The sequence below is a fragment of the Vipera berus genome, assembly GCF_964194415.1.
Source record: "Vipera berus genome assembly, chromosome: 6".
In the NCBI taxonomy this organism is placed as follows: domain Eukaryota; kingdom Metazoa; phylum Chordata; class Lepidosauria; order Squamata; family Viperidae; genus Vipera; species Vipera berus.
In genome coordinates this window covers 47,288,588-47,354,149 of record NC_138208.1, presented here as the reverse complement: position 1 = coordinate 47,354,149, position 65,562 = coordinate 47,288,588, and the positions used below count along the sequence as shown (strand labels likewise).

General features: G+C 37.7%; 2 protein-coding genes across 5 annotated transcripts; both read left to right on the top strand.

The window, feature by feature from the left end:
• Window positions 1-5,098: 5,098 nt before the first annotated feature.
• NAP1L1 (nucleosome assembly protein 1 like 1) lies at window positions 5,099-47,828 on the top strand. Of its 4 annotated transcripts, none has more exons than XM_081331043.1 (15): window positions 5,099-5,174; window positions 17,837-17,875; window positions 20,584-20,672; window positions 24,089-24,191; window positions 26,787-26,928; window positions 27,104-27,184; window positions 27,802-27,927; window positions 28,374-28,445; window positions 29,594-29,733; window positions 32,289-32,434; window positions 33,157-33,176; window positions 34,271-34,393; window positions 43,860-43,892; window positions 44,025-44,075; window positions 44,193-47,828. In XM_081331043.1, exons 2-15 carry the CDS (start codon window positions 17,859-17,861, stop codon window positions 44,226-44,228), a joined length of 1,179 nt encoding a protein of 392 aa, XP_081187169.1. In that variant the 5' UTR covers window positions 5,099-5,174; window positions 17,837-17,858; the 3' UTR covers window positions 44,229-47,828. The 4 variants fall into 4 exon arrangements, with proteins under 4 accessions (XP_081187169.1, XP_081187167.1, XP_081187170.1 ...); XM_081331041.1 differs by having other exon boundaries at window positions 27,799-27,927; window positions 44,193-47,827; XM_081331042.1 differs by lacking the exon at window positions 5,099-5,174 and adding an exon at window positions 5,588-5,602 and having other exon boundaries at window positions 27,799-27,927; window positions 44,193-47,827.
• Window positions 47,829-57,143: 9,315 nt separating this feature from the next.
• Window positions 57,144-57,611, top strand: PHLDA1 (pleckstrin homology like domain family A member 1; the record flags this gene model as incomplete). Its single annotated transcript, XM_081330624.1, has 1 exon — window positions 57,144-57,611. One exon carries the CDS (start codon window positions 57,144-57,146, stop codon window positions 57,609-57,611), a length of 468 nt encoding a protein of 155 aa, XP_081186750.1.
• Between the last annotated feature and the right edge of the window lie 7,951 nt (window positions 57,612-65,562).

Here is a 65,562-nt window from a genome sequence, read left to right as displayed (position 1 = left end):
ATTTAAAAATGACAATATAAACAACAATTCATAAAAACAACCTACATCTACATCATGTAATGAAGGGAGGAAATGGTAGCACAGTATAATTCCTCAATTGCAATTAATAAAACCCCACCAATTCCCATTCATGGGAAGATAGCCAGGTCTTTCTGGAAGGTCAGCAAAGTCAGGGTCAATCTAATTTCATGTGTTATGGTGTTTCAAAGTATAGGTGCCATGAGACAAAGGGCAACTCCCTGCGTCCTGCTAGATTGCATTCTTTAATGAATAGGACCCAGAGCATATCCCTGCTGCGGGTCTAATGGGGTGGGAAGACACCATGAAAGAGTTATGATCCCTCCAGTATCCTGCTCCATGTCATTAAGGGCTTCATAAATAACAGCCAGTATGTTGAATTCACTTGGAGACCTAATAGGAGACCATGTAACTCACAAAGCTAAAACATAGCATGGATGAAGTAAGATGCATACATAATAGCCTGCACCACTGCTTCCTGGATCATTAGTAGCTTTGGGATATTTTTTAAGGCAGATCCATGGAGAACACAGTGCAATAATATATTTGGGCAATAACTAAAACATGAGGGATCATGCACAGAGCTTCCCAGTCCAGGAAAGGGTGCAATTTGCATCCAACATGATTGCGCAAAGCCTGCCCAGCTATGGCAACCACTTGCTTCTCTAACAGAAGCTATGACATGAGGAGAACTCTCAGCTTCTGTTGGGGTAATACAACCCCATCCAAAAGTAAGTATGGAAAATCACAAACTACAGCTGCTTAGTCTTCTCTGGACAAAACTGAAGTCAGATCTTCCCTATCCACACTTTCACATCTCCCAGGCATAAGGATAAAACTTCCCCAATATTACTTGGTTAACCTGGAATAGAAATGCACAGGTAAACATCAGCATGCCCCACGCCACTGAATGACTTCACCCAGCAACTTTATGTAGATGTCAAATTGGAAAAGGAGAGAATTGAGTCCTGAAGCATCCTATAAAGCAGGAGGCTTTTAGAATGGAAAACCATATCTAAATCCACTCTAGCTGTGTTTGGCATGGAAATCTCCCACAGGGCTTTATATACACACTCCAAATCTAGCAATGTCTAAATATCTAGCAAGAGTCATTTCAACTGAGATGAGCAGCTATGGAAATTGATTGACTGAATGAATGAATGAAAAATCATCATCATGATGTCATCTCTTTTTTATCATTGTTCCCTCTTCACAGGGCTAATCCATAGAGGCAGAAAGATTCAGAAGCACAAAAATATAAAAAAGTGCCACAATGGTTTACTTTTGTTTTAAATTGAAAGGTAGTTTTGATATCTACAGTAAAGGCAGATGTACTTCCATGTTTCCTATCTTCCTCTTTCCCTTCTCCGATTGGTCTAAGCATGCTTTTCAAGTAATTTAAGTATGTATGCTTGGATCTTTACTTTTTAAAAAAGGAATTGTGCAATTTTAAAAGGCATTTCAAAACTATTTTAGCTTTCTATCTTTTCATTATCTGATTTTAGAAGAAAAAATACCTTTCATGTGCTCAAGAATCAGCAATATATTTGAAATAAAAAGTCTTTATCAAGAAAACAAACAGGAAAAAACTGCAGATATTGTCTGAATCACTGATTTCCAGGGACAATGTTATACATAATAATCTTCGTCTGCTGATATCAGGAATCCTTCTGTTAAAGGTTGCATTAAAAATAGTAGTTTTCATTCTTTAAAATTTCAAAAACATTGTTACAATAAGTGCTTATCTTAAAACATCACAACATCCATAAATATTCTATTCAGAAGGAGTGAACCAAAAATTGGTGGGAAGCAAAATGGCTAAGGTGCAAAATTATGAACACGTTCAATGCAGAATCATAAAGATGAAAGGTCACTTAGATCAGGGGTCCCTAACCTCTGAGCTGTGGCCCACTAGTGGGCTGTGAGCTGTTTGCAACCGGATCGCAGAAATGGTGGGTAAATGTGCATGCGCTCACGCACCCCCCCCACTTGCATGAGTAGCAGATGAGCACATGCACATGCACCATTTGCATGAGTGGTGGGTGCGTATGCATGCCACTCTCATAAATTGAGCTGTGTGGGTGCACTTGCCAGCCACTCACACAGAACCATCCCCCCCCCACCAGTCCACAAAGCTAGAAAGGTTGGGGAACTCTGACTTAGATCATCAAATCCAACTGCCTACTCAGTGCAGGAATCAAAATTTCATTATTCCAAACAGTATCTGCGTAGTAACACATCCAGGTACTGCGACAAAGAAGATACAATTCCTAAATTGGGAAAGATGTCACAGTTTGATTGAATAGACCCAAAGAAAGACATGCTATGTAGATCTTTATAGGTGATAACCAGCATCTTGAATTCCACCCAGAAGCACAATGGCAATCTATGCAGAACAGAAAGAAAGGGTATCATGTAGGCATAATGAGGCACATCTAGTACTGTTTAGTTTACACTGCTGCATACAGACCAGTTGCAGCTTCCAAGTGGTCTTCAAGGACAGTCCTATGTTGAATACATTGCAATACTCAAGCTGTGAGGTGACAAGAGCATTAGTGACTGTCTAGAGGACTGCATGATCCAGGAAGGGGTGCAACTGGTGCACCAGATAGAGTTATGCAAAGACTGTCTTTGCTATATTATTACTTGCTTTTCCAGAAGAACTGTGAATCCAAATAGATTGAGCACCGCTCCTCAGTAGAAAACTGCAACCTCAAACAGGAGAAAAGATGGAAGATGCAGCCTAAAATTGCATTTGTTTTCCTTACACTTACATCATACCATGCATGTGTATCTGTGTGTGCATGCACACATACTTTTGAGTCAGTGTTGACTTCTGGTGGCCACCTGGACAAATCCCTGCGGTTTTCTTAACAAGATATCAGATGTAGTTTTCTATTGGTTCCTACCTAGGGCTGAGAGAGTGACTGGCCCAAGGCTTTGTGCCCAAGGCAAGACTCATAGTCTCCTGATTGCTACCCTGGTGCCCTAACCACTACATCAAATTAACTGTCATTAGGTCATTCCTGGGCTCCAAGATCACTGCAGATGGGGACTGTAGCCAAGAAATTAAAAGACGCTTGCTCCTGGGGAGGAAAGCCATGGCAAATCTAGACAGCACACTAAAAAGCAGAGACATCACCCTGTCAACAAAAGTGCGTATAGTCAAGGCTATGGTCTTCCCAGTTGCAATGTATGGCAGTGAAAGTTGGACCATAAGAAAGGCTGAGCGCCAAAGAATTGAGGCCTTTGAACTATGGTGCTGGAGAAGACTCCTGCGAGTCCCTTGGACTGCAAGGCGATCAAACCGGTCAGTCCTAGAGGAGATCAATCCTGACTGCTCTTTAGAAGGCCAGATCCTGAAATTGAAACTCAAATACTTTGGCCACCTAATGAGAAGGAAGGACTCACTGGAGAAGAGCCTAATGCTGGGAAAGATTGAGGGCAATAGAAGAAGGGGACGACAGAGAATGAGGTGGCTGGATGGAGTCACTGAAGCAGTAGGCGTGAGCTTAAATGGACTCCAGAGGATGGTAGAGGACAGGAAGGCCTGGAGGAACGTTGTCCATAGGGTCGCGATGGGTCGGACACGACTTCGCAGCTAACAACAACAAGGTCATATATTCATATTTTATTTATAATTCTAAGAACTTTTTCACAAGTACAATTAACAAGCAAAGCCTTTTTGTTCTATATCTACAAATTTCGTTTTTGTTTCCTAGGTGAAAAACTTAGCACTTGTATCCATTAAATTTCCTTCTGTTGCTCTCAGCCTATTTTCTCAACATATCAAGGTTTCAATGTAATTGTCCTCTAACATATTAGTTATCTCACTAAATTTTGTATCATTTACAAATTTCCTCCACATTTTCCAGGACTGAGAATTTTTAATTTCTAATTTATTGTAATTGGGTTTTTTAATCAGTTATAGGGGTTTTAGATTTTTAATCAAGGATAATTTAATCTATTTTAATTGTTATTAACTTTTTGTATTGTATTGTAATGTTGTTTTAATTGCCTTGTGAACCGCCCTGGGTCCTACGGGAGAAGGACGGTATATAAGTTCAATAAATAATAATAATAATAATAATTTTCATCTATATCCTTAAAAGAATTTGAAAAGTTGAGGGTCATTACTAATCCTTGTGAATATGATGCTGTAGTTGATATTGCTGTCCAATCTGATCAGCATCCAGTAATGAGAATGATTTTTTTTCTTTTTACCAAATACCTATCCACTTAATTCTCATGCTATCCAGCTTGCTAATCAGCATGTCACGGGGTACTCTGCCAAATGTTTTTAATAAGCTCAAGTATTTTATGCCTTCATACCTACATCAATGTAAGATTTATTATAGAATTTATGCGGTTCCAGCCCTTTCCAGATGTTTTGGATTACATCATTGCTCACTGCCCACTAGCCCGACTGGTGGCATGGGATGACTTGAACTCATGGTTAGATGGATGTTGTAGTCCAGTGCATTCAGGGGGTTCCACATAATGTAAGACCGATGTGGATATGTATTGAGACAATAAAACACAGTAACTAAATATGACTGAGTTAAATATAATAAAAAATTGACAGCAGCAACCACAATTTATACACTGAATTAATAATAATAATAATAATAATGTCATTTTAGGGTATTCATGGATTGATAATAATAGCATTCAACATTCAGTTATGGAGAAATAGAAGAGGGTTAATTTGGAAATGTCTGCTTCAGAAAAGGGATCATTTTGTGTGTTTCATTCAAATGCACACTCAGCACGCGCATCCTTCCTTGCCTTTCGCTACACGCGTTGTTTATCACAGAGAATCCGGGAGCACGTGGCCTCACAGCGGAGCGCCAATGCAGCCGCCTGGCTTGAATGGTTGGCGGGTTGATTGGCGGGAGAGAGAGAGAGAGAGAGAGAGAGAGGGAGGATTCCTTATTTGTCACTAGGCAGCAGTTTAGCCAGTCCTTGGCAGGCGCGCGCCCGAGGTTGCCTGGAGACCGAGGCGCGCGGGAAAGAGAGGCGGAGGAGAGGGGGGGGTTACGTAGTGACGTTAATTCTATATGAGCGCGAGCGGCGGGAGCTTGGGTCTTTTTACCGCCGGCTGAGAGACGCTTCTTCCTCAATCCTGAGTCACTGCAAGACCCGGCCTCGCGCAGGTAACCGAGTCGCGTGGCTTCGAGGGTGGGATTTTGAAGATCACAGCCGGCCCGCCCGCCCGGCTAGATATCGATCTCGGCCCACCAGTTGCAGGGATCCTCGCGTTCAGTCGGCACCGAGGAGGGGGAGAAAGCGGGTTTGAGGCGGTGCCCTTGGCCGTTGGGTCTTCATGTGGGAATTGTGCCTCACTTCACAGCGGTGTGGCTCGGGTGGGAGACGGCTCGAGCGTGCAAGGGTGCCGAGGCCGTTTTTCTCCTTCCGCCCTCAATCACTTTCGCCTGAGGGCAAGGCCCGTGGCTGGGCGGCTCGTTCTGGCTTGGCTCGGCTCGGCCGGGCCTAGTCTGGCCGGCTGAAGCACAAGCAAACACGTGGGGAACAGGCAGGTCTGGGCCGCCTCCTCCCTCCTACCCCCCCGAGTCGGTGACCTGTAAGTGGCGCTGCGTGGATTAAAACCTCTTACTGGAGCTGAAAACGTAAATAGGATTTGCCGCGATGGGGGGGGGGGGGTAGGGAAAAAGGGGATCGAAATAGGCAGTTGATTTTGATAGTGGCCCCCCGGGAGAGGCTGGGTGTGAGCCTTTGGGGAGCGTGCACGTGGGGAGTCTTCATCACTCGTGTTCCCTGAGGGCACGATCGGTTTAGAGTTAACTTTACGCTGTTTTATAATTCCCCCCCCTCCCTCGCGATTTAAAAGCAGTTCCCATATGTAGTAATAAAACGTCCTCGCTTTTCACTTTCCCTCCTTTATGCACAAAGGCAAGCGTTGGTATTTCTAGATCCTAATTTTCTGACTCAGTGATTTAATAGCTATTTCTAAATGCACTTTATAAACTTTTTGAGATAGTGTCAGGACCACGGTTTTAGACAGTATCAGATTAACTGGTTAGGGTGGCTGCACTTTAGAGGACACGCTTCATGATACTGGCCATATGGCTTTTAGGGCAGGGCAGTCTAAAAGCGAGATTAAAGTGTCTTGAAATACTGTTCCTTGCTTCATTGTTTTTCAGTAGATAGCTGGTTGTATTTGATTAGAAGTAGGACATGCAATAGTGTACTACCACTATTTTCTTTTTGATGTGGTAACAAAAGGAGATGTGTAAGATGACAGATACCATTTCAGTACAAGATTAAAAGGTAATCTTTGTAATGGTGGGTTTTGAATATGAATTAGCAGAAGGCCTGAGGTCATAAAATATAAGAAAGGTAGCCAAAGAATGCATATTCAGGACTTAATGTGTGCTTTTTAATGTACTAATTAATATCTAGAAAGGATGCAAATGACACGACATGACCTTAAGTTCTTGATTTTTTGAATTCTTTGATGTGGCAAGCAAATTTGACTTTAAAAGTTGGCTTCAAATTTCTCATGACCTTCCAATTCAGACATTTTTGTTGGCCAATGTGCTGTGTAGAAACATTTTCACAAATTGATATTTTAAATGTCAAAATAGTTTTCTTGGCTATTACACATCTAGGTGTTGTCTATTAACATGTTAAATTTTCAGACATAAAACCCTAATTGTTACAAAATCTGTAGCAGTATTTCTTTTAAATGATTGGCAGTTCTTGGCAAGTTACTTTCTTCTGTTTATCCTTCTGTAAAATGGAAGTAATTAATACACCTGAAGATGCATGTCCAAAATTATAAAAATGCATTGGGACTAGCAAAGTAATGAATACTAAGAGTTTTGACTCAGGAGGATATTCTACTGTGTGTAAATATAAGCATTATTTAATCAACTTTATTAAACTGAAAGTTTCCAGATAAACTGAATTGCATTTTGCATCTTTCCAGGAAAGCACATTCAGCTGCTATAGTAAATCAGAAAAGTGGTCCTCCCCTTTACTGAGGTTGGTTTAATTGTGTTTAGTAATAGTAATACAAGGTAGTTCTCATTGAACAAACACTTGTTTAGCAACTATTCAAAGTCATAGTGTTGTATGAGGGTCACTTACAACTGATGAGTTACATTGTAGTTGCGGATGTTGGAGCATCCCTGCAATCACATGATCACAATTGAGGCATTTGGCAACTGGCTCACAATTATGACATTGCAGTATCCCATGGTCACATGATTGCCATTTGTTGCCTTTACTGCCAGCTTCTGACAAGCAAAGTCATTAGGGAAGCTGGCAGGAGATTGCAAATGGCAATCGTGTAACCATGGGACACTTAGGTAGGATTCACCTAACAATGATAACTGAGACTGTTGCAACTATGAGAAATACCTGTATAAATTTGATATTACTTATGGATTGCAATTCAAATAAGTAAACAAACTGACCATTTCAACACCTGATGTTCAGAACATAATAATGTGGTATGTACATAGGCTATACCAGGGGTAGGCAACCTTGGTTCTTTTATGATTTGTGGACTTCAACACCCAGAATTCCTGAACCAGCCATGTTGACTCAGGAATTCTGGGAGTTGAAGTCCACAAGTCATAAAAGAGCCAAAGTTGCCTACCCTTGGGCTATGCCCATATAACATTGGCCTACAGACTGCATGTGACCTGCCAAACACTCTTATATAGCCCACTGACATTATTTAAAATACTACATAAATTTGCTGCTGACAAATGTCATAGCCACCAGGAAGGTTCTGCTGCTGCCCTGAAAGACAAACTGCCAAATGGCACCATCTCTGTTGTCGCTGATTCAGTAGCTACTGAATAGTTCATCCAACTACTCCTGTGATTATTTTTAACTTATCAGCGTGGCCCTTTCCCCTCCACAAATTGTGCAGGCCTAGCATAAGCTTTTAAAATAACACTGCAAAGCAGTTTATGTTCAATAACATTTATATGCAAATATTAATCATGGCCAAAGTAAAAACAGAAAGTAGCTTTTAATGCGTTTGTATGCTGCTGACTTTCCATGTTTTCAGTATCGGGTATTTATCATACAGAATATTGCCTGTATGGTAGCGCTTAGTATAAAGATCATTTAATAGTATTTGCATAATTGATCTGTATTTCCCTGATGATCAGCAAAACCTAACCGGAATACCCATGTGGTAATTAATGTAGACATTATTCTCTTGGGGTCAGGAACTACTGTTTAAAAACATCCAGTTATGTTTCAAACACCTGTAGGAAATTAGAACCTAATTTCTGTCCTTCTCTTCTGGAGTATTAAATAGAGCAATTAAGATGTCTGGAATATCTATTGTTCGTAGACGTCCCTTCCCAATGTTGTGACACAGATCTTGAAGTAGGCTTTGTACATTAAGTAGATACTTTGAATATGTGGATTCTGTGCCAGTGGTGAATATAAGAATTTTGTTGAATAAGACTAGTCCATCTTAAATTCAGTATTCTGTTCCATAATTAGACAGATTATGGCAAACTGAGAAAGGAATGAGTGCAATATCTTTCTGTTTTTTCCCTCTAATAACTGATATCATGGAATAGATAACCATACTTTTCCCAAACTCTTAAGCACCTTGTTTTAAAGTGCACGAGCCATTATTGCCCACAGTATTATCCCAAGCATTGTAGTACTATAGATATATGTCAATGTAGCAATATTGACATTTTTATTTTTGATTGCTTTCTTAAGAATACCTAGTAGGGATTTCCTCCTTAGTAGTGCAACCTAGGTTAATGTATCAATTTTCTGTTCTGGAGTCCTTTTCGCAATCACTTTTAGTTTAAATTTCATTGTATACAGTACTGTAGGGGGATAGGATCTTTTCCTCAATTTTATGACTTTCCAAAATTTTCATGAGATTGGCAGAATTGAGTCCTTACAGGAAAGTTAAATTGCATGGAAATATTTATCTTACAAATAAATTTGCTGAAACCGGAATCTTGTCTCACTGAAGTTTTGGTTCCCATAATATTGTATATCATACTCAAACTGTGTTGGAAAATAAAATTTTCAACCCTAATTATAGTCAAGAGTTGCTCTAGTCTGTTTGTATTTATACAGTGCTCCTCTATTTAAACTCTAAAGATTCATTTCAGCACTGTTTCACAACCTAGGTAACTTTTGAGATGCTTGGGTTTCAACTCCTAAATTGTGCAGATTGGGCAGATATTTTTTATTTACAGAGTACAGGTAATCTTTGAGTTATGACTATAATGGAGCCTGCCTGACATAATCATAACTCATAATGGTCATAAAATGTGTTGGTCATATGACTGACCCTAATTTATAGCCTTTTGTTGTGGCAGTCATTAAGCAAATCACTATAGTTTTTAAGCAAACACTGTGTTCATTAAGCTTAAGTATGTGGTTTTGCTGAAAACCGGAAGTAAATGCCAGTTTGTGGCAAAACCATAAAAACCATCATTATGTATTAGCAGGACTTTCAAATAGCTATAAATGTGGTCTGGTTGCCAAGTGGCCAAAGTGCAATTATGTGAACGTGGGAGGCACCATGGAAACTTTGAATCTGGGTTGTAACTAACTTCCAGGTAGGCCTGTTGGAACCTTGGTTGCTAAGCAATTGGTCATAAATGGCTGCTAAGCAATTGGTCATAAATTGAGGACTACCTATACTAGAACCTTTTAACAATGAGGAAAATATTTAGAAATTGGGTTACTAGAAATTGTTGAGAATAATATGAATTTTGTGGAAGATTTTCCTAGAGAAAGGAGTGTTGGTAGTACTTGACTTATGACCACAGCTGACCCCAAAATTTATGTTGTTAAGTGAGACTTTTCCTAAGTAATGTTTGTCCCATTTTACGACATTTCTTGCCGCAGTTGTTAAGTGAATCACTGCAGTAATTAAGTTATTAACCTGGTTGTTAAATGAATCTGGCTTCCTTGTTGACTTTGCTTGTCAGAAGACTGCATAACTCTGGAACACAACAATCATAGTAAATATGAACCAGGTGCCAAACATCTGAATTTTGAACATGTGACCATGAGGATGCTGCAAAGGTCATAACTCTGAAAAACAGTCATAAGTCACTTTTTCAGTGCCATTGTAATTTTGATCAGTCATTAAATGAACTGTTGTAAATCAAGGACTACCTGTATTTGGGGCCTTTTTCTGGAAATTGTGTTGTCTTGAATATTTAAGGAAGAATATTGTGAAATGTTGGGGTGCAGGAATTAGCTTGATGTTACTGTTAATGATCTATTAATAAAAATATTCTTTCCCAAAAATATAATAGCTACATTTACATTGATATGTCTGCTAAGGGTGGAATTATAGGATGTGATTTATGCAGGCTTAGGATGACTTTGTATCTGTAAATCTTACTCTTCAAGATTTTTTGTAGCATAAAACCTTAAGGACATCTATAATTTTGATTGCCATGATGCGTTATTATATAAATTATTATTTGATGGTGATGTATTTCAGCATTATACTTTGCATTAATATTCTCTTCAAATAACTTTAGACTAGCGAAGTGGAGTGGGCAGAAGAAATATGTAATCACTTATGTATTCTGCTAGCTTTATTCATCATGATTATAATGTCTTTCTAGAGTATACAGTAGTTAGAATTTTTTTCTGATCTCTGCAGAAGAAAAAGTACAGATACAGTGACTTGTTTTAAGCTATAGGGATTGTGCATGAATAATACTTAAGTAGAAGTTAATGGCAATGACGTATTATGAATTTTATTGTTCAACTAGATCACATTTATTTTTAAACTGATTAAAATTAGTTTTTTTAATATGAAAGACCAACCATTTAATGTTAAGAATCGCAGATTTGACATGAAGACATGTATACCATAGTTTTTTTTAAGTGGAATTGCTTTCAGAGGAGTTTTGCTGTATCCAATCAGTCTTTTTTCTCAAGAATGGTAGGGGAAAACATACAAGATTACAGTAATAGTTACTCATAGACACTACAGATTAGACAATACCCATGATGTATTCACGATTCTTCTGACAATTTTTTAAGACCTTAATACAAAGTTTAAGATTGATCTTTATGCTACTTTAAATATCCAGCTAAAGCCTGATGCCTTAGCCAAAAAGTACTTGACTGTAAGTTCTGATGTCATCATGTGATGTTGCTTATTCTAGCAAAACTTTGTGGTTTTACTATTTTAAATTAAGGTATCTTGAATCTCATTGCTATTCTTTTCAGTGGAGAATTCAATGAAAGATTAAATGGCTTTCTCTGCAATGCAGAAAGATAAGAGTGTGTTGTGACTCAGGGCCAGCCTGTGGGTCTGGCAGCCGGCTCAGATGTCTCGGATGACTCAGATGAGGGGGAGGAGGAGAATGTGGAAGACGAACTGGTTGATGATGGCTTGGAGGCTTCGCAGAGCCCCCAGCCGGGGCCCTCTTCTCAGCTGCGTGAGCCCGATAGTGCGGAGGATGATGACCCACAGCTGGCCCTGTTCAAGGACGCCCGACGCAGGAGGCAGTCGAGCAGGAACAAACAGAGAAAGGCTGTGGGACTCCTCGGGAGGAGGCACAGGGAGGCCACGCCCTGAACTCTAAATAAAAGGAGTGTTTGGGGAAGGGCTGGTTGCTGAAAGCAACCCTTCCGTTTGAGGATTCAAGTTCCAGTGTTTTTGTTTCTTGTTTGTGTAATAAATCTTGGCAGACGCTTTGCAGCCTCAGACGCTCTCCAGTCTCTACTGTTTGAACAGGGGTTTGCCTTATTGCAAGGCCGGTAGCAGGCTGGTTCAGAACAGAGTGGATAGGATGCATAAACTAAACTGGAGCAGCAGATTTTGTTGCCATAATCATTCATCCTCTGTCAAATCAAGGTACATCATTGATAAAGCAATTACTTGAAGTAACACCTCCCACCCACCATTATATTTATTTATTTTCTTGGATTTTTTTAATTGCATGTTTTTCTTCCAAAATGTGCACATTTGATCATTCTGGGGGTGCACCACATTTTCTGAAAATGAATCTTACAACAAGTGGGTAGACTGTTCTGGACGTCTGGTTTTAATGCCATATTACTTCTTTTAGATTAATAAATGTGTGTTTTTCAAGAAGCATATACTAGATTTGGATCTTTTTCTTGAATTCCATTAATAAAAAATCTAGCAATGTCAGTAGGAAAATAGAATTAAATGAGTATTTTTTTCAAGTTGTCAACTGTTTCTGTTACAGTAATAATAACAAAATGCAAGATTGGTTTTTAAAGATTGTTACCATTGCTGCAACTGATGTTAATTCACCTTTATATGCAAAATAGATTAAAACAATATTGGTATCTTGTATCTTTTTTTATGTTTAGTTTTTTTTCTTTGCATCTTCTGCTTGTAAAAAGAATTTCTTTTTACAGGAAGCTTCCACTTTTAATCAGATCACATTAGCATTTCTGCACTGATGCAAATTTAATATAAAATTTAAACTGCATCATTCAGAAAAAAGGACATTTTAGTCCTTTTGGTTTCAAATTTAATGAATAGAGGAACACTTTGTAGATAATGCTATCAAGCTTTGATAATATTTTTGTAAAGATTTAATAGTGAAAATTGCAATTGTTTAGACAGGGGTGTCAAACTCAGTTTCCTTGAGGGCCACATCAGCATTGTGGTTGCCCTTGGTGGTGGGTGGGTGGGTGTGGCCAGCTCAACATTGCTCACGTCGGGGGCGCGTGGGCAGGCTTCGGGCAGATCCAAGGGTCTCCGGCGGAGGGTGGGACCAGGGCAAGTGCCAGGACATGGTCCATTGGAGGAGCCTCACTGTCCCTCTCAGGCTGTGCGGGTGGGCCCCCAGCCGCTGGTGCAGGTCAAGCGCCCAGCCCTCAAGTTCAGGGACCCCCCCAGTCCAGCCTAGCCTAGCCTCATTTCCCCAAGGGGGCGCCCAGCTGCGTTTACCTCCTCAAGGCTGCTGTTGCTGTGTTCGCTCTCCTTGGCCAAGTTGCTCATGGTGTTGCGGAAGGGCAAAATGTGTGGGTCAGGGGGAAACCCACTTCCTCTCCATGCGAGGAGACCCAGCTTTGTAACCAAAGCTTCCTCAGCGATAGGATGGGAGACCACCAGGAGAGGTCAGGAGGAGGAGACAAGGGGATGGCAAAAGGGGAGCAGGGCTGTTCGGGATCAAGTGCTATGGCAGGACTTCCCTCAGATCCTTCCTTCCTCTCATTATAATCTTCCTTCCTTTCTTACTTACTTCTTCTCCCTTCCCTCTTCATTCTCCTTTCCTTCTTCTTTCTCCTCTTTCCTTCTTTTTGTTTGTCTTTTCTCCTTTCCTGTCCCTTCTTGGATGCTCAAATGCAAAAGGGGAAACATTTCTCAATGCCTCCTTGCCTTGTGACCAAATGCCAATTTTGCTAGTATTCTGTGGCCAAGAACAAATCAGGCTCAGTTTATTCCATGCTTGCATTTAGTGGGGGCGTCCACAGACAACAGTACAGCAGAACTGTCAAAATGGTGTCTGATAGTTGATCAGAGCTTCTCTGTTTTTTATGTGCAACAGCTTTAGCATTTAGAACAGAGGTGAGTTAGTTGCTTTTCTATTAATAAGGTAAAGGTTCCCCCGCACATGCGTGCTAGTTGTTTCCGACTCTAGGGGCCGGTGCTCATCTCCGTTTCAAAGCCGAAGAGCCAGCGCTTGTCCGAGGACGTCTCCATGGTCATGTGGCCGGCATGACTGGACGCCAAAGGCGCACGGAACGCTGTTACCTTCCCACTGTAGTGGCCCCTATTTTTCTACTTGCATTTTTACGTGCTTTCGAACTGCTAGGTTGGCAGAAGCTGGGACGAGTAACAGGCGCTCACTCTGTTACGCGGCACTCGGGATTCGACCCGCCAAACTGCCGACCTTCTGATCGACAAGCTCAGCGTCCTAACCCACTGAGCCACCGCGTCCCACCATTATGTATTTCTATTAATACATAATCCTTAAAAGAGCTCTCCTGCAGGGACCCTGCCATGGTCTAATTCAGACTGGTAATATAGCAAAGGAAAATATTTTCCCCTACTCTGCTTTGTCCTGTTTTCCCCACTGGAAATGGCTGTTTGCAACACACAAGGAAGGTATACCTTCCTAAGAGTTCATAATTCAAGAATACCAGTGTTAACTTGGATTGCCAATAAAGTCCTGTCTGTGACAAAAGAGAACACAAAATTGCTTTCTCTTGGGAGCCCAAGTCTCAGTGGATCCAGGATTGAAGCAGAACTGCGTGAACTGGGGCATCTCCACCCAAGTTGCCTCTCCTTCTTTCCTTTTTTTCCTCCCTCCCACCCTCCGTCCTTCCTCTGTACTTTCCTCCCACCCTCCCTTTTTTCCTCCTTCCCTTCCTCCTACCCTTCGTTTCTCCCTTTTTCCCCTCCTTCCCACCCTCCCCTTTTCCCCTCCCTTCCTTCCTCCAACCGTTCCACCATTCCTTCCTCACACCCTCCGTTCCTTTCTTCCTCTGTTCTTTCCTCCCTTTTTTCCCACCCACCCACCCTCCCTCCCTCTGTTCATTCCTTTGCCTTCTCATCTCTTTCCTTCCTCTGGTCTCAGGAAGGGGTGATGGGAGGGGGAGAGATTGCTAGTGCTGCCATGTTGCTGCCGGTCTTGCTATCCCACGTGGGTGGGTGGGAGCTGTCCCGGTGAAAGGAAAGCCTCGTGGCTGCAAGACGAGGTGCTGGTGGGAGGGGGGCGGCGCTGATCTACAACCTGGTTGTGTCCATCAAAGCCAGAATGTGCTCAGCCTTAGATCCACGGGGCAGCCCTGGAACCAGCAAGGAGCTGCCCTGGTGCCTCTTTCCTGCCCACTGGGTGTGCGCGCAGGAGATGGCCAGTGCTGGCGTCCTGGGTGAAGTCAGCCTGCGGGGAAAGACAGCCAGCAGGGACACTGGCCTCCGCTTGCGTGTGCCCCTAGGGAGCAGAATGGGGCTGTCCCGTGGATCTAAGGCTGAGCGCATTCTGGCTTTGATGGACGCAACCAGGTTGTAGATCAATGTTGCCACCCCTCCCACCAGCTCCTCCAGCCTCGCAGCCACGAGGCTTTCTTTTCACTGGGACCGCCCCGCCCGCCCACATGGGATAGCGAGACTGGTGGCAACATGGTAGCGCTGTCAATCTTTCCCCCTCCCATCACCCCCTCCTGAGCGCGGAGGAAAGATGAGAAGGAGAGAAGGAAGGAACAAAGGAAACAAGGTTACATAGGGCAGCCCTGAAATCAGCAAGGAGCTGCCTTGCCGCCTCTGCCCTGCCCCCTGGGTGTGCATAAAGGAGACAACCAGCACCGGCGTCCTTAGTGAAGTCAGCGTGCGGGGCAAGACAGCCAGCAGGGATGTCAGACTCCGCTTGCACGTGCACCAGCAAGCAACACAGGACTGCCCCGTGGATCTAAGGCTGAGCGCGTTCTGGCTTTGATGGATGCAACCAGGTTGTAGATCAGTGCCTGGTTGGCCTGGGTCAGGCTGAGGTGTGGCGGGCCGGTCCTTTGCTGTTTCCAGAGCAGATCCCTGGGCCGGACGGAACTACATAGCGGGCTGAACCTTGTGTTTGACATGTCTAGTTTAGAGACATCAGAATTGTTACCATCTTATTAAATACTATTTAGACAATGACCTTACATAATTCATTCAAGTGAAATGAAAAGCTATACAAGAGGTTTTGTATTCTGTATGCAGATATTTCTGTGTTTGAAATAAAATTTGGAGGTGTTTGAACCTAATGAAATATAGTTCTAAACTTATGATACAAATTTCTTTATCAGTGCCTTGCATATAATATTTTTTATGTAGAAGGGCTGTATTTGAGGAACCTTTGAAAAGGCAGTCACAGACTTTTCGACATATGTTACTCAAAATAGCTGGAAACTATTAAACAAATGGAAGATACATCACTCAATATAAGTGGAAGTATGAAAACTTTGATGATTTGCTAAATCAATTTGATTACCAGTCAAAATATAGAAACATAGAAAACTGATGGCAGAAAAAGATCTAGTGTCCTTTGAGTCTGCCCTTTGAGTTTGTTTGTTTTTTCTCATTCTTTTATTTTTCTTATTTTTAATTTTTGTTGGATGATGAACATGTGTTTATTCCAGTTACTAATGATTGATCTATTACTTTTTCTCTGATGTAATACTTTCTAACACTACTTTTGAATTTCCATCCTGTCAGTTTGAGGTTATGCCCCCGTATTCTTGATTTTTGCTTAATATTGAAAATATTGCCTTCTAGTAACTTATTCACAACCGTAATATATTTAAAGGTTTCAATCTTGTCACCCCTTTCCCATCTGTCCTCCAGGTTGTACATATTCAGTTCCTCCAATCTCTCCCAATATGTTTTGTCTCTCAGACATTGCACCATTTTTGTTGCAAGTCCACCATCTCTGGACTTGCTGAGTCTTATCAATATCTTTTTTTAAGACTCCAAATAGACTCCAGAGAAGCAGTTGAAGAAACCTGCTATTTGATGACTTAATGGAAAAATTGGGCTTTACTAGTAATGTCTTAATTGACGAGTAATTTTAAATATTCCACGGTTCTAATAACACTTAATTTTGTATATCTGTTCTTCTGGTAGGAACAAAAATACAATATATTCAATATATTCAATATATCTATATATCAATATATATATCAATATCTATATATCTATATCTATATCTATATCTATATCTATAGAAGAAGGAAGCTAAAGCCACCAGCCTGATGATGACGGATGGGATTCCGTCGAAACGTTGCGCCTACAACTTTAGTTCTACGCGGGGAAAAACCCGAATAACCAAAGATCCATATATATATATATATATATATATATATATATATATATATATATATATATATATATATATATATATATATATATATATATATATATATATATATATATATATATATATATATATATATATATATATATATATATATATATATATATATATATATATATATATATATATATATATATATATATATATATAAAATATTCAGTAATAACAAATGCTTTAAATTATTATCTAATACAATCTAGCATTCCTGAGTATGCAGCTTATATAAAAGAAGCAACTCTGCCCAGTTAACAATGACCAGTTATGTGAGTCTGTCACGGATATCTCTGCAAATGAGTAACAATATTGGAGAAGCAAGTGCTAGGATGAACTAGATCCTTCAAACAGGAACAATGTTTCAGAACATTGTTACAATTTGTACAAAAAGAAGTGAATAAATTTTTACATGCCATAATCACACATTCTCTTTGTTAATAAAGATAAGAGGGAGTTAATTGTGTTGCAGCAATATCAATTAAAATTATCTATTTTGAAACAGTAGCAACATTCACTTTCCAGTGAAGTTGAGTTCTTCCATTCATCTTTGTGGATAGGTTTACCTTAGTATTGCAGAGCAATTCTGAATATGCAGACAACTTTCTTTTCAGAGTGCAAACTGTGGTTTGGAAGATCAAAATTACTTCTGTAATACACCACTGTTTATTTCCACATTGCTACTGAGAAAGGTATAAAAATGTGTCCATGTAGTTGCTAGGAGATGTTCAAGTTATGAGTATCTTTTTACTGTACCAAGATACCTATTGGATTCTTCAACCATTCATAGTGTGTAGTGTTACATGTAATTTAGGAATTTTACTTAAAGACTTTTCAACCTAGTACTTTGCTTATGATCATACAAAAAAAGGAGGATAATAGTTCTAACAGATTTTAAAATGCTTACAATACCATACTCTCCCAGATCCATTGCAACGTAGTTCAACATTAGTATAATTTCTGTTTAAAGCAATTTTAAATTATTTCTTTTCTTTTCTTAGAGGTTTGCTGAGGTCTGGAAATATGGCAGACATTGACAAGTAAGAATACAACTTTTTTCCCATTTTGATTGCTGTTAATTTTTGAAAGGGCTTAGATCAGCAAAATTCACCCTTAACTTTCACCTTGCTATGTGTGACATTTGATGCCAGATTCAGACAGTTATGCACATTTGCTTTAAACATTAGATAGTAATGCTTTTATGTTTGCAAGAAAATGTATTTTAGATTCAAAGAGTTGATTCAGGTATATCATGGTGGTTTGTTTCATATTGTAAAAAAATGAACACAGATATTTTCTATATTGCCCTTTGACAAACTTTTAAGGATAAAGATGGATAGTTTTCATAAAGGAGCAATATGTTCCTCTTCCACAATATAAATAAAATGCTTTTTTTTTACTAAATATATGTATTTGATTTGGAGCACATATTGTGGTAGAATAATATATAGTGATCATAAATGCTTTTAGTATTTGCTTACTTGATGGCTGCTCCCTAAGATGAATAAATTCTGCAAAAATAATTTGATAAATTTGCTATAGAATGTAGGTTGTCCTCAGCTTAGGGTTTTAAGTGCATAACTCTGATGTTAAACATAGTAATCTCAGGCTTGTAATACGAGCAGAAACTTGACTAAATTTTTTTTTTAGGATTGTGCCATGCTTTTGATTGAATTCTGAAAAGGTTGCTTTGGAGCACACAAAGCTACAAACCTTCCATATCTCTTCCTAAAGCAGCTGTGTATTTCTTTAGGACTGTGTGATTGCTTTGAGATGCTTTTGGGGTTCATTGCCTGCTTTAAAGCACCTTTTTAGAATAAAAATCAAAGTAATGCACAGGCCTAGTTTTATAAGCAGCCCAATCGTTCTCAAGATAAGTATAACCAGCATGCTTTTTATAATGTTATTCAATGTTAATTCAGTTAAAATCAGACTTGCTTGTTAAAAACTAATATGTATTATATTACTATGCTATATATAGTATAATTATTGTTCATCACCATTTCTGTATTACTGCACAAAGATATTTGAAATATTAATGAGTATTTATTCTTGGACATATAGTCCTTGACTTAAATCCATAATTAAGCCCAAAATTTCCATTGCTAAGCAAGGCAGTTCTTAATAATTTTAATAACAATGTATGACCTTTTTGCTACTTTGTTGTTAACCAAATAACTGCAGTTGTTAAGTGAATCCTGCGGTCATTAAGTGAATCTGGCTCTCCCCTTGGACTTTGCTTGTTGAAAGCCAGCTGGGAAGGTTAGAAATGGTGATCACATGACCTAAGACAGTGCAGCTATCATAAATACATTTCAGTTGCCAAGCATTTGAATTTTGATCACGTAACCATGGGGCTACTGCAACGGTCATAAGCTGAACAGTCATAAGTCACTTTTTCAGTGCTGTTGTATCTTCAAACAGTCACTAAAGGAATTCTGTAAGTCAAAGATTACTTGTACAATTCTAAGTAGATTTTTAAACAGATTTTTCTATATTTCTTCCAATAATGGTACCATAACAATGATTTAGTTTTATGGTACCTGAGAATATCTACATGTAACAATGTTAAAATTGCTTAAAAGAATGCTTTATCCCAAGGATTTTTGTGGGCTAGTCATACTTAAATAATGATAATAATGTACAACCTATAAGATAAGATTGTTGCCCTTTAAGAATTCAACATAAATATGGAACAGTGAATAAAAGAATAGAATTCAGGTTACATGTGGATACAATAAAATATCAGTACTTGTTGTGTTGACTTATAAATACCAAGTGCAGAGTAGTGAATATGACATGTCTTATGTTCTGTTCGAATGAGAACTGAGTGTCAGATTCATGTTCTTATATAAATTTTAAAAATTCTGTTCTGAAACCAGTAGCTTTATGCTTGTCCTGACCTGCTCTTCATTCTGAACAATAATGCTAAATTGGAATGACAATGTTGTCTTACTTATTCTTAAAAATGTCAGTTATAGTGTTTTGTGTGCCAAAGGCAAGACAATGTACATTTGGAGAATATAAATGGAAAGGGGGGAAAAGTGCAGTTACAATAACTGGAAATGATGCATAAATATTTAAATGAACCTTGTACTGCAAGCAATGTATACAAGTTATGTTCCTTTATATAATCCATCAGAAAAATAAAAATCAATGTGAAGCCTTACAAAACCAAATTCCAGTAACATCTATCATTTTTGGTACTTAGATTCTTTATGTAGCTATAGTGCTGAGAAGTTTGGTCCTCATGCCTATTGCAGTATAATGTAAATTTGCATCATGTGATCTTTTTGCAGGACAGATAAGTTGATTCCTCTAGCACCAAAGAGCTTGAGTAGTGTCTTTTTTATTAATATTTATATAGTTAAATTTTAAAAAAATACAATTGTTTTGTAAATGATCACATACATATTATTTAGATGCTTTTAATTGCAGAAGCTTATCACAAAACGATATACTATACACTGTCCCTGAAATATTCTCAGTATTCTAAACCGAAAGACATTATCGTAGAGTTTCATAAGTAGAAAAGGGGATATTTTCCACTTTTGCCATTATTGTTCTTAATGTTGAAGCAGAATGCTGAATGAAGAAAACCTGATGATTTTTGCATTAAGTAAATTGATTTGAAAGACTTTTAACTTCTGCACATATTTTGATCAGCATGTTGATAGCATGTATTTGAAATGTTAACTTTTAAGAAAAATTAAATATCTGGATAACAAATTGAAAACTCTTTGGATAGTAAAGAACAGGCTGAGCTTGACCCGCAAGATATGGAAGACGTTGAAGAAGTAGAAGAAGAAGAATCTGGTGAGGATGCTAACAGTAAAGGTAAGGACAGAAATGACAAGTTGTTTCTGAGTACTATAAATGCACATTTTCAATATGAGTCCTAATAAAGTAAACACCTGTTAATGATGTGGGGGGAACAACACCTTGGCAAATGCAATATTTACCTTTTAGATCACAAATATCTACTAATATTTATGAAAAGTACTTTTTTATTTTCTATTGCAGCTTATATGTTTTACTTCTAAATAAGCTCTTGCCCATCCCCTATTTATGCTGTGGGCAGAGTTGTCTTTTATCTGACCATTTTCTTCGCTGTGTCTCTTGCCCTGTCTCCCAGGGTCATTCCCACATATCATTAGAGCTCCACTGCATAGAGTGGACTTTATTTCAGTGTCAATACACATAGGATTTCAATCTTCAAAATGAACATACACTGAATTTAAATGCAAAATTTCTCATAAATATACAGTACTTATATATACAATATACTTTTGGGGTGGCTTTATGTATATGAAGACGGCATCTGTGTCCAATTGTTAGGGGAAATGCCATTGTTTCCCTTGACAAAAGAAGCTTAAATGCAAAAATTATAGAAGGTAAGGTAGTGGCTGGCTACACGTTTCTCAGATTTCTGATTGAAATATAGAAGTTGACAGCAAAATTTTGAAAGTACAGTATGCTCTGCAGGACAAAAGTAATAAAGATTAGATTTCTATTCTGCAGCAGGTCATTAAAAATTTATGTGGGATGAAAGTTTTATTATATGGATGTTGATTCAGAGATAACGTAAAATAATGACAAGTTGAATTGTGGAATGCTTTCTACAGATATGGAGCTCCAGTTGTGTAAGCTTTATGAGTGTTTATGGAATAAATGAAGTATGTGTGAGAATAAATGTAGTGCTTAGCAAATTAATAATAGAGGGAGTAAGAAAAGAACATATGATGTTCCCTTGATTATTCATGTATTTATGCACAAATGTATAAGGAATGCTTGTGAAATTGGTGAATCTGTAAACATTTATTTGTAGGTAAAGCAATATTGGGTGAGAATTTGAGTTGCAGTAAATGTTAAGTTGTATGATGCTGGAAAAAATATAATGTACCAAAGGACATGTGGTTGTTGTTTAACAGGGAAGTGGACTAAATAATTCCAAGTTATATAAAACTGTTGAAAGCTTTTTAGGTTTTTGAAAAGCATATAGATGTATTAGTGCATGTTGGTAAAATATTTATTTAAGCATGGGAGATGAATGGAGAAGTTTCAGGATGTGCAAATGCTGCTAAAAATGTTTTGGATGTATATACAGTGAGGGGAATATATTTGATCCCCTGCTGATTTTGTACATTTGCCCACTGACAAAGACATGATAAGTCTATAATTTTAATGGTAGGTTTATTTTAACAGTGAGAGACAGAATAACAAAAAAATCCAGAAAAAGGCATTTCAAAAAAGTTATAAATTGATTTTCATTTTAATGACTGAAATAAGTATTTTTTCTCCTTATCAGTCAGCAAAATTTCTGCCTCCCAGGTGTCTTTTATACAGCTAACGAGCTGATATTAGGAGCACTCTCTTAAAGGGAATGCTCCTAATCTCGGCTTGTTACCTGTATAAAAGACACCTGTCCACAGAAGCAATCGATCAGATTCCAAACTCTCCACCATGGCCAAGACCAAAGAACTTTCCAAGGATGTCAGAGACAAGATTGTAGACCTACACAAGGCTGGAATGGTCTGCAAGACTATTGCCAAGCAGCTTGGTGAGAAGGTGACAACAGTTGGTGTGATTATTCGCAAATGGAAAAAACAATAACTGTCAATCTCCCTCGGTCTGGGGCTCCTTGCAAGATCTCACCTCATGAAGTTTCAGTTATCATAAGAATGGTGAGGAATCTGCCTAGAACTACACAGGAGGATCTTGTCAATGATCTCAAGGCAGCTGGGACCATACTCACCAAGAAAACAATTGGTAACACACTACACCGTGAAGGACTGAAATCCTGCAGTGCCTGCAAGGTCCCCTGCAAGAAAACACAAGTACAGGCTCGTCTGAAGTTTGCCAATGAACATATGAATGATTCAGAGGAGAACTGCGTGAAAGTGTTGTGGTCAGATGTGACCAAAATTGAGCTCTTTGGCATCAACTCAACTTGCCGTGTTTGGAGGAGGAGGAATGCTGCCTATGACCCCAAGAACACCATCCCCACCGTCAAACATGGAGGTGGAAAGATTATGCTTTGGGGGTGTTTTTCTGCTAAGGGGACAGGACAACCTCATCGCATCAAAGGGATGATTGACGGGGCCATGTACCGTCATATCTTGGGTGAGACCCTTCTTCCCTTAGTCAGGGCATTGAAAATGGGTCGTGGATGGGTATTCCAGCATGGCAATGACCAAAACACACGGCAATGACCCAAAAAGGCCAAGGCAACAAAGAAGCGGCTCAAGAAGAAGCACATTCAGGTCCTGGAGTGGCCTGGCCAGTCTCCAGACCTTAATCCCTAAGAAAATCTAGAGGGAGCTGAAGGTTCGAACTGCCAAATATCAGTCTCGAAACCTTAATGACTTGGAGAGGATCTACAAAGAAGAGTGGGACAAAATCCCTCCTGAGATGTGTGCAAACCTGGTGGCCAACTACAGGTAACGTTTGAGCTCTGTGATTGCCAACAAGGGTTTTCCCACCAATACTAAGTCATGTTTTGCGAAGGGGTCAAATACTTATTTCACTCATTAAAATGCAAAATCAATTTAAAACTTGTTTGAAATGCATTTTTTGTTGTTATTCTGTTAGAAAGGAGAATTAAGTCCAATAATGAATGCAGTATGAATATTGATTGAATTTAAAAATGTGTGACCAATACTAAAATACGTTGAAGTGATTGGGTCATATAGTGAGAATGTAAGTACTACATGATAAAGCAAATAGATGAAGGGCAAATGATTAGATACAGAAGAAGAGAAGACTAAGAAAGTTGTGGTTGGATGGGATTTATGAGTTCATCAGAAAGAGAGTTGAGAAAAGTTATGGGATGAAGAAGCATTTAGAAGCGGTAGAAGCTGGAATGCTTTTAGAAGGGTAGAAGGAGAAGTATAATGAATAGTGAGAGTATAAATGAATTCTAACAATGTTTTCTTATCTTTAAACATATGCCCTAATTTATTTTTGTTAATATTTCTAACTTTTTATACTTTACATAACCTGAAAATATTGTAATAATATTTATACATGTTTTATCTTTTCAACTAGCCTACAAAGTTTAAGAGGCTTTACATGAGTAATTTCTTTTGCTGTTATTGTCTAGCAATAAATATAGTGTTATATCTTATCTAATTACCTTAAATCAGTGAGCAGATAGAGGGGATAATTATTTATTTTGTGTTATTTATTAAAACAGATACAAGGGTAACAATACTTTATAAGATTTTTTAAAAAATCTGTTCTGTTTTGTTCAGCACGCCAACTAACTGTACAAATGATGCAGAATCCTCAGATTCTTGCAGCCCTCCAGGAAAGGCTTGATGGCTTGGTGGGAACGCCTACAGGATATATAGAAAGGTATATTACAGTATATTATTTTACTGTCTTATTCCTTAATCAGTTATTTTTTTGTGTGTAATGCCACATAATCATTTGGCAAAATAAAGAATGGAATGTGTCTTGTATGTGTAGTTAAATTGTGCATCCGACAAGTACAGGTAGTCTTACACAGCATTTGTTAAGGAAAGCAGTTGTTAAGTGGGTCACACAAATTAATGGCCTTTTTTGTCATGGTTGTTAAGCAAATCTGGGGTTAGGTGAATCATGTGGTCTTTAAGAGAATTTGGCTTTCCCCATTGACTTTGTTTGCCAGAAGCCCGCTGGAAAGGTTGTAAGTGGCAATCACATGAGCCCAGAACTCTGCAACCACTTAAATATATACTGGATAAATAAATAAATAAATAAACCTTTATTGTCAAAGTACAACATGTGTACATTGAGATTAGCTGAGCCTCCCCCTGTGCTCTCTCCCCCCAACACACAGTGACAACAAACCCTCCATCCCACCACATTATGTGAACCAACTACACCACACACCGGCCTCCCAAGTCAATCCTGCATAAGATTATGTCCCATTTAAAAGCCTAACAGTCCACGGATAAAAGCTATTTTTCAGCCTGTTGGTACGGCTGGCTGGATGTCAAGGAACCAAATTTTGATCCCATAACCATGGGGACACTGTGTTGGTCTAGGACTGATTGTAAGTCACATTTTTTGGTATCTTTATAACTTTGAATATTCAATAAATGAATGGTTGTAGGTTAAGGGCTACCTGCAATCTCTTTCAGAGAAGCTTTCATAATTGATGATTTAGAAAAGAACAGTCTGCAGTCCTATTTAAGCTTCCTTGGAAACAAGTATTTAGCTCAGTGAGAACTTTTTAGTTATCTATATAGGATTCCACTAATAATGTTGAGAAGAAAAGTATGTGATTTTCTTTATGAAAAATAGTGGGAAGCATATAGAGATATGACAATTACAAGTTTGTATAATCTAATTAAATACATTACAATTACATGACTGCTTCCTGTTTTCTTTGATTTTTGTGGAACATAATGCTTTCTTTGAAATTTTTATTCTACTTTGCTGCTTCTGTTACTTTACTTGAAATAGAAAAATGTTATTCATTTTGTGGAAAATACTATCCGTGTTTCTCAGAATGCAGACATTTCATAATACTTAGTATTTAAGAAATGGATGTAACTGCTGCATTGTCCAGATCAATATTTTGCTTATATTATAGCCACCGCAGTAACTTTATTAGACAGTACAAATATAAATAATGGGTAGCACATCTTTATCCATCAGGAGGCACTTTTTCTTTAGGAGTGTTGAGAACAGAGAGCTTCTGGGCTTTCCAGGTCTTCCTTATTTTATCCCTTCTTCCTTTATTCTAACGCCAAGTGATAATAAAACATTTCCCAAAACTTTTTATTCATTCTAAGTTATCTCTCTTTGCATGTTTTCATAATCTGTTGCCCTTTTGTAATGAGAATCAAGTGGGGAGAGTTGCTATTCAAGATAGCAATAGCACCTAGACTTATATACAGCTTCACGGTGCTTTACAGCCCTCTCTAAGCGGTTTACAGAGTCGGCATATTGCCCCCAACAATCTGTGTCCTCATTTTACTGACCTCGGAAGGATGGAAGGCTGAGTCAACCTTGAGCCATTGAGAATCAAACAGAAGTAGCCTGCAGTACTGCATTCTAACCGCTGCTCTACCATGGCTCTGCAAGGATATGCAAGGCTAATAATATATTCTATGTAGTTGTGGAACTGCCTATCAGAATTAAAGGTGAGAGAGCAGCAGTAGGGTATGAGGCTATTGGTCAGAGTGAGGTTGTTCTATTCATTAGGAAAATGAAGATAGGCATGTGTGAGCATGAACAACAGTATCCCCAATACATGCCCCTACCTTACTAATTACTGGTGAAAAGTTGTTCTATAGAGCCCCAAAGCCATAAATAATATATTGTAGATGGCCAAGGGAAAATATCGTATGAATTCCACAGCAATGAACACAAGTGTTATTACTATGGATTTAGGACAAAATGTTCTAAAAATGGTTCAGAAATATGAGAGAAATTTTGATCAGTGGCTCACAAACCAGTGCTTCTTGCATTAACTATTGAGTACAGGAGCATGGATCCATGAACCAAGTTTTGTTACCAGTTTACATGTTTAGGATTGCTCCATGAACATCATATAGTCTACACCAAAAGCACTTTTGTAGTATTAACATAACATCCTGTCTAATGCTAATAATCTTTTATTGTAAAGTATATTAGTTAATGTCAATTTTAGATTCATATAACTTTTTAAAATTTAAACATTGTAAGAATATTTTTTTCCTAGAGATTAAATTGTTTTGAATTTGTCACTGTTTCAAATTCCTCTAGGCAGGGTAATAATAAGCAAGACAAATCAATAATGTGTCAATAGAACAGTAAGGTTAAGCTATATTTAATAAAACTGTAAAGATTATAGATAACTGCTTAATCTCAATTTTCAAGTCCCTTAGTGCATAAAATGAAGCTAAGTTTGTAACTCTTTTCCTGAAATTGTGCTAAGGAATGGTATATCAATATGCAATATACTTCCACTCCCCACAGCTTGCCTAAAGTAGTTAAGAGACGAGTAAATGCACTCAAGAATCTTCAAGTTAAATGTGCACAGATAGAAGCAAAGTTTTATGAAGAAGTTCATGAATTGGAAAGGAAATATGCTACTCTTTATCAGCCCTTATTTGACAAGGTAATCTGTATGCTTTTACTATATAATGTTGAAAATGGGAGTGCCTGAAATTCCTATAAATTTTCTAATTTTGTAGTTTTTATTTCCCCAAAAAGAATTGTGCTTTACCACCTTATAAAAGGTATTGGGTTATATTAACATCGTAATCTGAAAGAATGATGGTTTGATCTTCCAGAGAAGTGAAATAATCAATGCTGTTTATGAACCTACTGAAGAAGAATGTGAATGGAAAACAGACACAGAAGAAGAAATTTCAGTGAGTACCTATATGTTATTAGAAGTAGACTTAAAGGACAGTCCTGCCTTATTTCATGGGATCACTAATAGGAAAGTACTCTAAAGCCCTCTTGTGTTTGCATTATGAAGCAGAAGGGATGGAGCAGTGGATTTTTGTTTCTTTTATATTGTTCGTTTCCTTGTTCAATTTCCCTCCTGTTGAAACTATCAGGAGAGAAATGAATTAAAACCAATTGAAGATTATATTTGGTGGGAAAATTAGTTTTGTATTCAGCAGGTTATGCATGGTCTTTAATGACCTCCTGTTTTTTACTGTCTTCATAAATATAAAGAAGAGGGGAATCTGAAGTCTGAGGTTTTTTAATCTTAGTTTTTGCGGTGGAAAATTTCTGATACCTCTCAAAAGAGTAGGAAAACATGTAGCCTAAAAGTAAGGACATTGTAGCTTATTGTCTGGTATGTAAATATACTTTGTAAACCACTTTGAGGTTTTTATTAATGGGAAGCAGTATGTAAATATTTTAATTAAATAAAACAATGTTTACCCAATTTTGTTGCTGACTGCATACCACTAAACCTGATAGGTATTTAGCACTCAAATATTAGAAAGATTAACTTACTAATTTTAACAAGGAGGAAATGAAAGAGAAGGCCAAGCTTGAAGAGGAGAAAAAAGATCAAGAAAAAGATGATCCTAAAGGAATTCCTGAATTTTGGCTGACGGTATTCAAGAATGTCGATTTACTCAGTGATATGGTTCAGGTAAGAGAGTAAACTTTTAATTATTTGAAATATTGATGATAAACTACACTCTAAGAATTAGAACTTATTCAGAACTAGGTAGCATGGACATCATTAAAATATTTCTTCTGGGCTGTAGTTTTACTTTGTGTAATGTTCCATCAGTTAATCCTTTCTGGGATTCTTCAGATTGCATGTCTCATGTTTGGTTGAAATAAAGCACTAAGTATATGATAAATTCTTCATTTCTGCACAAGTCCTTTTGATGTTCTAGGGAAATAAATATTTATGATAAATATATATTAGTATCACCTTTGAAACTAACAATAAAATTGTTTGATAATAAATGTAATCTGTTGCTCTTAATTTGCCTCTTTTATATTACCATATTATTTCCTACTTTGTAATTGTATTAAAAGTGTAAAAAGCATTGCCTAATGTATTGCAGTTTTAATTTACATATATAGGAACATGATGAACCTATCCTGAAGCATTTAAAAGATATTAAAGTGAAGTTTTCAGAAGCTGGAGAACCTATGGTAAGCTTGTATTGTTAAAAAAATATGTCTTCTATGTAGATTATTATTAAATTTGTATACTAGTCGACTCCCGTGACTGGATGGCTCCTAAATAAAAACATTAAAAATAAGAAAAAAAATCCAGATATAAAAGAGAGAAGAAGAAAAGATGACGGATGAAAAGAACCAGGCAGAAATGAAAGAGAAACACACCACATCATCTAAGAGAACACAATATTCTTTGCCAAAGATGTGGGTGAAGAGCCAGGTGTTTACAGTCTCCAAAACACTAACAAGCTGGGGTCATGTGCATCTGGTTGGGGGGGGGCTTATTTCAGAGGGAAGGTGCTGCTATAGAGAATGTGTGTTTCTTGAGTCACAATAGATTGTATGTGGCCTGAATGACTTCATAGCAAAATTAAACACTGAGGATGTGTGTAGCAATTTGGTATTTCATAACAGTAAAAACGTCTTTTGGATTAACGCCTAAATTAAAATGTTAAGTAATCAGAAATGTCTATTTCTAATGACCAGCCCATTAATTATGATTAGCATTATATCAGTTTAAAGCAAAAGCCTGTTTTTAACCAAGGTTCCCATGTTGCTGAAACTTTTTAATCTTCAGCCCATAAGAATGCCTAAAAAAGATTTCAAAGAATTTATAGGTTCACTACCTAGTTAAGCATATACAGATAATTTATTTTGGTGAGAGTTCTGTTGAAGTTATACTATAGGGAATTCTTCAGAGTAAGTTCTCTAAAATGAAGAAATTAATAGCATGTAAAAACTAGTAGTTCTTTGAGATAACACAGAGGGGAGAATTAGTTCTTTAATAGATACAGAATTCCTATTAAGCCATCATTGTCAGCCTCTTGTGGGGTTTGGGAAAGATTAAATGGAGGAAGATGGACTTTGTGTTCCTTGAAGAAATAATATTATGCAAAATAATATAAAAGTTGTCAAATTCCCTTCATTTTTGCCTCTTGGATATATTTGCTTGGATTGATTCAAATTACAATTCAACAGCATTAAGAACTTATAAATGTCAAAGGCAGAATCATTGATTCCTTGGATAAAACAGTAACATTAATAAAGAACATTAATGGAGTTTTGTTTTGTGGTTCTGATTATAATTATGTATACTTATTCCAACTTGTACTTTTTCAAAGACTTTTACTTTAGAATTCCACTTTGAACCTAATGAATTTTTCACAAATGAAGTAGTAACAAAAACATACAGAATGAGGTCAGAACCTGATGATTCTGATCCTTTCTCCTTCGATGGACCAGAAATTATGGGTTGCACAGGGTAAGTGTAATTTTGTATAATAAGTGGCCAAGAACTAAGATATATAGCCTCATAAAATGTTTAAATAAATACAGGTAGTCCTTGGGTCATTCATTCTGTGACTATTCAAAGTTGTGATGGGGCTCAATAGGTAGTTCCAGTCATTGCAGTGTCCTTAAGTCACTTGATTGTGATCTAGGTTTTTGGTGTCCAGCTTGCTTTTAATGACATTGAGCTGAGATTATATGATTGCGATTTCCAATATTCCCTGCTGGCTTTCCACAGAATCAATGGGAAAGCCACTAGGAAGTTAAGGTCCTCACTTAACGATGGCAACCAGGCCTTTCAGAACTGCCATCACTGACATCGTCATGTGACATTATACTTTATGACCACATAGCTTAAAATTAGCGATTCTGGTCCCAAATGCTGCCAAGCCAAAGACTAATGTAACTTAATTATTCACGGGTAGTTGACGTTTACCAACTACCTCATTCATTGACCGTTAAAAGGTACATTTGTGCTTTTCCTCAATCAAGTGATTGCCATTATAGTCAGTACACATTGTACTATGTCTGACATTGTTTTTCTTCCCTCTCTTTGCAGAAAGATTAGAGAGGAAAAAAATTACAAGAAAGTAAACAGACACACAATAGGGAATGCACATTGAAAACAATGTGCTGGCAGCAGCAAGCTCACTGCACAACCAACTCAGTGTATTTGTGTGCTTGCTACTCTCTTGTATTATCTTCCTTCCCAGTCTCTCCACTTTGCATGGGTGATGAGGAGCAGAAGAGAAGAAAAACTTAAATTGTATGATGTAGAAATTAATTTACCATTGTTTCTATTGATCCACTCATTAACTGTTATCTTGGCCAGAAACCATGTGTTTGCTAAAACACAAAGAGCAAAGGTTGCAATTTTATATATGGGTAGTCCTCAACTTATGATTGTTTGCTTAATAACTGTTGATCACAATTTATGTTTTTTTGCCAGAAACAGGAGTTTACTTCCAGTTTCCAGGAAAAAAAACCCTATTGGGCGTGCTTAATGACCATGACATTCATTTAACTACTACAATATTTGTTTAATGACCATGGCATTTGTTTAATGCCCTCCCCCCATAGATAAAATCTGTCATGGTCACATGATAATCGTTTAACCACTAGCATAACTTATCATCTTAGTTTTGGACTCAGTTACTGTTGTAAGTCAAGGACTACCCATAGAAGCAAAAGGTATAGAACAAGGAGCTGATAACACCAAGCAAAAAGAGGAATCATCACACTAAACAAATACAGCTGATAACAAGATAAGCCAGAATATCAAATGCAGAGCTATAAGCAGTGCTAAAAGGGTCTTTGCTAAAAGAGCACCAGAATCATTGGAAATTAAAGCAGGCATTGCTTCATAAAGGATAAATTTGAGGCAAGCAAATAAATACCTACATCAGCAAATAGATAGTAACTAAAGTTTCTAAGACCAGGAGATCTCAACAATTAAGAGTACAAATCATAGCTGTTTAAAGTAAAGTGCAATTCTTAAATGAGAACCATCCAAAATAGGTCTATTGCTGAAGCAGTATGTATGAATATATTTTAATGTTATAAAATGAATGTACAGATATCCGTACAGTTAAGTTACCTTTAAATGGGCACACGAATAGGCTTTTTGCTCTAAAGAAAATAAACGTATTCTGTGCCTAGCACCCCTAGTGTTGGAAATAGCAATGTTAACAATTAGGACACTTACATTTTCTGTGTTATAACCTTGCACACTAAATTCTTACATAATTAATGCAATTAAAATGCCCATTTAACTTGCTTTCAGGTTACTGTGAATCTAGAACATTTTGCTTTGTTTTTCTCCCCTAGTACTTGAATTAGCTGAAATTTATAAGAATAATGGAAGATGTTTTCTCATAGCATCTGTTCTAATTTCATTATCACGATTGTTTATTCCTTGATGAGTGCCTAGGCTAATCTTTCCTAACCTAGCTCTCTACTAGGTATGCTAGGTTAAGGCATTTATATTTCATTCTGCTGCATCGGGGAGTGGTGGATAGAGTTCAGTGTAATATATCTAAGGGAACCATTTAAATTGTCTTAGACGCTGAACATTTCAGCACCACTTGCCAGATTTTCAGAATGCCATAGTTTCATTGGGGATTCAAACATCTGTTTTGGACTGGGATGGTGGATTTTTCATTTTGCAGTATTAAGTAGAAAATGTATAGAGGAAGTCTTATGTGTGCTTTCATCTTAACTTTATGGCAGATTGAATACATTGCAGAATTCTGAATTGTTTAGTATGTATATAAAATTTCCAGTGAGAGAAAACCTATTTTATATTGTGTGCAGAAAAAGTAAGATGTACTGCATTAGTCATTCCTTAGTATTAAAGAATTACATTCTGAGAAATCTAAATTATCTTTGTTGTTCATACAGTTGAATTACTCATGTGTTCAGGATCCATTTTAGTTGTGTGGTTGGTTGTGTGATACTATGTGCCAGGACTATAATAGTTAAAGTGAACATGTAAGGTATGTGCTTGGTTTCATAACAGTTTTTCCATAGGTGCCAAATAGACTGGAAAAAGGGGAAAAATGTTACTTTGAAAACTATAAAGAAGAAACAAAAGCACAAGGGGCGTGGAACAGTTAGAACAGTGACAAAAACAGTTTCCAACGATTCCTTCTTCAATTTTTTCAGTCCTCCAGAGGGTAAACTTAACTTTATTTACATTATATATAAAAAAGAAAATAGATTAAAATTCCTCTAATGTCACAAATAAAAAAAACACCCCACTGAGCTATTGAAGTAGCATCCAGTTAAACAATAAAATTACTGTATAGTAAATCAAGAATCTTTTGGTGGTTGGCTTTGACACTTGAAAGGCTTTCTAGAAATAAATATCCCATAGCCTGCAGGACCATATTTGAAAAGTCTTTGACTTGTGCTTAAACCATCCTGAAAGCAGATCATCATGGAACAAAGCTTCAAGGATAACTGAAAAGGTGGAACTGCTTATGTGGGAAGCAGGATTTCAAGCATTTCGTTCCAAACCATTTTAAGGTTTTCCAAATGATCATAAGAATCAGCATACAGAAACTTACTGAAAGTCAGCATAACATGGAAGTAATATCCCCACGAAATGGAGACATTTGAAAAGAAAGCGTAATTAAAGATTTTATGTCTGCACTTGATTTTTAAATAGGAGTGCAGTCCCATTTATACTACTATGTATTCTAATACCCATCAATTGGCAGTGCCTCTGTTTCATCTAACTTTAGCAGATTAGCCTACATTATATTTTATATAATGACATTTGGGACCTCTTTTGTCTTGTTACACGGAAAGAAAAGGTGGGCACTTCAGGTAGTTACTGCAGTTAAATAATGTAGCATTCTTAAATATATAATGTTACTTTTTTTTTCCATTTCAGTTCCTGAAAGTGGAGACTTGGTAAGTTTCACATTGATTGTCTTTATGAATGAAAACATCACTTTTAATTTTTTTCATTCTAGTAAATGTATCCCTTTGCTTGTATATACACATTCATATACATACATACCCATACCCATACATGCACAGCAATAAATACAGCAATATTAAATTAACACAAGTTCCTAAAAACAGATTAGGTTGTTAATGCAGTCTTTGCCCATTCTTTCATGAAAATACACCTCTTAATTCCTAGTGCTCCAGGAAGTAAATGTATTATTTGCCATTTATGTAAGTACATGTAGACAGCATTGCCCATACTGTATGTATGAAAGGAGCCAATACAGACATCATATTATCTACTTATGAGTTAAAACTTATAAAAATATGTGTGGGAGAGTCCAAAAGATAATGTAAAAGTATAACTTAAGGAAAAAGTATTGTAACCATACAATCAAAAAGTCATCATATGAATTCATGCAGTATTGCAGGCTTTTGGTTTTTTTTAATAAGAATTAATTTATATCTGATCAACTGATGCTGCTGCTAAGGTCACCTGACTGAAATTATCTACAAGGAAGGTGTTCTCTGTGATGACTTTAATGCTCTGAAACTCTCCCTCCATTTATATAAGGTTTTCACCCACTCTAAATGCTTTTATATACAATGATTTTGAGTAATTTTTTATTGTTATTTATTGATTAATACAAACTTTAACACACTTTTGTAGATTACTGCAGGTTCACTGCTAGGAGAATCCAGAATCAAATTTGATCATAAATATTTTGTGAATTTAACAATACAATATTTTTTAGTAGGCCAATAAATGATTTTTTTTTTGTTAAAACATTAATTGTACGGCAAAGTGTCTAGACCAGTATTTCTTAACCTTTGCAACTTTTAAGAAGTATGAACTTAAATTCCCAGAAGTCTTCAACCAGAGTTCCCACTCTGGCTGGGGTATTTTGGGAGATGCAGTCGACACATCTTAAAGTTGCCAAGATTGAGAAGAGTAAGAGAAAATGCTGCTGACACTAAAGATGTTGAATGAAATGGTTTATTTGCATTTAGTAAGTACAGATAATAGCACTATATTTATTAATTTACTTATGCAGGATGATGATGCTGAAGCAATTCTTGCAGCTGATTTTGAAATTGGCCATTTTCTACGGGAGCGCATAGTTCCACGATCAGTATTGTATTTTACAGGAGAAGCCATTGAAGATGATGATGATGATGTAAGTTGTGTTTTAATTTCACTTACATCAAAATTGTTATATTAAATTGATTTAAAGATAGATTGGCCTGTAAGTAAATATGCATACATATATATTCACCATACATTCCCTTTCAGCCTGAACAGCGATATGGAGAACATGGAAAAGAAATAAAAACAGATGAAATTAAGGGCTGATAACAAGAGAATTTAGTGACAAAATTGCATGCATTTAAATTAAAGCAACAATGAGATCAATGTTAGTTACTCATTATTTTACCTCTAATTGAGTTTTGTTGAGGTCAGTATGCTGTCAAGTATTGTGATGATAAGCCTCAAAACTCTGAAATTGCAGTTGCTCCATTAGACTAGGAGGATATGAAATCATTTTGAAGAATCATAGAAGCTGAAGGGCTCCAAATTTAAATTAATTTTAGCCAATAATTCAAAACTACACCTTGCATCAGTTTCTGGAAGGATGAAACTTGCTTCCTATTTCAGTACAGAATTTGGCACACCTTGAAGTACATCAGACATTCCTGATACTTGTATTCTGTGGTAGAGATTAATAGTGATTTTGGGGGATGAAAGATGCTCAGATATCATCAATTCTTACAAATATGGAAATACATCACTTGAAAATTACAATGGAATAGTTTTGAGGGAGACCTCAGAATGATATTGATATATCTAAGCTTCATAAGGTAGATAATTCAGGGCTTTTGCCTTGTATATCTTGTTGCTGGTGTATGATTATTGACATTTTGTCTTGTAAAGCATAGCATGGCTTTTTTTTAATAAATTCTACCTTAGAATTTCTGTTTTTATAAATTCTACCTTGGTTGATTTTGACCTCATGTGTGAAGCAAACCATAATGCAGAGGTATGTAGGAAACACATCACAATAGTAATGGGGGAACTTAACTACCCTGACATTAACTGGGAGACAAACTCTGCACCAAGTGGAAGATCAAACAGATTCCTGACAAACCTAGCAGACAGCTTTGTCACCCAAAAAGTAGAGAAGGGAACTAGGGGATTAGCCATTTTGGATCTAATTCTCACTAACAGAGATGAAATGTTAGAAGGTGTTGAAGCCACAGGAACCTTGGGAGGAAGTGATCGTGCAATATTGGAATTCAACATTATGGAAGCACAAGCAATAGAATACAGTCAAACTAGAGTCTTAGACTTTAAGAGAGCTAATTTCAATAAACTTAGAGAGGGCTTGGGAAGGATTCCATGGATGAGAATACTCAAGGGGAAAAGAACTCAAGAAGCTTGGGAAATTTTGAAAAGTGAGATAATAAAAGCCCAGTCTAGCACAATACCAACAAAGAGGAAAAATAATAGCTCTCAAAAGAAACCAGTGTGGCTGCATAAAGAACTCTCTGATAAATTGAAAGATAAAAAGGACAAGTATAGAAAGTGGAAACAGGGGCACATAACTAAGTCAGAATATCAGCAAATAGCCCGAGCCTGCGAAGACGAAGTGAGGAAAGCTAAGGCTCAAAATGAAGTAAGGCTTGTGACCAAAGTCAAAAATAACCAAAAAAAAAAGCCAAAGGAGCTGCTCCGGATTCTAGCGGAGGGCTGCTGCCCTTCTGTGATCACAAGGAGGGGCTCCTTGCGGTGGTCGCCCCTCCAGGGCGACTTTCAACCCCTTTCAGGGTCCTCCAAGGAAAAAGATCAGACGGCAGGGGGAGGGTTCTTCCTGCACGTCCGCAAGCGCCGTGCGCACAAACTGGAAGCCATTAAGATGGCCAATCAATAAGCCGTTCCCTGCCGAAAGCCCAAAGCACCATCTAGCACAACGAAGCAATCTGGAGGACCTGTGTGAGACCTTACCTTTCTTATTCCCCTAACTACCCTCCTGTGGGACTTTTCCAAAAATTTCCTCCCCCTCCTTTGAAAGACCGGTGACTGCATACTTGGGGAATAAACTTTAAAGCCTTAAAGTCTTAAATCAAGTGACTAAGCAAAGAAATTAAGCAACCTTATTTGTATTTATTAAAAAGCTTTTATTTTTGTGGGGATCTACCACCCTATTTTCTGCTTAAGCTGTGAATTAAGGGGGGGGAAGAATGGACTAATTGAACAAAAGCTTTATATTAATCTGGAAAAAGATTGTACATTTTATTCTATATGCTATTGATGGCATCTTGTGGCGAAACTTGGTATAGCAACTAAACCTTTTTTATTGTGAGAGCCGACTGAATAACAGAGCTGTTCTTGACATTATCTTCAAAGATAAGATTGGGAACACCTGGCACTGAAAACAATCCTTAGGAATACTGGAGGTGGACAACTATTGACTCTTATTAAAATAGCTTCCATGAAAGACTTATCTGTAAACATCAATGAAATGGAAGAATATATCCCACCACTTAATTACAAACTGATACTTGACACAATCTTGGCAATGACTGAGCAAATCAAACTGCAAGATAAATCTGACAGCTTAAAGCCACCAAATCAAACTTTGACCTTAAATGATGAATTGACAATCCAAAAACAAACAGAAGTGGAAACTAACATTAAAATAGGAGACTTTAAAGAACAACAAGTACAATTTACAGAGAACCTTGAAGCCCAAACCTCGACCTCAACTATAAAACCTACAACTCAAAAAACAATAGTACCCGAAGAAAGCAACATTAAGAGGGAAGATATTAAAGGCCTTCAAATACAGTATGTTGAAGATTCAGCCAATCAAATGATAACCATAACACCAGCTGCTACTTCTTACCTAAGCCAGGTGGAATCGGAAGAAGAAAAAGACCAGACTGAACTAATGACAACTATATTACACCAAACATCGAAAATTGAGCTATTAAAGCAATACTTCAATGATTACAAAGGAGACTCTTTGCAAAACTGATATTTGGATGGTCTCCCTGGATTCAAACAATGTGTGTAGGAAGAAAGGGAGACACATCTGAGAATTTAAAGGCACCATTATGGACGCTTAATTGGCACAAAAAGAAGGCGAGAGATTAAAAAAAATTAGACTTGTCTCTTTCTTGGGATTTGTAAGGATAGAGTTTTAAAAAATTCTTTTAATGGACTAAGGGGAATCTTTAAAAATATAAACTGATTTTATATTTAGGTTTTAGATCTTTAAGGGAAAACAAAATTAAGCTTCTAGAACATAACTATATTATAGAATCTGGAATGATATAATAAAAGACATTTTAATGATGAACTATTAAGATGACATAATATATTAGTTGTAATGATATAGATATAAATTGATTTTATATTTAATTTTTAGGTGTCTTTAAGGGAAAGGAAAGTTGGCTATTAGAATTGATGTATTTTATAGAATTTGGAAGGATATAACAAGATATTTTTCTAATGGTGAATTCGTAAGATGACAAATAGAATTTACTTGTAAAAAATAGGGATGTATTGAAATGAACAATGTAAGTTCTGTAGACAGGATAAGTACTTTTTATTGAAATAGGGAAATGCGCGTTACCCAAAAATTAAGTTTTCTTTTATATATCATAGGCTATTCTAGAATATTCTATTGCAATTAGGTAAAACTTAAAAACAGGACATTGATATGTATAAGTGAAAATATATTGAAAATTCTTCTAATTGATTATGCCACAATCAGAAATGTGTTAATTTGATTATGTTATAACTAAGGGAATCGGAGAGGGAATTTTTATTGATGCAACTTGAGCTATTTACAAATAATTTGTTATTTGCTATTGTTTACTTTTGATTACCCAACCACCGTATTGCTTCACAAATATCTGAATGTAAAATTAATAAAACTTGTACAAAACAAAAAACAAAAAAAAGCTTTCAACATGTAAAAAACAAAAAAAGTGAAGGAAATGATTGGTCCATTAGTGGGTGAAAGTGGCAAGAAGATGACAAGCAACAGGGAGAAAGCAGAACTATTTAACTTGTTTTTTGTATCTGTCTTTACACAAAGGGAAAAAACAGACTAACCTATCAAAAATAGTGCCATAAAAAACAGAATAGAAACAGAAGTTAAGATAGGCAAGAAAATGGTAAGTGAGCACCTGTCCAGCTAGACTAGTTCAAATCACCAGGACCAGATGGATTACACCCCAAGGTTCTCAAGGAACTGGCAAATGTTATCTCAGAACCACTGAACTATTATTTTTCAAAGATCCTGGAGCACTGGGGAACTACCAGAGGACTGGAAAAGAGCTGATGTAGTTTCCATCTTCAAAAAAGCAAAAAAAATGGATCCAGGAAATTACAGACCTATCAGCCTGACCTCAATACCTGGGAAGATTCTGGAAAAGATAATCAAACAACGAATCAGCGACCACCTAGAGGCAAACAAAATCATTACTAAAAGCCAACATGGGTTTGTCAAAAACAGATCATGCCAGACAAGATGGCAGCACGTTCACACGCAGCGGCTCTGAGCTCCCGGTACTGGTGTGTGGTGATTGGATTAATGTATGTATGGATGAGTGTGCACAGTGTAGTGCAAGGGGCTAAATTAGCCTACACACGTGTAGAGCTGCTAAACATCGGGCTTGCAAGGCAATCTGGAATTACCAGCGATTTTCAGCAGTCCCATAACATACCGAACTGCATAGCAAGGCCTCCAGGATCTCCATGGATTGTCTTCAGGCTGGGGAGGAGACGACGTAAGCGAAAGAGAAAGGAGTGAAAGCAAAAACGTGGCTGCAGGGCTGGGATACTGATTCGGCCCAGAAAGCAGCCTCATAGACCAGCATTGCCGAGTCTTCTCTTGAGCAATGCCAGATCCCTCGTCCATAAAATTGATGAATTACAGCTGCAGTTGGCAGCAGGGACGCTTCTCTGTGAATGTTGTGTGATGGTACATCCAGATGTACCGAATGCAGCAGTGGAGCTGACAAGCCGAGTCATTCACCACTGTGACAGAGATAAAGGCTCTGGTAAGAGCAAAGGAGGAGGACTCTGTGTATATACATTGTGACTGGTGTGCCAACAGCAGATTAGTTTACACGTATTGTTCCCCAGATGTGGAACTGATAACTGTCATATGTAGGTCTTTTTACTTGCCTAGAGAAATTACTGTGGTAATTATTACAGCTGTTTATGTTCCACCTGATGCCAATGTCAGCACGGCACTTTCCAAGCTGTATGACGTCATCACCAGGAAGCAGCAAACTCACCCAGAGGGTGCTTTTGTCGTGGCTGGGGACTTCAATCAAGCTTGTCTGAAGGCAGTTCTCTCCAAGTTTGTACAGTATGTGCACGTTCCCACCAGAGGGAAGAACACTTTAGACCACGTGTACTCTAATCTGAAACAAGCATACAGAGCTTTCCCTCTCCCCCACCTGGGTACATCCGACCATCTTTCACTCCTGTTGTGCCTCTCAGGAAAAGAACTCAGGCAGTCACGAAAAGGGTCAAAACCTGGTCAGTGGGTGCTCTCAGCCAGATGCAGGACTGCTTTGAAACCACTGACGAGTGTATTCGAAGATCGAGACTCGAATGCATACACAGATGCCGTACTGTCTTATATTAGAACATGCACTGATAGTGTAACAGTAGAAAAGTGCATTAGAGTTTACAGGATGACTGCAGAGATACAAATATTCCTGAGAGCCCGGGATTCTGCCTTTAAGGCAGGGACAGGGACACATACAGAGAGGCCAGGGCAAATCGTAGAAGAGGCATTAGGATGGCGAAACAGCAATATAAACACAAGGTGGAGAACCACCTAGCAGACAAAAATCCGAGGCAAGTGTGGTAGGGAGTGCAGCACTTAACCAACTACAAGGGCAGTACGAGGAGCATGGTTAACACCGATACCTCGTTGGCTGAGGAGCTGAATATCTTCGCTCACTATGAGGTAAAAAAGACCAGACCCTGTACCCTCTGCTGGCCGACCTCCTGATTTTCAGCAACTCACACTCTCCGAAGACCAAGTGAGAACTGTATTGAAGGCTGTGAATCCCAGCAAAGCCACAGGCCCAGATGGGGTGCTAGGGATAGTGGTTAAAAATTGTGCCGACCAATTAGCAGGGGTCCTGACAAGGATTTTTAACATCCCCTTGCAAACGGCATGTGTACCATCGTGCTTGAAAGCAGCTACCATTGTCCCAGTCCCCAAGAAAACTGCAGTCGAGTGCCTGAATGACTACAGACCTGTTTCATTAACGTCTGTAGTCATAAATGCTTCGAAATACTGGTTCTCCAACATCTCAAGACATGCCTCCCACTGGATTTCGATAAACATCAATTTGCCTACAGCGGGAACAGGTCGACAGACGATGCCATAGCTACTGCTTTACACTCTGTAGCAAATCATCTTGAAAAACCTGGAAGCTATGTCAGGATGCTTTTTGTTGATTATAGCTCTGCTTTCAACACCATTTTGCCGAGCACTCATTGAGAAGCTGACTGACTTGAAATTTCCCCCCTCCATCTGCAATTGGATTCAAGACTTTCTCAGGGACTGGTTACAAACAGTGAGGGTCGGGTCTGCTTTGTCCACCCCCCTGAAGCTTTGCACCAGCTCGCCACAGGGCTGCGTGCTTAGCCCCTACCTGTACTCTTTGTACACATATGATTGTGTATCATCCGACCCATCGACTGCGATAATTAAGTTCGCAGATGATACTACCGTGGTGGGACTTATTACAGGTGGGGATGAGACGGCATACAGGGTGGAGGTACAAAAACTATCCATATGGTGTTGTAACAACAACTTGCACCTGAACATCAGCAAGACGAAAGAGATGGTGCTAGACTTCCGAAGGAAAAAGGAGGAACCTGCCCTACTTTACATCGAGGAGGACTGTGTGGAGAGAGTTTCCTCCTTTAAATTTCCAGGAGTCTACCTCTGCGAAGATCTTACCTGGAAAGTTAATACAACCCAGGTGGCCAGAAAGGCCCAACAGAGACTTCACTTTCTCAGGGTCTTGCGGAAGAACATGGTAGAACAACGGCTTATGACCCTTTTTTATCGGTCTACTATAGAGTGTCCTCTCATATGGTATTGTGGTTTGGTATGCTGGTCTGACAGCCGCGGATAGGAAGGCATTACAGAGGGTGGTGAGCACAGCACAAGACATTGTGGGATGTCCCCTGACACCACTGGATGACATTGCCAGGGCTCGCTGCCTTGGAAGAGTGAGGAAAATTCTCAGGGATGACTCACACCCTGGACGGTATCTCTTTACTCTCTTACCATCGGGTAGGAAATATAGGAGTATAGCCAGCCGTACCAACAGGCTGAAGAACAGCTTTTATCCATGGGCTGTTAGGCTTTTGAATGGGAAATAATTTTATAAACTTAATGCATGATTGACTTGTGAGGCCGGTGTGTTGTGCAATTAGCTCACATGGTGTAATAAGATGGAGGGTTTGTTGTCACTGTAAGTTGGGGGTGGGGGCATGAAGGGAGGCTCAGCCAATCTCAATGTATACATGGTTGTACTTTGACAATAAAGGTTTATTAATTCAAATCTTACTGCATTCTTTGACCAAGTGACAAAATTAGTGGATCAGAGGAATGCTGTGGATATAATTTACTTGGACTTCAGTAAGGCATTTGATAAAGTAGATCACAAACTACTACTTGATAAGATAGAAAAATGTGGGTTAGATAGCATCACCACCAGATGGATTCGTAGCTGGCTGACTGGCCGTACTCGGGGTGTGGACGAAGGGATAGATAGGGAACTCATCAAATTTGCAGACGACTCCAAGCTGGCAGGAATAGCCAACACTCCAGAAGACAGGCTTAAGATACAGGAGGATCTGGACAGACTTAAACACTGGGCGCTATCTAACAAAATGAAATTCAATGGTGAAAAAAGTAAGGTTCTACATTTAGGCAAGAAAAACAAAATGCACAGGTATAGGGGGTACCTTGCTCAATAGTAGTAACTGTGAGAGGGATCTCGGAGTCCTAGTGGACAATCACTTCAATATGAGCCAGCAGTGTGCTGCAGCTGCCAAAAAAGCCAACACAGTGCTAGGCTGCATTAACAGAGGGATAGAATCAAGATCACGTGAATTACTAATACCACTTTACAATGCCTTGGTAAGGCCACACCTGGAATACTGCATCCAGTTTTGGTCATCACGATGTAAAAAAGATGATGTGTCTCTGGAAAGAGTACAGAGAAGAGCAACAAAGATGATTAGGGGACTGGAGGCTAAAACATAAGGAGCGGCTGCTGGAATTGGGTTTGTCTAGTTTAATGAAGAGAAGGACTAGGGTGATATGATAGTGTTCCAATATCTCAGGGGCTACCACAAAGAAGAGGGAGTCAAGCTATTCTCCAAAGCCCCCAAAGGCAGGACAAGAAGCAACGGATGGAAACTAATCAAGGAGAGAATCAACCTAGAACTAAGGAGAAACTTCCTGACAGAACAATTAACCAGTGGAACAACCTGCCTCCAGAAGCTGTGAATGCTCCAACGCTGGAAGTTTTTAAGAAGAGACTGGACATCCATTTGTCTGAAATGGTATAGGGTTTCCTGCCTGAGCAGTGGGTTGGACTAGATGACCTCCAAGGTCCCTTCCAACTTTATTATTATGATTACGATTAAGTTAGTTCCATTTGTGAATTGCTTAGTTTTTGATCTGATATACACCATATGACAATATAAAAATGGATTCTGAATGACTAGTGCCTTTTTCTGAGCGGATTTTAAATTGTTCTTCAATATGACAGATGCTAAGCCTATTGGCATGAAGATATACTTTAACCAGCCATTAAAAAGAACTGTAGATAGACTGCACAATAACAAACAGGAATTCTAATTGAAGAATCAAAATAGAAAAACATTTGGAACAAGCAAACAGAGGTCTTAGAGAACATTGTGCTGTCCTTAGAGGGCTATACTCAGTTTAACAATTATGATGCCACTTTTGCTTCAAAAACTAAAAGCCACTGGACATTTCCTTAGAATAAAAATATTGCTAATTTTGCTTATGTGGAAAATAGGACATTTCATTGGTTTCAACTTGAATTGTGTATTTGAACTATTTATTTTCAAGGCTTTAAATCTACTTAAAAATAATGATAGGAAAAGATCTCTACAAAACAATCCTATATGAATTTACTCTGAAGTAAGTCCTGCCTTCACTTAAGACGGGTGTCAAACTTGCAACGTCATGTGACATGTCACGTTGTATCGCAACTTGTTTCCCATTGCCGGCAATGGGGTGGGCACGGTTTCGCTATGATGCATTCGGCCCGCGGGCTGGCAGTTTGACACCCCTTATTTAAGACTACAGAGGGAGCCTGCTGCCTTTTAAATATTGCTCAGTTTCAGCTTGCAGCAGGCCCAGTAGCATGGCTAGAAATGAATTCTGAAAACTAACTCATCATGATTAGTAGGTCTGTAAGTTCTTAACTTTGATTTTAAGGCTAGCTGCTAAATAAGCTTACAGAGGATAACAGCATTAGTTGGAAGCTTTTTAATTTAAAAGTTGTGGTCTTGGAGCTTATACATTTCTGATTGATTTTTTTTCCATTTTCTAGTATGATGAAGAAGGTGAGGAAGCTGATGATGAGGTAGGCTTTATTGTGGATTTCATAAACTTTAATAAATTGATTTTAGCAGCTTAAAGTTATAGAAAAAAGTAGCTGAGGGGAATTTTAGTCGTTGTATGTGGCCAAATATACTTACATACGCATGTGTTTTAGGAAGGGGAGGAAGAAGCAGATGAAGAAAATGATCCAGATTATGATCCAAAGGTATGTGATCAGTTCATACGTTCCTGAGTAATTGCATTTAGAGTCATTGCTTGTAATCTGTAAATTCCTGTAGCAGACCTGTTTGAACACTGTTGTATATTTTCCTTTCTTCAACAGAAGGATCAAAACCCAGCAGAATGCAAGCAGCAGTGAAACAGTGTGTATGTGGCCTTGAGGATTATCTGCACTGTAATAGCCTAAATACAACTATTAGTTACTTACAGCCTTATGTTTTGTATCTTGGTAGAATTAAGTAAACTTTTTGTTAAAACAAACTGACAGAACCGGTTTAAAATGTAGGTTCCTTGTACCTAGCATTTTAATAGTACTTTTCTGCCGATATGTAGAATGCAGTAAATCCTAAAGCATGAATTGTTAATTCATTGCTATATATAGTTTGGTTCTAGTGAAGTCTGTTGTCATGTAGCTATTAGACTGCAGCTGTGAAGATATCAGAACTCTTGACGGAGACCACTATTTGTTTAGAAAAGATCCTTTCCCAGAGAACCAACCAAAGTATTTTTGGCCCAGTAGTTTAAATGGGTTTAAGTCTGCTTGCACTGGCTGTGCCTTCATTGTCATAGAAATAGCAGTGACTTGTACTAATTAGGAAATGACATATGTTTCAAATTTCATAACTTCCATATAAACTGTTAATTTCCATCAAGACCACATTGAATGTTCATAATTGTCTGCTTGTTTATGCTCTAGGTTTTTGTATTTTGTGATGGTGACCTACAAAAAATCTCTAGAAACATCATATTAAGGTTGTTTATCACTGGAATGTGAATAAACCTAGTATTTTCAGAAACTAGTTGTACTTGTATGCATTTTAAAATCTTGTAAGCAACCAAAGTTGTGAGAAACATTAACTGTTGGAAGCAATCCTTATATATAGATGCAAAACACTGCAATATGTCAAATGCTGTATTTCTGCATAAATTCATTTCATTAGGCCTTGCATTTTGTATAAATGTGTTTTGATAATATTGTATCTTGATTCAGTCATTTGCACCTATGCCTCCTCACAGCAAGGTGGAGAATTTCCTCAACCAATCTTATAGTCATAACTGCTCACCACTAATATGTTGCCTTAGGTTATTAAAAAATTAGTTTAGCAATAAGTCATCTTTACAGCCCTAACCTTAAAGCTGCTTTCTGCAATCTAATTATATCTAGGTGTGTCAAACTACTGGTGCCAGTTTCTGATCAGTATAATGCAACACATTGGGACAGCATTAACATAATTCTTGAGTGATGCCTAGAAGCAACTTGATTTCTTAAGATAATTTGTTCTCTTTCAGATCTTCTAATTTTACTGACTTTATAAAAATGTGTCATTATCGCCTTGTTTGTGAAACAGATAACCATCTTTTTCCTAAAAAGAATGATCCATACCTGACTATTTGGCGTAAATAATAACTAATCTTTAGTCAAACCATTTTTGTAATAGACCTAAATCAACACTCAAATGACAGAATTGAAGAAAGGCAGAATTTGGAATGATTTGTAAAAATTGGTGGTACTGTAGAATGACCCAATTACAGAAAAAACAATGATTATGTTCCATAGCAGTATTTTTGTATCTATAGGAACCTAGGATTTACATTGCTGAAATTCATAGCATTCAGTTAAAAATAATAAAATACATGTGAAGCTCCTACCTTGCAGAAAAGTTAGCTGCCCTGCATATCTGTTTTGCATGTAAACAGATTTGGAGAGGAAGTTTGTTTCTGGAGAAGCATTGGATAGGTAAGCCATTGCTCATAAAATAATACCTAGTTAGTTGTTAAAACACACACTCAGTTTCATAATCTATCCAAACTGATAGAAAAAAGTACTAGTTTTATTTCTTTGATCTGTATGGCCCAAATTTGACTTACAACTGGTTGTTTTGTGTGGAGACTGGTATTGATGAAAGTAAGTCTTAACAGTGACAACATTGTAACAATAAAAATGACTTTCATGGCAAGTGTTGAAACAATGTACAGTACATTAGAATTTCTGTGTCAAAACTATACTATCAGTAATAATGACTTGCCTTTTGGGTGGATTTTGTTATCTTCTGGAACTTTTTTGTTTTCAATTTCCTAGGATCTGGATTTGTTATTGGTATCCTACCCAAGTACTGATGTCCAGTTTTGTGACATTTTGGTGAATGCTCTGGAAATTTAAGATCTTGTTTTATACTTTTGATTGCAATACCATTGTTAGAAATCATCTAGAAACTGTTAGGAGAAATTATAAAAATTTCTTGGTTTCAGATAATGGGATCAAAGGATATAATATGTTTTATTAACACATCTGTGGAACACCTAAGGTTATTAAGAAAACAAATGTCTTCCCATTCTGACATTATGGGAGGAATGATAAAAAAAAATTAGCAGACTTTTTTATCTTTGGCAATAAATTTGAAAATGTTTGTGTGTTTGTGATAGAGATGCTTGTCTTATTTTTTTTTAAAAAAAGAAATGTGCTTTGGGCTTAAAAGGCAGGTGTCCTACAGTGGAGCTTTTAAGTTTTCTAAGTGTGATAGCTCTGTTCAACAGTTCAAAAATCAAAATAGTCAAATCATTGCACATTCAAGGCAATAGAACAGGGATCAATCTTGTGTTTTTCTATAAATGTAAGCTTTCTGCTCTCAGAAAGAGTAATAACAACATTGCCTAATTACCACCTCAGAATCTGACAAAACACTTGGAGCTGCTATATTTGCATGAGAAGATCTAGACGTCATTGATCAAAGAGAAGCTGAAAAAAGATTGGATATTTCAGTGAGGCAGTGATCTGAAACATAGCCTTCAAATCAACTACGAAATGCAGAGGAGAGAGAGAAAGATTTTGGAATGCTGTCACAGTCACCATATTAAAATATTGTTCAAAATCTAAAGAAACTTAAATAAGCAGTACATGCAAGGGGCCCAAAGAATATTTCTGATAGTGTTTTTGCAAGGAGGAGTAGTAAATAGAAATTCTGACAGCAATAATGGGAACACAGCCTGTAATAATGCTTGGAAGCTGTTATTTCTGCTGTATGGATAGGAATTTTGCACCTCCATATTCATTTTTAAGCTATGCATAGACTCAGATTCATAGAAATATACTATGTATTAATCTTATCAGCTTGCATTCCCAAAGACATTGGTTGAAATACAAATACAGTAAAGTTTTGCATACAATAGTATGCAAGTGGTTCCAAGATGCTAGATCTGAGATACAACTCCAGGCCTACTTGAAAAAAAAAAGTAAATCACTTTTCAGTTTGATTTTATGCCCTTTGGTTATGATGCAATATTTCAAATATTTTTAAATAGTTTGAAATGTCATATTTGAGTGGCTTGAATTACAATTTTGTCTTTTTGTGGGATTCTGAAGTAAAATGACCCTAAATTTTCATTTAAGATTGTCTAGAATGTTGATAGTTTTCTTAGATGGTTATGTGTCACTTCCAGGAAAAACTGCTAAGAATTTTATATAAATATATATAAAATTTCATGGTTTAGTTAAATTTGCAAAAGGATTCTTTAAAAAAAGGGTTAGTGGGAAGCAGTTCAAGAGACATTATATATCTCATTAAACAAATCAGAAATGTGCATACGGTTAACCTTGACACTAGGAGGCGTACGTGTGCTATAGTGTCTTTGATAGCAAATTATCCATGCTATGTATGATACAGTAGAGTTGAAGAACTGGTACAACTAATACTGTTTGTGTGTATTAGTCAAAACTATTAATGATCTTACAAATAAAATTGCAGTCATAGGCTTTCTGCACATAATTTTACATGACGTATCAGCAGTTTTCCATTTCTTCACATAATGGAAATAGAGTTTTTTGAATGTTAAATGGGTTTGTTTTCTAAAGTGATAACAATTTAGGGGCATTTTTCATTCTTCCTCATTCTCCCCCACTCCAATAATTGCAATCCCATTACCCTAGATGGGGTCTTGGCCCAAGGTCATTGGAAGGTGAATTTGAACCTAGTTTTCCAGATAACAGTTCAGCATTTCATATGTGCTTGCAAACATCTGGCAGCATCTCTGAAGAGACCAGGGATCTTTTGGCATGCAATGAATGTGGTCACAGACAGACACAAACAAGGTCTGCCTACCTCCACAAAAATTCTTAACACTGTTTCCAGGCTGTTACAGAACTATAATATGGGAAATTGTGAGATGTAGAATTTTACGTTGGCCCAATATGTCCTAAGAGATGCAGGGTGGAGCATATCCCAAGTTAGCTACCTTGTTGAAATTTATTTGTTGCTGCTGCTGATCTTTTTTTTAATTAGAAAATTTTATTAACTGTACATTTAGAAACAAAAGTGGACATGATTCAACTTCCCTGGCTACAACACTATTATTAGTATTACCTTATGTTACAGAAAGAAAAACAGAAACTTAAAATATATTCTATGACAGGACAGAGTATAACAAACTGTACATATAACATCTGTAAAAAATTTTGGTAAACTCTTTCAATCGTCAATGTTATATTTACATATCTTTCAGTTGTGTCCTGATATAGGTGCTAATAAGAAGTCCTTACGTTATCAACTAATCAATCGATAGTCATCTCAGCGATCCTCTTTATCTCTAACCAATCGTACAAATTTTGCCAAATTTCATAATACTCTGTTTCAGTTTTATTTTTAATCTCTAGGGTTAACCTGTCCATTTTGGCGCAGGATAAAATTTTATTTATTATTTCTTCAGTGGGGGTTTCCTTTCTTTTCCATTTTTGGGCATATGCCAATCTTGCTGCGGTTAAAATATGCAATAATAAGTAGAAAGATGCTTTGCTGAGTTTATCTAATAATCCCTAATAAGGAGGTTTCTGGTTTTAAATCAGGTTTTTGTAGTAATATTTCCTCCAACCAGTTTTTTTATTGAAAAGTTTTACAATACATTTTTTAACAAAGCAAAACCCCTTCCCACCCCCTCCCCTCTCCCCAACCCTCCCCAACACCTCCTTCCCTTCCCCCTCTCCCCTCCCCGACTTCCCAGAGCTCAATACAGGGTATAAAAATACAAACAATCATAGTCTACCTTATGCAAACAACAATAAACTATTAAATCTATCGCACTTTAACTCTTATATACTAACTACAAGCAATATAAATATCACATCAATACTTATTCAAATGCTACGTGAAACCTTTTAGTCCCATATTTATTCTGGATATAATCAATCCATCTTCTCCACTCCACAATATATCTCTGTTGCGACTGGTCTTTCAAATACGCTGAAATCTTTGCCATTTCTGCCAGGTTGGAAACTTTTAAAGTCCATTCTTCTATAGTTGGCAGTTCTTCCTTCTTCCAATATTGCCCTACTAAAAGTCTCGCTGTCGTAATTACATTCAGGATCAACTTAGTGTCCACAACAGTAGTATCCGTAATAATGCCCAGTAAAAACAGTTGCGGACAAAACTTTATCCTTTTCTTAAATATCTTTTGCATATTCCACCAAATTTTTATCCAAAAAGCTTTAACCTTTTTACAGGTCCACCATACATGAAAATACATTGCATCTTCACCACCACACCTCCAACATTTGGGCTGGCAGTTCGGATACATACTTGCTAATTTTTTAGGATCTAAATGCCACCTATAAAACATTTTATAAAAGTTCTCTCTTAAGTTTTGAGCTTGCATAAATTTTACATTTCTCACCCAAATCTTTTCCCAGGTATCTATTGTAATAACTTCTTGAAAATTCTGAGCCCACTTTATCATACAGTCTTTAACAAGTTCTGTCTCTGAGTCAATTTCTATCAATGCAAGATATATCCTTTTAATATGTGCTTGACCTTGATCTCTAATTTGCTTTACCAGATTTTCATCAGTCATTGAAAAACCAATTTTCTGGTCTTCTTTCCACCTGGCCTGTAACTGCCCATACTGAAATCAAGTTTGTACAATCTTTTCTTCTCTTAAAGTATTATACGGCTTTAAATGCCATACATTCCTTTCCAAACTTAAAATTTCCTTATATGTAGTCACATCATGTTTAAACCCAACACTTATATTTTCTATTGCGTGTTTCGGTATTGCCCATATAGGTATCTTATAATTTAACTTATGTCTATACTTTTTCCAAACTCGCAACAGAGCATGTCTTAAAATATGTACCTTGAACACATTATCGACCTTCTTATCATACAATAAATATGCATGCCAACCAAATAACAAATCATGGCCTTCAGGATTTAATAATCTCACTTGTGTTAAATTAACCCAATCACTTATCGCTGACAAAGCAGCAGCTTCATAGTATAGTTTAAGATTAGGCATTTTAAGACCACCTCTCTCACACGTATCCTGCATAATCTTAAATTTAACTCGTGGCCTTTTCCCTGCCCAGACAAATTTATTAATACCCTTTTGCCATTCCTCCAAATTTGAATCCTTTTTAAGAATAGGTATCATTTGAAATAAAAATAAAAATTTTGGCAAAACATTCATTTTCACTGCTGCAATTCTTCCCAATAAAGATAATTGTAGTTTTTTCCAGCTATCCAATTCTTTTTGAACTTTTCCCTATAACTTTTCATAATTATTTTTATATAACTTTACATTTGAGGGTGACAAATATATCCCCAAATATTTAACCCTTTTAACAATTTCAAATCCCGTTAACTCTTCTAAACCAGCCTTTTGTGATACTGTCATATTCTTAGACAACATTTTAGTTTTTTGTATGTTAACCTTGAATCCAGAAACTTTCCCATATTGCATTATTATCTCCATCAGTTCTACAACTGAATCTTCAGGCTGAGTTACCGTAACAACCAGATCATCTGCAAACGCCCTCAGTCTGTAATCCTGATCTCTTATTTGAATTCCCCTAATTTTTTCCGAATCCCGTATTTTAATCAATAATATCTCCAATGTTAAAACAATAAAGGTGACAACGGGCACCCCTGCCTTGTACCCTTTTCAATGTTACATACTTCCGTCAAACTATTATTAACTATTATGCGGGCTGTTTGCTTTTGATATAATGCCCTAATTGGTTGTAAAAATTTATCCCCAAAGTTCATTTTATCTAATACTTTTAACAAAAATTGCCAATCCAATTGATCAAAGGGTTTTTCAGCATCCAAAAAGATCAACGCTGCAGGGATCTGATTGTTTCTTTCCAAAAATTCCAACAAATCAACTACATGCCTCACATTATTCTTCATTTGTCTACCACTTATAAACCCAGTTTGGTCACCATGAATTACTTGTTGCAATACCCTCATTAATCTGTTAGCTAAAACCTTAGCAAATATCTTGTAGTCCGTATTCAAAAGTGATATTGGCCTATAATTTTTTGCTTGGGTGACATCCTGGTCTTCCTTTGGAATCTAAGAAATAAAAGCAGTTTTCCAAGACGGGGGCACCCCTCCTCCCATTTGAATTGTCTGAAACAATTCCCTTAATGGCTTTACCATCTCTAACTGTAAATTTTTGTAATACACAGCAGTCAATCCATCCGTACCTGGCGCTTTACCCACTTTCAATTGTTTAATTGCTAAAAAAATTTCTTCCTCAGTTATCAATTGATTCATTTCTTCCTTTTGTTCTTGTGTAAGAACAGGAATATTAGCGTTCATCAAATATTCATCAATATCTGCCTCACTAATCTTATCTCTAGCATATAACTTAGAATAAAAATCAACCAAATTCTTCTTAATAAGACTCTGCTGATACACTACCTTACCCTTATGTTCTATTCTATCTATATTAGAAGCCCTTTGCTTCTTCCTTAACAAATAAGCTAACCATCTACCTGGTTTATTGGCATTGCAAAAAGTATTATGTCTAGCATACCGTACGTTAGTTGCCACTTGATCAGCCATCAACTTGTCGAACTGTCCCCTTAAATTAATTACCTCTTTAATCTTCACATCCGATGGATTCAAAATTAAAGCCTTTTCTTTTCCCCTAATTTCATTCTCTAATTCCTTCCTCCTGAATTCCAGATTGCGTCTATATTTGTTATTCAAATATATTAATACACCTCTCATATAAGCTTTACTAGCATCCCAGACCATTTCAATAGAAGTGCCTTTATGCATATTAATTTTAAAAAAATCCTTCATCTGTTTTTTACATTCTTCCACATTTTCCTGATTTCTAAACAAATTCTCATTTAGACGCCAGGAACGCCTATCTCTATTATCTTTTTCTATCTCTAACCAGACTGGACTATGATCAGACATAGTTCTTGGACAAATATTAATCTTCTTAATCCTAGAAAAGAAATCAGTAATTAGTATAAAGTCAATCCTAGAAAAAGATTGATGTCTATCAGAAAAAAAGTATAGTCCTTCTCTTGCAAATTTCTTTCTCTCCAAATATCTCGCAATTCCAAATCGTCCTTCATTTCAAAAAAAAGATTTAGGCAGTTTAGCATGACTTGGAATACTTAAAAAAAAAAAAAACCTCTTGTCCATTTGTACATCCAAAATACCATTCCAGTCCCCCATAAAAATAAAAGATTTATAATCCCATTGAGTAATCTTGCTGTGTAATAAACTATAAAAGTCTGCTTGTTGATGATTAGGAGCATATAATCCAACCAGAAGTGTTTTCTTGCCTTCTATTAACAGTTCAATTATAACATATCTTCCTTGTTTATCTGCTTCAATTAACTCCGCTGTCAAGGTATTCTTAACATAAACAACCACTCCATTTTTCTTACCCGTTGCGGAGGCAATAAATTGTGTACCCAGTCTTGAATTTAATAAGTACTTTTGATCCGTAACTCTAATATGTGTTTCTTGTAAACAAATAACATCATTCTTAAATTGTTTTAAATATTGAAAAACTTTCTTTCTCTTCTGTGGTGAATTTAAGCCATTAACATTCCAGGTTAGAAACTTTGTCGCCATCCTTCGTGACCCGAAGCTTTTGGAGCGCTTCTTCCAAAATCACCTGCACTCTCTTAGGTCGCGCTCCTCCCACAGCTTCACTATAAGTAAGTTTTGGAGGTGCCATCATGACTTTCTGCTGTTCTTGTTCTTGCTCTCGTCTCATTCGTCTCGAAGCAGCACGCGTCATCCTCTGGTCTCTGGCCTCCTCTGATGATACTGAAATTTGATCCACTCCTGTAGCTTTCTCATCTATCTGCGTTGTTCCTTCAGCACCTTGTAAATTTTCACTGCGTAATTGAGGCTCTCCCTCACCATTCTTCTTTGTAGATTCCAAAAGTGGTATGGGGACTGCTTTTAAAACATTACTATAAAAATCACGTGCCTGCAACACTGTAGTAAGACGATGTCTCATGCCTTCATGCATCACCACCATACCCACTGGTATCTCCCATCTGAACTTAATATCACGTCGTCTTAATTCTTGTGCCAAAAAGGCAAATTCCTTCCTTCTCCTTAGGATTCTTGGAGGGATCTCTTTTAAAATCAAAACTTCTTGCTCAGCAATTGCAAATTTAGTATTGTAAAAGGCTTGAATAACCTCATTTCTAATTGCTCTCTTTGTAAAATAAACCACCACATCTCTGGGTAATTTCCTTTGTCTTGAAATCCACGAATTAACACGGAAAATTTTGTCTATATCTTCCATAATTGCATCTGCTGGTCGCCCCAACACACCTTCCAAAGCCTCAGAAACTATTTTCTTCACATTTTCTTTAGAATCCTCTTTTAAGCCTCTAATTCTCACAGCAAACTCCATCTCATGGTACTGTACCAAGGTCAAGTCACCATCAATTTTATCCACCACATTTTCAGTCTCTGTCATTTTTGCATCTAATCTGATATTATTTTGACTGAGATCTTCCACTCTCTCGTCCAAGTGCTCTATGCATATAGCCATGCCTTGAAATGCAAGTAAGATGTCTGTTAACTTCTCATCCATAAGCTCTGTAAGCTTCTCATCCATAAGCTCAACTAATTGTTGCAATTGCTTTTCCATAGCCTCTTGCAACACATCCTGCAAGTCTTTAACTGTAAACGTTGGTACAGGTGCAGGTGCAAGTGCAGAGGGAGGGGGCATTAAAGCTTGTAACGAAGATTGCTGCACCGGAGAAGCCCCCGCGCTTCTAGGAACTTTAGAAGATTTGGCAGCCATTTTCACCCACTATTGCCTGCTACGCACTTTCACTTTCAAACTCCACAAAGTCCATTGAGTTAAAGATCATAAATTCACTTTCACCTGAATCTCCTGTATCGCTCTGCCTGCATCCAGGTTCTCTAAGGTTCTCTCTTGCTGGCAGGGATGGTTGCTGACGCCCTGCTCTGCTCCAAAAAGCCCGGAGCAGAGGCGCCCCGCAGTCCGGAGCTAACTCAGGCTTCGGGGGGGCTCAATCCTTCAGCCGCCAGAATTTTAGCTCTGGCGGCCCCGGAGAGCTCTACCCCTACCTGAGCGCTCACCCCCTCCTCTTCTCCCGAGGAGCGGGCTTCCGAGCCGTCAAAACAGCTGATCGGCGCTGTTTTCGGCGGCTCTACGGAGCCGGCGGGGCTGACAGCCAGAATGGCTGCCTGCGGCGACGCCTTACCACCCGAAAGTCCTCCAACCAATTTTTTATCCGCTGCCAAAAATTTTGCGCTTTTGAACATTCCCACCACATGTGATAGTAAGTCCCTGGAAGCTTTCTGCATTTCCTTGCTGCTGATGATCTTGATGGTTTTTAATAGTTTCTAATTTTAATAATGAGAAGCCAAAACAAAAAAAAAGTTACATGGGGAAAGGGGACAGACAATGGGTGCAGAAAGAATAGGCACATAAATTCAGGAAAATTAATAATTAATAGTGAGCATGTACAAAAAGAAAATGAGTCAAAGCTTTTTTAATGATTATGTTTCCAAAGCTTTCCATAAAAACAAGCAATGTCCTTATGGCTTCCTTCTATCTCTTTATTTTTTAAATAAAGATATTTACACAGGTTTCAAGACACATGAACTGTGTTCAAGATTTGTTTGGAAATCTCAGCTGTATTTTTCATATAGTTAAACAATAGGTAGGTAAAAACAGTGAATACATGGATGCCTCCATCCATATTTAACTGGTAATGTCTTATCTTTGATTTCTTCCCTTTAGTTTTCTCCCTGTAGTCAGTCTTGTCACAACAAAGCAAAGTTATAGCCCTTTGCAGAAACAATCAAACACCAGTAATCTTATGCTTAACTATTTCTGGGCTTTCTGTGAACATCTGTTGAACCCAGCATTATAATTTTCCTGGATTGTGCTGCTAAAATAATTATATTACTTGGAGCATGTGATTTTTATTTCAAACTATACTGACGTCTTATTCTCTAAGTTTTGTTCATTCTAAAAAAAATTCTCTGAATTATGCACTCCGTTACAGTACTATGATCCACATTTCTTTTAGCAGCTTTTCTGCCTAGCTATCACTTATTTCTTAGAACCTTTAGTCGTTGGAAATTGCATTTTTCTTTGGAAATCTGTTAGCTTATTTTTTCTATGAAAGATTTTTACAATAATGGATTTACTAGATGGCAGAAATGATTCACAGGAGGGTATTTTCCTATTTCAATCATAGGCTATTTTTACAACTATTAGAACAGATGTTGGCAAATGGTAACTCCACATGTTCTGTTTCCATACCCTTCTCAAAATATTTCACGTACTTGGGATAGAAGGATAGCTTTAGATACTGAATGAATAGTTGGAAAGAGAAGAGGTTCATACTCAGGTTCTGAGCTGGTTTAGGTTGTGAAATGACCAGATAATTCATCCAGAATAAGTATTCCTGATAGGACTTTATTATACATGTCCTCTAGATGGCTGTTCAGCTATGGCATTTTCAGCCTAATTTTTCTGAATAACCCATCAGTCATAAAATGGGCCCATTTCCTTGGGAAGATAGCATTGTTGAGTGATGAAACAAGTAGGGAAATATTAAGGCCTGGAGATTCTTACATCAGCGCTCTGAAATGTAACGTTATCCTACTAATGAACATACACTTGTTTCTCCAGACGTTCTTTTGACATTCAGGCAAAACAAGTACAAATTAAGTACATTTCATATTTATAGAACTAGGAACATTGCCTATTACATCAGCAATGGGAATTTTTTAGAGCACCAAAGGTAGTAATAAGCATTCTGCAGTTGTAAACTTCTGAACAATAATGAGTAAGTCTCTTTCCCCTGAAATAACAAGTGTATGCCTCATAATACTGCTGTGTCTATGCTATGATTTCTTAACAAGCGTGAAATAACTTTGCTGTTAAGTGTGTAGTAGAAATTGAAATGAACGTTCCTTTTAGGTTTTGAACCCTATAGCGGTTGCTTTCTGGCTTGTACGAATGACATCCAAGTAGCAGGCAAGCATTGGGTTTGTTTTTATTATATTAGGCATTTCTCATAACGATTACAACACACATGCGCGCGCGGGGAAGGTTTTCCGTGTTGGGTTCAGGCATCCCTGCCCCCGAATGGTTGCTGCATCTGGGAGTAGTTGGGGTGTCCGCGAGCTTCGGCAGAGAAACGGGGCTGGCTTCCCGCCACTCGGCCTCCGCAGGCTGCGCGTTCCAGAGGGGAAGCCAAGACGCCAGCCTGCCGCCGTCAGCGAAGGCTCAAAAGTGGTCTTTCTCCTGTTGGGCCTCCTCTGAGTTCCAGGAGTGAGAACGGCTCGGCTGCCACGGGAGTAAGGCTTTGTTCTCTGGCGCTGTTGCGACCGGGAACCTCTGCAGGCTCCCGAGGGGAGAAAAGAGGAGAGCGAGCCACGAGCCTCCGCCCGTCCTTAAAGGCGGGCAGGCGAGGACGAGACGGCCGAGGCTTTCCTCGACCGGCCTCTTCGGCAGGCCCCGCCCCGCCTTTCCTTCGCCCCGCCCCCCGAAAACCTGGTGTAGCTGAAATGAAAAAGCCGCTTTCAGAAACAACGGGAGGGGGACGGAGGGCGCTTCCTCCCAGCGCTTCTGAGGAAAGACCGGCGGGGAGACCAGAAGCCGCCCTGCTAAAACTGACCGTCGTTCGCCAGAAGGGGAAGCCTTTCCGGCGCTTCCAGGGAAATCCCGCTCGTCCGCGCGCCGCTTCTTTGGCGCGCGCCTTCTTTTCGCTCCCTTTTCCGAAGTTTTTGGCGGCGGCGGCGGGAGGATGCTGGAGAGCGGCGGCAAGCCGGTGAAGGAGGGCGTGCTGGAGAAACGCAGCGACGGCTTGCTGCAGCTCTGGAAGAAGAAGCGTTGCATCCTCACCGAGGAAGGGCTCCTGCTTATCCCGCCCAAGCAGGAACCGGCGGCGGCGGCTTCTTCTTCTTCTCCTGCCGACGGAGAGACGGCGGTGGCCGCCGCCAAGATCAAGCAGTTGCCCTTTTCCACCATGAAGACGGTGGACTGCGTGGAGCGGAAGGGCAAGTACATGTATTTCACGGTGGTGATGGCCGAAGGGAAGGAGATCGACTTTCGGTGCCCGCAGGACCAAGGCTGGAACGCCGAGATCACGCTGCAACTCGTGCACTACAAAAACCGGCAGGCCATCCTGGCGGTCAAGTCGACCCGGCAGAAGCAGCAGCACCTAGTCCAGCAGCTCGGGCCCCGCCTCCTCAGCGCCTCCAACTCCGCCTAGACGGGCACCCCGGACAGGTACTGGCTTTGCCCGCTTCCCGCCTTGTGCCCGCAGTTGCCGGACTTGGTCTCGGCCGCGTAGGGCGCAGGCGGCTTCTTCCCCCTCCCCTCAAGCTCTCCCCGCGTCGGAGGGAGCTCCCCACGAAAGAAACAAGCGAAGCTCGGCGGCAGCTTGAACCCTCTTTTGTTCTGCAGAAGCGCCCACCTTTGCTGTGCGGCTCCTGCTTCGGGGAAGGGGAGACCCCACGCACCAGGATCAATTGTACTGTGATCTTCCACGCGTAGGGGCTTTCTTACATATTACTCAGTACGTGTGCAGAGGCACGTGAGGGAACAGAGTAGGTGAAAGAAAGGGCCCTGCGTGGACTTTATATCTTTTTCCTACAAGCCCTGTTTGACCTGGTACGCTGTAGGAAGTGTGGCGGTACAAGAGGCAGTACTGCATCTGCTGGAAATTGGATAACGGGTCTTTTGCAGATTCCTGTGTTTAAAACTAAACTTGAGTAATTCAGTTCTTAATCGGCTTCTTTTCCTCTTGGAATGTACAGGTAGTCCTCGACTTAAGACTAGTTGTTTAACGACTGGTCAAAGTTACCCCACACCAACCAAAAGGTACTTATAACCTGGTTCCAAAGTTCCATTGGTTCCCCTCCCACCGCATGGTCACATGATGGCATTTTGGATGCTTGGCAACTGGCCCACGTTTGTGACTATTTGCTGCGTCATGCGTTCATGTGACTGTGATATATGATCTTGCTGAAAAACAGTGGATTCACTTAACGACCATGGTGGTTTCTTTACAACCACTGCGTTCTGTTAACCGCTTCAAAAAAAGGTAGTTTAAATCAGATCAATTAGAAGGTGCTCCGATGTATGACTATTATGACTTATGACTGTGATGGGCAAGCTCCATTCCGTCTATGTGTGGTATGGATGCTTTTGAATTCAGGCTTTGTGGTAAGGAAAGAGTTATCTGCTTCATACAATACCAAATCTTTACTTGGTTTTTTTTTTCTTTCCACCTACAAATAATTCCCCAAAAATCTTAGGGCTGAAAAATGAGTAGAAAGAATTAGAGGATAATTAATTCAGTATGTTTTTACAAGAATTGTCTCTCATCTGGGATGGCAAACTGTTCACGTAAAGCAGCAATTATGAATGTGTAAAGGCATAATCAGAGTTTTCTGGTGACTGGCATGTAATCATCCCTGACTTCTCAGCAATGAGACCCAAACCAGTTGGTGATTGTGTGCTTTACAATGTTGTAATAGGGATGTGTTGTTGAGAGCAGTGAGAGTCTTTAGCTAAAGTTTAAGACTACTTATGCAATTTTTTGCTAACCTTATGCTCTTTTGCGAAAATATTCTGAAGGAGAATCTTTCCATTTCATCAGCAGTATTGGATTTAAGAGAACAAGCAATAGGTTTGTCTAATTTGCAAGTGCAGAATGCTGCTACATTACTCAGATTATATTTTATGTGTGTTGTTACAGATCAAATTCAAGAGGCGCTTCTGGAAGTAAGAGGAACAGTGATCAAAGGCTGGCAAAGTAAAGGACGACGAGTACAAGAGCATCAGTTCAGCCCCTGGATTTTGTCCAGTTTTGACACCATCTGTGGGTGCTTTAGAGAAGTACTTCAGCTGTTCTGGGTTTCGGCTACTGCTTAAACTTGGGAAAGGCATATTTGACCTCAAAGGACATATGTCGCACTGTCATTTTTAAAATTCCACTGTGTTTTATTTGTGTGTATATTTATTAGTGGGGATTTTAAGTTTTCAGGTTACTTCTGAATGTAGATCTTCTGAGAGACAATGAAGTGCAGAAAATACTTGCTTTGGTGAATTGTATATGCTGCTGTAGAGGGAGGAAGAAACTGAAGCAAGAAGAAAACAGAAAGATGAAGAATTTACCAGAACTCTTCATGTAGCTTTCACACACTGCTTTGCAACAGTTTTCATCTCAAAAAGTGGAAGGCTTTTATGAAATGAATGTATGAAATGTATCTTGATATGTTAAAGTATTGTACCAACATTCTAAATAATGAGAACACCCGCTCCAAAGAAAGCAATGGCTTTAAATTAAAATTCTGAATTGTTTTGTTTATTCAACAGTCATCTGACTTGTGGTATTATACATTGTATTCAGTAGTAATCAGTTATACCCAGTTTTCATATTCTTTCTTCACAAGCAGAAAATCTTAGTTGACTGACTGACCAGAAAAATAATTATAAAAAAGTTATGTTCTTTTTATATATGAGATTTGTTGGAAGAAGCATACTAAAGACAATTCATTGCACTTCTTTATTTAAATTTGTCCCTAGCCTATAATATTTCTTACTGTGGTTTTACTTTACTCCTTATCACATTATTTTATATAGAATGCCTTAAAGTACTTAATTGGATAATTTTTACCAATATTTCCTATTATTTGGGGTTTGGGGGTCATGTCCTATACAATTTTATACCTCCTATAATCAAAATAATTTCTTCTTAGAACAGTGCTTTAAATAAATACATACATAATGTCCAATTGAATATTTAAACTGTTACATTTATTTTTTGTCAGCTTAATTAACTTCTGGTCTTCTTGTGTTATTTGGAATCTTAATATAACAGAAGAGTTCTAAAACCCCTTTAAGAATCAAAGTCCTTGATCTATTGATTCACACTATATTTCCTAATTATTAATTTGATAAGGTAGCATATACTATGCTTTTCAATCTGGATATTCTGTTTTGAAGGATTTGTAATCTTCCAAACCCAGTTTTTCATGAAATAAAAGCCATTATGATCTAATCAAAGTCAAATTAGACACAGCATAGTGCACCTTGAAGTATTAAATATTTGTATGCAGTTCCATGCATTCTTATCCTGATAAATTATGGAAGGTTTCTGTAAGGCTTCAATTCTTATACTTACCCTACAGAAATGACTAAGCATCAGCTTAGCTCTCCATACTTCTCCAGTTGAGACTGGAATAATGGGCAATTTAAGAAGCTCAGTTGTAGAAAAGTACCAGGTGTAAGAACTGCAACTATAGCCATATACTGTAAGTTCAGTCTTTTATTTGGGGCAAATGTGACCAAATTATGATAGGTGGGCTGTCATAAGTAGATATTTCAACACTTATATTTAAGATTTGAAATAAACATAGATGGGAAGAAGAACAACAGTATTTCTGGCTTTCTTCTGCCTTATCAATAAAATAATATATTTTCCATCCCTGAGCAGTTTCATGTTCTAGAAGGAGGTTTTGGACTAAAGTATTAAATGATATATTGAGTGTATTGTGATTGGTTCAAACACTTGCACTTCAATATTAAACTATACCAAAAAAAGAGTTTATCTCCAACTTCTTAGTTTATTACAATCCAGCAGAAAAACAAGTAATATTTGATAATAGAGGATATTTACTGAAATGATAGCAACATACCACACACAATGGTCAGCAAATCTGCAGTGTTTTATTTTTCAGACTGAAATGGCCACAGGAGTATGAAAAATGATTCTTAGTTTTCATAATAGGAATCTAGTCTAGGTGATATCTTTGAACTGATTGTATCAGAAGTCATTACTTAGTTATTTTATAATCATAGCACCTGGAGATAAAAGAAGCAACTGAACTTAAAAAGTAATTCAGTGACTGAAAAGAATGTACCATCATTGTGTATGTCTGTGTATCTATGTTTCTGCATACCTAAAATATTATATTTTATAAAACTCAAAAAGTTATAGCCATAACATGACCTGCCCAGTTGCTTTTTGATGAAATGATGGTCATTAAACGAGGCATCCGGTTTCCTGTTTTGGGGGTACTTGTTTGCTTTTTTTTTTAATCTAAAGGGATTCCAAAAATAAAGTACATAAAATAGCTTTCTTTACATCCTCCAACGTAGGATATTTCATTATCGATTTTGTTCAAAAGTACAATAGGTTTTTAAAAAAGAGGCCTCTCCTTGATGTTGCAATTGCAACACAGAAAATTTATCTGCAATCCTATAACACTTTGAAAACAGTAGAAGATACCACTAGGCCTACAAACTTTGAAAATGTTTTATAAGAAGTACTTTGGATCTTGTATGAGCATTTTCTGCTGTTCATCATTGTCATCTTTTCATTCTATTATGCTCATGCTGATTTAACAGTTGGGTTAATAAGCAGAAGCATATTTTTTCAGTCTTATATGGATGTCTAAAAAGATGAGGCATTATGAGCAGAGAGGTACTGAAAGCATGCATAGCCCTTTCAGACATGTGTTAGAATTGCATATTTAAGCTAAAATCTCTTGCTATAAAGAAATAGTTTATCTTTCATGCATCCCCAACCAGATGGCTCACAGATTTGTTGGAAGAATATGACTATGAGAATTTTAATAACTGGGCTCTAAAACAACTGGAAAGTAAACATACAACATTAGGGAAGAGCAATTATATTTATGTATCTGGGAGGCAGCAATAGCACTTAGACTTATATACTGCTTCATAGTGCTTTACAGCCCCCTGATCCAGAATTTAGAAAGGGAGTTTCATGAATTAGTAACAGCAGATGGTTTGCATAGATATATTTAGATATTTTTACCCTTTCTATATGGTACTTACCTGAGATACAGTAACACTCTATATAATAATCTAGAGAAAATAGCCTTTATACTGATGTTGCAAAGAAATGGTAGGGTAGGGAGAATAATAATATTCTGTGTCATATATTTGCTTTTCAAGAATACATATGATGTGTTATTTTAAGTTTCTGGCACAAAGAATATCATCTCTTCTATGTTATATTCTGAAAAAAGTCTCTTAATTAAAAAAATAACCTCAGCTGCAAATACTGGCTTTTGCAGATTAGTTGCAATGATGTGATTCCAGGCATTGAACTGAAACAATGTATCAAACCAATGTATGTAAATAAGGTTAAAACCAATGTATACAGTTCAAAGTTTGGAGAAATGTGATTTATTTTTTAACATGCATTCCATTTCAAATAAAGAAACACCTATTGGAATGTTTAGATGATTTTGGTTTTGGATTAGGAATAGATTGCAGTAAATCTAATTGAGTTCAACAGAATTTACTAATCAGCAGGATTGATTGCACTGGAATTGGGCACAATGTTCATGCTCGACTTAAAATGTATAGAGAACAGGTATCATTAGAAGGAAATGTGAGTTACCACTGTTTAGAAATTCAAAATGCATGGGCTTATTTAGAACTAGAATGCAAGTATTTGAGAGGGTTTTTTTTTGTACCCTGTCATCTAATAGTCACTGAGATTTTGGCAACCCAGATGGTACTAAACAATACAACAATTTTATCATGAACGTCAAAATCTGTGTGATTGACAGTGAATTTACTACTATGCAAATAGATGGTTTCAACCTGCAACCTGCATCTAAAAAATAGGTAGAAAACATTTAAAAGGAATCTGAAGTATAGTATCAAAAGCAAGTTTATCCTATTTCAGTTAGCATTTCAAAAAAAAGGAAAGGAAAAGAAAAAAAGGGAAAAAACCAAACCCACTATCAGTGAACTGAAACTAGATAATCTTACATTGAACATTGAAATCAGTCTGCCAGATTATCATAAATATTTGCAGAGCTGCTTGATCCCTATATTTATCATTTATTATTATATGGTGTTTTTTCCACAAAAGCTGTGCTAATTTCACTTGGACTAATTCAAATATGAAATGGGGAAATATCAAGTTTAAGGAAACATCCTTTTCAGTGAAAATGAATCACAGCATCTTCAAAGCTAAACAACTATGCAGGTGCGGGGGCATAGTTTAGTTTCATTCTCTTGATAGCCATGGATTTGGGAAAAAATGTTGACTGTTCAAATCATGTCCTTTTTGGTTAATGACTTTTACATGATCACAAAAGGGGATCTTACAAATGAAACAAGTCACCTGTTTTATTTAGTTTTCTAAAGTAGATGCAGAACCTCTCTGCGAGAATATTATTATTAAATATTACATTGTGAATACTTATTTTCTTGAACACACACACACACACACACACACACACACACACACACACACACACACAAAGAGCCATGGAGGAAAAAAATAGAAAATCCCTATCTGGGTGATATTAAATAAACCGAAAATAATACAACAGTATAGACAAGTCTGCAGAATTCTTCATCAGCCAAATCATTACAAAAACGAAATAGGGAAAAGAAAGAAAACCCAAAATTTAGAGTAAACATTTTAAACTGTGTTGTCTGCAATACAAGTAAATCCTAGCATGAAACTGGGTGTTAAATGTGAGGCCTTTCCTACTTGCAGCTCACCCTGAAATGCACATACTGCAGTTCCATCATTTTTCAGTCATGTCCCCATGACACTATCTTTGTCTTATACATGAGTCACATTAAGTTGCCTTTATCTATGCCAGCATTCTCTTCTTGCCCTACTCCTTCACTGCAAGGGGGACTATTCAAGAACAGCCTTGTTTTTACAGCTGTGTAAAATCCATTTGTTTTGTTTTTGGGGGAAAATAGGAGATTGCAGTAACTCTGAACAGAGACAACTGAGGCAGGATAAGGATTTAGCAAGATGGGTAGCAAATGTCCAAATAGTTTTCTGATGACCCAAGGATGGGTGGAGAGCATACTACTCAGGGAAGAGGGAGGAGAGAGACTATTGGATATTATAGCATTAGATTACACCAATCATCAGGGACAGAAAATATGTGTTCTTACCCCAGCTGTTTGAATTGTATTGGAGAAATTAAACATGAATTAAATCTCACAGGTCCTGATTCTGATCCTTCTTAAGGACTGCAATCATATGCATTCTTACATGGGAATAAATTCTGCAAATTCAGTTATGTTTACTTCTGAGTAGATGCCTGGAGATGCAGAGGATGACCAAAAACAAGAGATGTCACCAACATAGTTGAATTCTCTACTAGGTTGGCTGCATACATGATTGTATGATTGTATGTATCATGCATACATCACTGCTGGGAACATGATTCTATGTTCACAGTGATGGCACCTCTACTTCTGATTGTTGTCCATCCAGGCTTTTACTATGTCCAGGAGAATAACAAAGGCAAATGACAATTCATTCACCTTGGTCAACAGATACATAAAAGAATCAGAAACAGGAAGAGAAAATCCATAATGCCAAGTTCCAAACTCAACTTTATATATACATAGGTAGAATTTAAAGACATAGAACATGAAAAATGTGGGTTACAAAATGCTAAAGAAATTAACAACTTAATTAAAACAAATGAACTTGATTATCTAGTCTGTAAGAAAAATAGAAAAAGAACAGAAAACAGTAGGCTTTGAATCAAAGTTCTGTCTGTTCAAACTGGATGATTTCAGGTACCCTAGCATGTGTATTCAACTTAAATCAGAACATTTTGACCTCTATTTTACACAAGGAAATTGAATGTACTTTAGAAAGAATTGTTTAGTCACACACCAGTCAGTAGGTGGGAGGAATGTACAGTCTTCCTTTTGGATGACATGATAACACTAAACTACCCTTTCCCTCCCCATCTTCACTAAAAACAAAGCATTTTTTTCTGATAAGGCAGATGACTCAGACTTATACAGTACGTAATATTTTCCTTTAAAAAACAGTGCATCACTTCATATATTCTGTCAACTACCAACTAGCCCTTAGAGAATTTCTTCCAAAAATTACTCTGAAGAAAATTCAGAGAATTGTACCTCCAACACATTAAAGGGCACCAGTTTACTCAAAACTGTGATTAGAAGACTTACGCTTACTGCAACCATATTTTGTTGATTTAGTGCCTGCCATTTACTACCAACAACAGAAGTGCAAACCTGAAGTCAAAGCAATGGAGAGAAGAGAAGAGAAAATATAACAGGGTTTTATTTCAAATCTGAGAACAAAACAGCCAGAGTAGAGCAAGGAGTGCAGATGCTACCATTTTATCTCTGATACAGATGATTTAAAGGATTGAGCC

Bases quoted from the DNA above. Each gene is read 5' to 3' on its own strand.
- NAP1L1 (XM_081331041.1), top strand. The intron at 29,734-32,288 runs GTAAGTGTAATT...GTTTTTCCATAG, and splicing joins GAAATTATGGGTTGCACAGG to GTGCCAAATAGACTGGAAAA. The intron at 44,076-44,192 runs GTATGTGATCAG...TTTCTTCAACAG, and splicing joins ATCCAGATTATGATCCAAAG to AAGGATCAAAACCCAGCAGA.